The 69,319-nt window shown below is 49.3% G+C and overlaps 4 protein-coding genes across 10 annotated transcripts; all 4 read right to left on the reverse strand.

Annotated features, from left to right (window-relative positions):
* Window positions 1-34,223: 34,223 nt before the first annotated feature.
* Window positions 34,224-44,685, reverse strand: EGLN2 (egl-9 family hypoxia inducible factor 2). 6 transcript variants are annotated; one of them, XM_045570845.1, is made up of 7 exons: window positions 44,561-44,628; window positions 44,044-44,108; window positions 42,392-43,482; window positions 35,938-36,057; window positions 35,390-35,526; window positions 35,138-35,205; window positions 34,668-34,864 (listed from the first exon to the last, which is right to left on the reverse strand). In XM_045570845.1, exons 3-7 carry the CDS (start codon window positions 43,232-43,234, stop codon window positions 34,809-34,811), a joined length of 1,224 nt encoding a protein of 407 aa, XP_045426801.1. In that variant the 5' UTR covers window positions 43,235-43,482; window positions 44,044-44,108; window positions 44,561-44,628; the 3' UTR covers window positions 34,668-34,808. The 6 variants fall into 6 exon arrangements, with proteins under 6 accessions (XP_045426802.1, XP_045426803.1, XP_045426801.1 ...); XM_036408027.2 differs by lacking the exon at window positions 44,044-44,108 and having other exon boundaries at window positions 44,561-44,685; XM_045570844.1 differs by lacking the exon at window positions 44,561-44,628 and having other exon boundaries at window positions 44,044-44,291.
* A 1,594-nt stretch (window positions 44,686-46,279) lies between these two features.
* Window positions 46,280-55,985, reverse strand: RAB4B (RAB4B, member RAS oncogene family). Of its 2 annotated transcripts, XM_036408038.2 has the most exons (8): window positions 55,768-55,985; window positions 54,524-54,604; window positions 54,134-54,248; window positions 52,783-52,845; window positions 52,548-52,702; window positions 51,102-51,197; window positions 50,876-51,006; window positions 46,280-46,641 (listed from the first exon to the last, which is right to left on the reverse strand). In XM_036408038.2, exons 1-7 carry the CDS (start codon window positions 55,781-55,783, stop codon window positions 50,891-50,893), a joined length of 642 nt encoding a protein of 213 aa, XP_036263931.1. In that variant the 5' UTR covers window positions 55,784-55,985; the 3' UTR covers window positions 46,280-46,641; window positions 50,876-50,890. The 2 variants fall into 2 exon arrangements, with proteins under 2 accessions (XP_036263931.1, XP_036263933.1); XM_036408040.2 differs by lacking the exons at window positions 54,134-54,248; window positions 55,768-55,985.
* Window positions 55,986-56,648: 663 nt separating this feature from the next.
* LOC118702281 (melanoma-derived growth regulatory protein) lies at window positions 56,649-59,071 on the reverse strand. The gene is made up of 4 exons (XM_036408043.2): window positions 58,766-59,071; window positions 58,549-58,682; window positions 57,063-57,173; window positions 56,649-56,734 (listed from the first exon to the last, which is right to left on the reverse strand). The coding sequence occupies exons 1-4, from the start codon at window positions 58,893-58,895 to the stop codon at window positions 56,711-56,713; spliced, it is 399 nt and encodes a 132-aa protein (XP_036263936.1). The 5' UTR covers window positions 58,896-59,071; the 3' UTR covers window positions 56,649-56,710.
* Window positions 59,072-63,144: 4,073 nt separating this feature from the next.
* On the reverse strand, window positions 63,145-67,685 carry LOC118702285 (U1 small nuclear ribonucleoprotein A). Its single transcript, XM_036408049.2, has 3 exons — window positions 67,479-67,685; window positions 67,004-67,092; window positions 63,145-63,511 (listed from the first exon to the last, which is right to left on the reverse strand). The coding sequence occupies exons 1-3, from the start codon at window positions 67,647-67,649 to the stop codon at window positions 63,352-63,354; spliced, it is 420 nt and encodes a 139-aa protein (XP_036263942.1). The 5' UTR covers window positions 67,650-67,685; the 3' UTR covers window positions 63,145-63,351.
* Between the last annotated feature and the right edge of the window lie 1,634 nt (window positions 67,686-69,319).

The raw sequence follows: 69,319 nt of genomic DNA on the forward strand, positions 1-69,319 counted from the left end.
GAGAGAGACATCGATCAGCTGCCTCTTGCATCCCACCCCCACTGGGGATGCGCCCACAATCAAGGTACATGCCCTTGACCGGAATCGAACCCAGGACCTTTCAGTCCGCAGGCTGATGCTCTACCACTGAGCCAAACCAGTTTCGGCTCACCTTTCTTTTTCTTTCTCACTTCTTCCCTCATTTTCCTTATATAGAATCTCAATTGGCCATCAAAGCTTACTGAAGGCACTGGAACACGTTCAATCCATTTTACAGATCAGGAAACGGCGGCAAATTCCAGTTGGCTACAGAACTTGACTCAGCGTACAGGGAGCCCTCATGCCATGCTCTCTGCCCTTCCTAAGGGGCAGCTGCCAGGCAAACAGAATAAACCTTCCCATCAGACTTCCAGGTTTCTGAGCCTCTTCATCACGGATTCTCCACATTCTTTCCTCTCCCCAGTCTCCTGCCCACATTCTTTACTGACCCCGCCTTCTCCGGAGCAGGTGGTAGGCTTTGCACTCACTGCAAAGGCAGGGTGGGCGCAGGCTTGCTTTTGGGCCAAGGTGGGATCAGGAGTCGCCTCCTCTGAAGTGTGAAGGATAGTGGGTTAGAGCCGGGAGCTTCTCTGAATCGATTCAGTCAGCCAGATATCCTGCAGTAAGGCACTCCTCCACTGAGGTGATGCCACCCCTCAACCCCCGCCTCAGGCCTGCGGGTCTTTGCCCCTTCGCCCGGGCATCCTTCCATGCCCCTTGATCCCCTGCTGGGCCCACCCGGTCTTGGGCCACTGCAGAACCTCTCCCTCTGCAGGCGAGGCAGATCCCTGCTCGCAGACCCCCTGGCCAGGCCCGAGCCCCCTCCAGTGCACCCTGCCTCACCAGGTTTTTGCCTTTGATCTGTGGCATTCGTGACAGCACACTCCTAGCAAGCGTGGTTCCCAGAAGGGCACAGGGTCAGTTCTTTGCCCAGAATGTTAGAGGTTGCAGTAGCATTTGCAGATGTCACCCAGAGCCTGCTGGTGAAGGCAGCGCCTGTGTGGGGTGTCCTCATAGAGGCACTGCTCTGCGCCCCTTGGAACACCCACCTCCTGGCGGGCCACTTGGCCAAAGCTGAGGCTCTCGCTCTGTAACTGTACCTCAGGCAGCCACGCAGTTGGGCCTTGTGCTTCTGCTAGGTCTCCACTCTCACCTGAGTCACCTCCTTTCTTCCACAGTCAGCCTTCATCCATCCCTCTCTCCTGCAGTGCTTGAGCTCCAGGCCCAAAAGAAAAGGACCAAGACCAAGAAGGACAAGGTCCAAAGGAAGTGAGTCTTGAACCCCCACATCCCATTCTCTGGATTTCCTCCTGCATCTCCTCTCTGTGTCATATCTTGAATGGGCACCTTTGCCCAGCCACATGGCCTCCAGGCAGCCTGGTAGAGTTGGTCTCCCCAAAGCTGTGGATCTGTGGCCAGAGGCCCAGCCTGGGTCTCAGCAACCGCATACCTGCAATGATCCCAGGCCACTTCCACCATTGCCTTCCTGAGCACTTGACACCTGTATATGCAAATTAATCCTACATATTTGTCTGGTTCATTTGCATACTCAATCCTGATTGGCTGGTGTCTGTGGCTTGTGGGCATCGTGGAGGGACAGTCATTTGCATCTTTCTCTTTTATTAGTATAGATAAGACTACTCTCCCCATTCCAGAGAGTTCATAAATTTTGCCCCAGAGTTGTCAGTGCTGGCATTAGGCCAGGCCATGAAATATGGTCTCATGACCTGTTCCAGCACACAGGATTTTTTCTCAGAAGGTCTGGAAATCTCATTCCAAATTTGGAAAATAAAGAGCTGAAAAACATATAAATAAGGAAGACTTCCACCATATTGGTCCCAAGAATTTGAGAAGCAAGATTTTCCTCTGGGCCTACTAGCACCAACGAACAGGACTCCAGATAAATTTGGCTTATTGATTAAGGCATCTTCTGATTTACAATATAACACTATACACATTATGTAAGTTAGTCCTCATGGAGTGAGGTATTATCATCATGCCCACTTTACAAATGGGGCTCAGGGAGGGGAAGTGACCTGCTCGAGGTGCACAGCTATCAAGTGGCAGAGGAAGGATTTGAATGTGAGTCTGCTTGACTCCAATACCCCAAATGGTCTCTGGTTCCCTCCTCTCTCCCTTTTCCTTGTGACTGATACCAAGGAATGACTGATATAATCTCCTACACACAAGATAAGCCTCAGACTTCCAACAACTCTCCTACCCCCACATGAATAAAACCTGTTAGACAGTAACATCAAGGAGAGACAAGAGCAAAGAGATTAAGAAAAACAAAATCCTAAAGATATTATTTAAAGCCTGAATCCAACATAGCTGCCTCTTGACCTGCCCCAAAGCTCCTAAAAATATATTCTCATTCTCACATAAACTAGTTTAAGTTAGATTTCCACCACTTGCAACAAGTCTTTTTTTTTAATATGTTTTTATTGATTTTTAGAAATAAAGAGATAGAAACATCGATGAAAGATAAACATGGATTGGCTGCCTCCTGCATACCCCGTCCTGGGAATTGAGCCTGCAACCTGGGCCTATACCCTGACTGAGAATCATACTGCAATCTCTTGGTTCCTGGATCAACTGAGCCACACCAGCTGACTGCAACAAAAGTCTTAATCCCCAATCTTTGTCGGGAAAGCCTTTGTCAAGCTCTGTTACACTCTCTCTCAGTCTTGAGTGCTAACTCTACCAACATTTGAAAATCTCAAATGATGAACTCTCCCAAATGAGGCAATTGTCTCCACTAAGAGACAGAAGCCAATAACTTCATGTTTTCTTAACATTTTAGTATGAGAGTTTGGAAATACATAGAATAGTTTAAAGAGTTGTACAATAAGATACCACATAGATTCTACAATTAGTGTTACTCTACTTGCTTTATTGCAAATCTATGCCTCCATCCATCAACTCATCTGTTTTTGTTTGTTTGTTTGTTTGTTTGGGATGGAGTTTTTTTTAATCCTTACCTGAGGATATTTTTCCGTTAATTTTTAAGGAGAGTGGAAGAGAGAGAAAAAGACAGAGAGAAATATGAATGTGAGAGAAACACATCCATTGGTTGCCTCCTGCACAAGCCCTGATCAGGCCCTAGGCTGTGGATAAGCCTAGAACCAGGTATGCGCCCTTGACTGGAATCAAACCTGGGACCTTTCTATCTGCAGGTCAACGCTCTATCCACTGAGCCAAACCAGCTAGGGCATCTGTTTTTTTTTTATGTACTTCAAAAAAAGTGGCAGACATCAGGTGCACTTCAACCCTTAACAATACACAGCATCATTTTATAAGTCTTCATAAAGAGAAATCCATGAAACTCAGAAACAAATTTTATTACTAGAATAATAATCCGAGAATCTCATACTCCCGAAATCTTAGAATCAGGGACACCCCAAAATTTATAATTCAAGATTCTTCTGCATTTATCTTTACAGGTGACATCACAGCTTCTCTGTGGCTACAACGCTATTGTACGAAACTGATGTTTCTTTTCACCAGTCATCACAAATCATTCTTACTCGCAGCTTGTGAGGAAGAGGCTAGCTGGGACCTGCTTGGCTCCTCCAGGTTTGAGGTTGGTTCACTGCCACACACACAAACAAATGACAGAGAAGAGGGGATGAAATTAATCCCCATAATCCCAAAGCTAACAGAGAACATGGGTGTGACTGCAAATAGGGCCAGAGTCCATGGAAGGAATCACCTTTCATCCATCAAGACTAAGACTATTCCCAGATCTTACTTGTTCAAACCTGTGCTTTCACCTGACTCCAGACTTTGGAAGGGCCACTCCCCAACTAACAACTAAGGGCAGCTCAGCTCTCAGCTGAGATCGGGCATTTCTGGGGTTTAGGAGAGGCAGGGGTGAGGGAAGGCAAGGGCGCAGGGTTCTTCCCCATGCTTTGTCACCAGTCCCTTGTAATCTTGGGGATGTTGATGGCCACGGCTCCCTCCTTTGCAAGTCTGCCATAAAAACTAGTGTGACCAGATGCCTCAAAGCTTGAAACTGCCAATGGCTACAAGTTTTGTTTAAGCACCTTTAATTTTTCAATTGACTAAATCCTTACAATAACCCTAAGAGTTAGATGCTGCCATTATTCTCAATGTACAGATGAGTAAACTGAGAGAAACTAAGTAACTCTCCCAGTTACTTAATTGATTAATGCTTGAAGTCAGGATATAGGCTTCCTGCCTGGCCAGTGTTGCTCAATGGTTGAGCACCAACCTGTGTACTAGAAGGTCGAGGTTCAATTCCCAATCAGGACACACACCCAGGTTGCCCATAGGGACGTGCAGGAGGCAACCCATAAATGATTCTCATCATCAATGCTTATATCACTTTCTCTCTTCATTCCTCTCTGAGATAAAAAATAATATTTCTTTTAAAAGACACGGGCTTGCCGAGACCGGTTTGGCTTAATGGATAGAGCGTCGACTTGGGGACTGAAGGGTCCCGGGTTCAATTCCGGTCAAGGGCATGTACCTTGGTTGCGGGCACATCCCCAGTAAGGGGTGTGCAAGAGGCGGCTGATCGATGACTCTCTCTCATCGATGTTTCTAACTCTCTATTTCTCTCCCTTCCTCTCTGTACAAAATCAGTAAAATATATTTTTTTTAAAATAATAATAAAATAAATAAATAAATAAAAATAAAAGACACAGGCTTGAGAAACCAAGATGGCAGCATAGGTAAACACCTAAACTTGCTGCCTCACACAACCACTTCAAAACTACAACTAAAAGATAAAACTAGTATCATCCAGAACCATGGGAAGGCTGACTGAGTGGAAATTCTACAACTAGGAGGAAAAAGGAAAGCACATTGAGACTCAGAGGAGAAACGGAGGTGCAGAAGTGAAGTGCAGAGGTACGAAGGCAAGTGTACGGAAAGGGCTGGTAACTTAGCATGCTGTTGTCTTTTTCAACTGGGAGAAAGTCACAAGCTCCTGACTGCTCTGAACTCCAGTTCCAGATGTGACTCTGAGGAACTAGACTCATACAGGGAGAAACTGGACTGTCTGGCATTGGGCAGAACTCAAAGGCAGCTTTCTCTCAGAGGTGCTTGTAGCAATAATTGTTCCTGCATGGTGCTGTGGGACACAGAGACAGAGGACCCCTGCCAGGCAGAGCTGTCAGTCAGCCATTGCTGTTTTCTCCACCCTGATGATTCCCTGAGACTCACCCCACCCAATTTTTGTGCAGAGGCTTTTGCATATGAATGGCCTGGCCCTTTGCAATCTGAAATGTAACTTACTGCAGCTAAGTCAAAGATCCCCAGATTCCAAAAGAAGGCCCAAGGCTCAACAGAAGCTTGCATTGCTTCATAGCTGGGCCTCATATGAGCACTTCCAAACCCCAAACAAAGAGAAGGAATCTGAGGATCTCTCTGTAGCTCCTGCTGGATGGTTTCTCTTCTTAGAGATCCAAGAGCCAATATACCCAGTGGTCAGAGAGAGACCATCCAGACTAAAACTCTTCAGATCCACAAGAGACAAACTCAGGGGGAAGAATGAGCACAAAAGCCCCAGTGAAACAAGCCTTGTCCCATAAGGATGTCTCCAGCATAGAAGTTCTTCCATCATAGACACAACTGATCCTCACAGCCAGTTGACCTGAAGGTCAATTCCTCCCAGTGATACCAAAAACAATCAAGGCTTAACTACAACAAGACTGTGCACACAGCCCACAAAGGGGTGCACCAAGAGTGTCCACCTCAAGTAATTAGGGATACTGAGCCACTGAGTCCTATAGAACATCTAGCACACAAAACCAGGCTATCAACACATGGAAGCAACCAAAATGCAAAGACAAAGAAACAACTCACAAATGAAAGAAATGGGAAAAAAGCAAACTACTGGATATAGAATTCAAAACCACAGTTATAAGGTTACTCAAGAATCTTCTAGAACCCACCAATAAATTTAGTGAGACCCTCAAGAATATAAAAAAGGACCAACTAGAAATTAAGCATACACTGACTAAAATAAAGAATAATATACAGAGATCCAACAGAAGACTAGATTATCCCAAGAATCAAGTCAAGATTTGAAATATGAAGCCAAAAACACCCAACCAGAAAAGCAAAAAGAATCCAAAAATATGAAGATAGTATAAGGAGCCCCTGGGACAACTTCAAGTGTACCAACATCCAAATTATGGGGGTCCCAGAAGAAGAGAGAGAGCAAGATACTGAAAACCTATTTGAATAAATAATGACAGAAAACTCCCCCCCACCCCATCCCTGATGAAAGAAATAGACTTACAAGTCCAGGAAGCACAGAGAACCCCAAACAAGAGAATCCAAAGAGGAAAACACCAAGACACATCATAATTAAAATGCCAAGAGCAAAAGACAAAAAGAGAATCTTGAAAGCAGCAAGAGAAAAACAGTTACCTAAAAGGGAGTACCCATACAACTGTCAGCTGATTTCTCAACAGAAACTATGCAGGCCAGAAGGGAGTGAATAGCAAGAACCTACAACCAATATTATTCTACCCAGTAAAGCTCTCATTTAGAATTGTAGGTCAGATAAAGAGCTTCATAGATAAGAAAAAGCTAAAGGAACTCATCACTGCCAAACCAGTATTATATGAAATGCTGAAGGGTATTCTTTAAGAAGAGGAAGAAGAAAACTGTAAAGATAAAAACTAAGAACAAAAAAGTGACAACAAATACATATCTATCAACAAGTGGATCTAAAAATCAAATGAATAAAAAATCTGATGAACAGAATAAACTGGTGAATGTAATAGAATCAGGAGCATAGAAAGGGAGTGGACTGACAATTCTTAGGGGAAAAGGGTGTAGGGGATGTGGGAAGAGACTGGACAAAAATCATATACCTATGGATGAGGACAGTGGGGGGGAGTAAGGGCAGCGGGTGAGGTGGGAACCAATAGGGAAAAAAGAGGAACAATTGTAATAATCTGAACAATAAAGATTTTTTTTTTAAAGAAAATTAGCCGAAACCGGTTTGGCTCAGTGGATAGAGCGTTAGCCTGTGGACTGAAAGGTCCCGGGTTCGATTCCGGCCAGGGGCATGTACCTGGGTTGCAGGCACATTCCCAGTAGGGGGTGTACAAGAGGCAGCTGATCAATGATTCTCTCTCATCGATGTTTCTGACTCTCTATCCCTCTCTTTTCCTCTCTGTAAAAAATCAATTTTATATATATATATATATATATATATATATATATATATATATATATATATATATAAAATAACAAAACAGAGTGAGCCCTTTCCGCCGGACAGTTGCAGCCATCATGGACACGAATCCTGTGCAGCCTATCAAGCTATCCAGGGTCACCCAGCTGCTGAGCAGGACCGGTTGTTCCATCATCCGAAACTCGAAATGCACCGTGTGTGAGGGCAACGTGTTCACTCTATTGGAGTCAGAGCAAGGTGCTCAGAGGTGGCACTGATGTGTGTCTGGGTCCTGGCTGTCTGGGTGGACCACACGGCCCATGGGGAAGATGTTCCACAGTTAATAAAGTGTTTATGTAAAAAAAAAAAAAAAAAAAAAAACCACAAAGTTAGTCCTTAAAAGATAAAAGTAGCCCTGACTAGTGGTTCAGTGCTTAAAGCACCAGTCCATGGACCTAAAGGTCTTAGGTTCAATTCCCAGCCAAGAGCACGTATCTAGGTTGCAGGCTTAGTTCTGACCCCAGTACAAGTTCCAGAGACAACCAATTCTTGTGTCTCTCTCAGTTTTGAAAGGTTAACATGGGGAGTGTGCGGGCAGGCTAAATAGCCATCTTGGACAGTGGATTATTATAACAAAAATTAAATTCATTTAAGGGGAAAAAAAATTATTTAAGGGGGTGGAGGATGGGATATCCAAAGGGAAGGGCTGCACAGCACTGGGCCAATTGGGTCAATAATGGCAGCACCCAGGAGCTGGTGTTTCATCCTTATATGCAGTCCCAGGTGGGAAGCTCTTGTTCTCAGTGGGTCTGGGGAATGAGTTGGTGAGCTTGGAAGGTAGATGGAATGTGAATGTGCAATCAGGTGTTGTTAGGACAGTTTTAATTCCTTGTATGGTCTCATTCCTGGCGTCCAGCAAGTTTTCCTGGTCTTTGTCCTCCTGTGGCGGGAAGCTTACAAATGTTGTAAGGATTGTATTGCCGTATAGTCCTAACAGGTGTTTTTCTCACTCTCTCCTCCTTCTCCCTTCCATTCTTTAAATCAATGAAAAACAATATCCATATGAGGATTATCCAAAAAATGTAAAGTTAAATAAATAATAAACATAATAGTATAAATGAATGAAACACAAAACATAGTAGGTAAATTATGAAAACAAAGACTTCTTCTTTGAGAAGGAAAAATAACTTTAAGTTCCTGTAATATTTGTGATAAGCAGAATTTTAAAGATGACCCATGCCCTTGTATAATCCCCTTCTCCTGAGTGGGGTGGGACATGTGCATGTAGTAAGATATATTCCCATGACTGTGTAACATGACAAAAGGGATTTTACAGATGTAATTAGAGAGCCAAATCAATTAATTTTGAGTTAATCCCAAGTGAAGTCACGCTAGCAAGGACTGACCAATCAAGTAAGCCCTTAAAAGGGACTGAGCCCTTCCAACAAAGGATTAGACTTAATAAAAAACCAATAGAAAAAAGAGGCAGTTCACAGAGGAGGAGATTAAATGGCTGCTATACACAAGAAATGTTCAACTCACTAGCCATTTGGAAAAAAGTAAATAAAAATAAGATATAATTTCACAGTCATCAGATTAGCAAATTTTTATAATTGATAGGATCAAGTATTGGAGGACAACAGAGAAATCTTTGTGCATTGTTGGAGGGAACATAAATTAGTTCAACTACTTTGCTGAGCAGTTTGACAATACCTATCGAGTTGAAGCTGCACATACCTGTGACCCAGCAATTCCACTTCTAGCATCGCCCCCAGAAAATTTTCACAGCCAGAAAGTCAGCTCCATGAGAGCAGGAAATATTTTTCTGCTTCATTCTTTGCTGCATTCCCAGTGCCCATAGTTAGTTGGCCCTGGATTGACATTCCTTGACTTCATTAACGAATGCATTAAAAGCATGGTCATATTAAGAAAGCTTCATCTGGCTCCGTGGAGGAGGTGTGCAATGATGCAGTGACTCAGGTGGAGAGTAGAAGCATCTTGATCACAGAGCCCAGTTCAGACAGAGTGGCTGTCCCTCCCCTATTGCACCTCTCATTTATTTCCCGTAAACTCGTCTCCTCTGTCCACAGACAACCTGAAGGCATCTGCCTCAGCTCTCGGCCACAAGCTTCTTCAGCTCGCCTTTACTCACCAACAGAGAGTTAACCACTGTGTGCAATGAGGCCCATTGCTCAACAACCTTGTTCAGGTACTAAGGAAACAAAATCTGTGCTCCTCAAACTGGCAGTCCCACCTTCCCCCAGTCCCACCTCCCCCCATATCTAAATGCCCCTGGGGGCCTGACAGATCACTAGCAAGTGATTTTGGCTGGGAAGGGGACTGGGACTGAGAGCCAATGCACGGTCTATGATGGGCATCCATGCCCTAACCGGTTTGGCTCAATGGATAGACCTGGCCCACAGACTGAAGGGTTCCAGGGTTCGATTCTGGTCAAGGACATGTACCTTGGTTGTGGGCACATCCCCAGCAGGGGTTGTACAACAGGCAACTGATCGATGTTTATCTCACAGATGTTTCTTTTTTTAAAAAAAATAAATCTTTATTGTTCAGATTATTATAGGTATTTCTCTTTTCCCCCCCCCCCCATAGCTCCCCTCCACCTGATTCCCCACCCCATGCCCTTACCCCCCACCACTGTCTTCATCCATAGGTGTAAGATTTTTGTCCAGTCTCTTCCCGAACTTCTCACACCCCCTTCCCCCTGAGAATTGTCAGTCCACTCCCTTTATATGTCCCTAATTCTATTATATTCATCAGTTCATTCTGTTCATCAGATTTTTTATTCACTTGATTTTTAGATTCACTTGTTGGTAGGTATGTATTTGTTGTCATTTTTTTTATATAGTTTTTATCTTTACCTTTTTCTTCTTCTTCCTCTTCTTAAAGAATACCCTTCAGCATTTCATATAATCTTGGTTTGGTGGTGATGAACTCTTTTAGCTTTTTCTTGTCAGAGAAGCTCTTTATCTGACCTTCAATTCTGAATGTTAGCTTTGCTGTAATCTTGGTTGTAGGTTCTTGCAATTCATCACTTTAAATATTTCTTGACACTCCCTTCTGGCCTGCATAGTTTCTGTTGAGAAATCAGCTGACAGTTGTATGGGCACTCCCTTGTAGGTAACTGTTTTTCTCTTGCTGCTTTCAAGATTCTCTCTTTGTCTTTTGCCTTTGGCATTTTAATTATGATATGTCTTGGTGTTGTCCTCTTTGGATTCCTCTTGTTTGGGGTTCTATACACTTCCTGGACTTGTAAGTCTATTTCTTTCACCAGGTAAGGAAAGTTTTCTGTCACTATTTCTTCTAATAGGTTTTCAATATTTTGCTCTCTCTCTTCTTCTGGCACCCCCATAATTTGCATGTTGGTACGCTTGAAGTTGTCCCAGAGGCTCCTTACACTATCTTCAACTTTTTGCATTTTTTTTTCTTTCTTTTTTTTCTTGTTGTTTCTTCATATTTCAGCTCTTTGGTTTGATTTTTGGGATTCTTTTATCTACCGTTGAATTTCTGTATACTCTTTATTTCAGACAGTGTATGCTTAATTTCTGACTGGTCCTTTTCCATTTTCTTGGCTTTCTCATTAGGTCCTTGAAGGTCTCACTAAGCTCCTCGGAGGTCTCATCAAGTTTCTCAGCAATTTTTAGAAGATTCTTGAGTAACCTTGTAAATGTGGTTTTGAACTCTATATCTAGTAGTTTTCTTTCCTCCATTTCTTTCATTCATGACATGTTTCTTTGTCTCCACATTTTGCTGCTTCTCTGTGTTGATGGAGTGGTTTTCTATGGTAGGTGACCAGTGGTTCAGCATATCACCTGAGGTGGACACTCTTGGTGCACCCCTTTATGGGCTGAGTGCAAAGTCTTGGTGTAGTGAAGCCTTGATTGCTGTTGGTACACTGGGAGAAATTGACCTCCAGGCCAATTGCCTGTGAGGACCCACTGTGTCTATAATGGAAGAACTGCTATGTTGGAAACATGCTTATGGGGCAGCACTTGCTTCAGTGGGGCTTTGGTGCTCACTGAATCTGCCTCTTGAATGTGTCACTTATGGATGTGAGGAGTTGAAATCTTGTTTAGTCTCACACTGACCACTAGATATGCTAGCTTCTGGATCTCCAATAGGGTGCAGGTCATCTACTGTCTGAGGCCACCCCACAGGAGCTACAGCAAGAACTACAGTTTTGCCAAAAACCGGTTTGGCTCAGTTGATAGATCATCAGCCTGTGGACTGAAGGGTCCCAGGTTCGATTCCAGTCAAGGGCATGTACCTTGGTTGCGGGCATATCCCCAGTGGGGGTGTGTAGGAGGCAGCTGATCTATGATTCCCTTTCATCAATGTTTCCAACTCTCTATCCCTCTCTCTTTCCTCTCTGTAAAAAATCAATAATTTTTTTTTTAAAGAACTACAGTTTTCTCCTCTTTGCTTGGGATTTGGAGGTTTTGATCTGTCTGACCAGAGCTGCAGTTTGTTAGGTTATATGCAAAAGCCACTGCGTGGAGCTTGGGTGGGGCAGGGTTTCAGGAAATCATGTTCAGGTATAGGAGCATCACAGAACTGCCTGGGAGGATCTCAGGGAGTCACTAGGCCAAGGTGTGGCAAACAGCAATGGCTGCCAGTCAGCTGTCTCTGCATCTCCATATTTCCAAGTCCCTGTGTCCCGTGCCCCAGTGCAGTAAACAATGATTGCTATGTGCACCTCTGCAAGGAAGCCACCCTCACTTTCCAACCCGATGGCAGACAGTCCAGCTTCTCCCTGTAGGAGTTTGGGTTCTCAGCGTCTCCACAGAAACTGGACTTCAGAATGATCAAGAGCTTGTTCCTTTCGGGTTGAAAAATACAGAGCACTCAGCCTGATTCTCGAGCCTCCGTACCTCAGCTTTTTAGCACTTGTGCACATCTCAATGCTCTTTTCTCTTTCCTTCTAGTTGTAGAACTTCCACTCAACTAGCTTTCCCATGGATCTGGGTGATAGAAGTTTTGTCTTTTAGTTGTAGTTTTGAAATTGTTGTGCAAGGCAGCAGTTTAGGTGTTTACCTGTGCCACCATCTTGGTTTCTCCCCTAATCAATGTTTCTAACTCTCTATCCCTCTCCCTTCCTCTCTATAAAATCAATAAAATATATTTTTTAATAAAATAAATGGATTGCCACTATCAAGACCAGCAGACACTAACCACGGATTTGGACAGTTCTCCTGACCCTGGTTGTTGTCTCTTTTGTGATTCACCAGGCCCCCTTCTCTGTCTTTCACTCCCACCTCTGGAATCTTCCACCTCCAGGAGCTTGCATGTTTGACTGTTTCACTCGTGTAATAGCTCCCTTCCTGATGTTTTCCAGCTGTGCTCATTGCTGCCCCTCCCTCCAAGGCAGTTCTGTGATGCTCCTATACCTGAACCCGGGCCCCCGATACTTTCTCCTATACAAGTTGCCTTTCCTCTAGTCGCTAAGTAATACCTCCTGACTGTCACTGTGCCACTGAGGTGGAATTATCTGGAACTGTTTGATTCCCCTGCGACTTTCTTCCAAGTGTACCCCCCTCCCAATTTCTCCTTCACTTATTCTTCTCCAATGTAGCCACTATGCTGAATGTAGGGGAACTACTTACTGGTGTTTTCACCCACACTGACAGGCCTGGATGAGGAGGTTCCTCTCCGCCTGCTCCACTCAAATCCCCAGTTCCTTATGTCTCACTGTCTTCACTTCATCAGCTCCTTGTCTCCCCTTCCAGCCTCAGGTCAGCTCTCCAGGCCTGTGACTGAGTAAGAAAGCCACATCCCCAATGCCCAAAACCCTTTGCATGTAGAGCAAACACTCTGAGTCCCCAGGAGAAGGGAGAAGAGAACGGAAGGTGAGTGTCCTTTGCTGCAAGGAGCTCCTTATGTCCAGAAACGGAGGAGGAGGAGAAGCACTATGGATCCCAGCATGCAGACAGATAAAAAGTAGACTCAGGAAAGGATTTGGTGGATGAGCGGGGGGCGGGTAATTTCTTCTCTCTCAGTTCTGCAGAAATCCAGGCAATAGTCTTAATGGGGTGGGTTTGGGATTCTCGGATTCTAGAATGCAATGATTCTAAACCTTTCATGCCCAACTGGTGTGGCTGGTGGTTGAGTGTTGACCTATGAACCAGGAGGTCACAGTCGATTCCCAGTCAGGGCACATGCCTGGGGCGAAATCCCCATTGGGAAGTGTGCAGGAGATAGCTGATCAGTGATTCTCTCTCAGCATTGTTGTTTCTATCTCTCTCTCTCCCACTCTCTTCCTCTTTGAAATCAATAAAAAATATTTTTTAAATATACCTTCTGTGGGATAGAAATCAAACAGTTCCAGTTCTTAGTGGCACAGATGTCCTAGATTCAATGTGCAAGCCACTCTCAGAGCCAGACTGGCCCTTGGTTGGACTGGAGTTCATTTCACTCCACGCGTGCCCCTCTCCACCAGTGCCCCTCTCCCTCATCTGCCACTGGCTTAGAAGAGCCAGGCCTCCTTGGAGAGTGCTTGATTCCAAAGCAGGGAAAGCATAAGAAAAGGAAAAATAACTTTAACTTCCTGTAGCATTTGTGTTAAACAGAATCCCAAAAATGACCCTACATGGCCATGCCCTGATATAATTCCCCTTGTATAATCACCCCACCCATGGTGCCAGAAAGTAAGGATGTGGTCAAAGAAGATGGGGCAAGTCGACAAAAAACAGAAGCCAACCTGAAGGAGCACCCAGCGATCAAAGCTGAGACAACTTGAAAAATAAAGTGTTGGATTATAACTGTGGAGTAAAATGAATACCCATTAGGCCATAGTGATGTAAATAAATGGACAGGGGAAAGAGGCAATTCCAAAATGTGCAAGAATTGCAGTTAATCAATGTGGGAGGAATGAGGGAAATGGGAAGTCACTATGAGGACAGCACAGTAACACTGTGGGCAAGGTCCGCTGGTGGCTGCTATCATTGGTGGGCAAAAATGTGAGGAAAAACAGAATTTTGTAATCTCGAATGTATTCCTCCAGAAACCTTAAGCAAGTAATCAAAGTTGACACTGTCAATAATATTAATAAGATGTAACATCATGTGCCCTTGACAGGAAGCACTGGAAAGGACACAGCATTCCTGTGCAATTCTTGCCAAAACTACATGATCTCAATATAGTCATGAGAAAGCATCATAGTCTACTAATTAGCTGACCATACTTTTTAAACGTGTCAAAGTCAGAAAATTCATTAGTCAAATATCAACAGTCCAAGGATTGAAATCTTTTTTGAAAGCCACTTCTTCAAAATAGACTCTTCCAGGCCAAAAATCGACTTCTGCGCATGGGCCAGGAAGTTTCAGTCACACTATATGTGCACACCCACACGTGATATTTTGTGGAAGAGCCCCACTCAAGGGGTCAAAAAGCTGCATGTGGCTTGTAAGCCGAGGTTTGCCAACCACTGCCCTAGTTGATTTGGCTTGGTGGATAGAGCATTGGCCTGCGGATTGAAGGGTCCCAGGTTTGATTCAGGTTGAGGGCACATGCCTGGATTGTGTGCTCACTCCCCAGTAGGGAGTATATAGGAAGCAGCTGATCAATGATTCTCTCTAATCATTGATGTTTCTCTCTCTCTCCCTCTCCCTTTCTTTCTGAAATTAATAAAAATATATATTTTTTTAAAGTGTCAAGGTCACTAGTCAATAATATCATAACAACTATGTAGGTGTCAGGTGGGTACTAGACTTATGAATGTCTAATCACTATGTTATACACCTGAAACTAATATAATATTGTGTGTCAATTGTAACTGAAAAATAATTAATTTTTTGTGTGTCAAATTTATGAAAAGTTGTTGCATTGTCCCAAATTGGAGGAGTTTTAGAAAGAACAAAAACTAAATACAATATGGGAGATGACTAGCATTCTAGAATAGAAAGGGACATTCGAGAAGAACTGGTGAAGTCTGGATGAAGTTTTCAGTTTGTTAATAATGTTGTGCCAATGTCAAGTTCTTGGTTTTGATCATTGTACCATGGTTATGCCAGTTGTTATCATCAAGGGAAGCTGAGCAAAGAGTAACAAATTCTCTCTGTACTATCTGCAACGCGAGTCAAGGCTCCAAATGTGTAATTTTAAAAAAGACTTTTCAACTATCTTCCATGTCTCATCCTCCTCTGTATCTTTCCATTGCATAAAAGCTTTCAGTCAGACAACAAAAAAGTCTTCCAAAACCCTTTACCATCCTCCCTCATTAATTACCCCAAACCACAACTCTTCTGTGAGGTGTATATGGACCATCCTTCACTACACTCCTCATTCATAACTTTTCCCTGAAACCCCTTCATGGAGCGATGGCCTATAGACAGGATGCAAGAGGGACTTCTGTAACTTCTTAGAACCCCAGCTTGTACTAGGTCCACCCCTAATCTCGTTTTCAGCCTTAGGGAGCGATCTCACAGAGACAGGTGGGCAAGGCAAAGACACCCCGTGCCAAGTCTTCATCTTGCAACATGTGAATATGTGTGTGAAATTTTCCAGAATCTCCACTTTTACTATAATCTTCCCCTGGGCTCCCACAGCAAAAGAAACTGTAATGGGCAATAAAAAGGATTTCTAAAATCCTCTAAAATCTGCCATAAACACCAAGCCTTCAGTTGTATGTTGTAAATTTTTCCAATGTTCCCTTTTCAATTGCTTTTCCTTGGGTCTCACTGCAGCAAACCAGTCTCCTCCAGTCAGACAAAAGCTGAACTTTACACTCTTTAAAGTACAACACACATGAAATAAAATATTCTTTAACGTGTAAAGCTTGAGGAATTTTTACATCTCTATGCACCCCTATAACAATTACCCAGATTAAGATATAAAACATTTTCAACCCCCAGAAGTTTCCTATGCCTCTTCCCAGTCAACCCCCACAAAGTAACTACTATTTGACCTTTAATCACCTTAGATTCACTTTTTTTTGAACCTCATGTAAATGGAATTAAACTGTGTTTTCTTTTTAATCTGGTCAAGGACATTTGAAAGTCTTTAAAATCCCAGTCCCCGTAAGACTCCAAACTTCTTTATGTTTATTTTTAAATATATTTCTTTTCAAATTACAATTGACATACAATATTATATTAGTTTCAGGTGTACAATATAATGATTAAACGTTTATATAACTTCTAAGGTAATCACCTCAGTAAGTCTAGTACCCACCTGGCACTATACATTGTTGTTATAATATTATTGAGTATAATTCCCTGCTCTGTACTTTACGTCCCTGTGACTATTTTCATACCTGCCAATTTGTACTTCTTAATCGCTTACCCTTTGTCATCATCCCCCCAAATCCCCTCCCAGCTGACAACCCTCAGAACATTCTCTGAATCTAAGAGTTTGTTTCTGTTTTCTTTATTTGTTTTATTTTTTGATTCCATATGCATGGTATTTATCTGTCTCTGACTCTTTTCATTTAGCATAATGCCCTCTAGGTTTATCCATCTTGTCGTAAGTGGCAAATTTTCATTCCTTTTTAATGGCTGAGTAATATTCCATTGTATACAGGTATATGAAGCACATCTTTAGTTAGTCATCTATTGATGGACACGTAGGTTGCTTCCAGATCTTGGTATTGTAAGCAGTGCTGCAATGAACATGGAGGTATACCATATATGAGACTCCAGACATATAAGCAGACCAGCCTCTGACCATATTCAATTCACTCATCCAGCCAGTTATTCAGTGAGAATTTATTGATTCTCTACATTGTGTCAGGCACTGTTCTAGGCACTGGAGATAACGGTTATGAAAAAAACTTCCACACTTACCAAACAGACTGTAAAAACATAAAATATAAGAATTTCAGCAGGGACTGGTTTGGCTCAGTGGATAGAGCGTCGGCCTGCAGACTGAAAGGTCCCGGGTTCGATTCCGGTCAAGGGCATGTACCTTGGTTGTGAGCACATCCCCAGTAGGGGGTGTGCAAGAGGCAGCTGATCGATGATTCTCTCTCATCGATGTTTCTAACTCTCTATCCCTCTCTCTTCCACTCTGTGAAAAATCAATAAAATATATTTTTTTTTAAAAAAAAGAAAAAAAGAATTTCAGCCCTAACCAGTTTGGCTCAGCAGACAGAGCGTCGGCCTGCGGACTGAAAGGTTCCGGGTTCGATTCTGGTCAAGGGCATGTACCTTAGTTGCGGGCACATTCCCACTAGGAGGTGTGCGGGAGGCAGCTGATTGATGTTTCTAACTCTCTATCCCTCTCTGTAAATATCAATAAAATATATTTTTAAATTAAAAAATAATTTCATGTATTAATAATTACTATGAAGGAAAAATTAGGTTGGGTAAGAGTGGAAGAGGGGGCTGGTAGTTTAATAAAATTGTCTGGGGAGGTATTATTGAACTGAAGCATAATTGATGTGAGGGGTGCTATGGTCTGAATGTGTTCCCCAAAATTCATATGAATTCTAGCCCCCAAAGGTTAGTAGGTGGGGCCTCTGGGTTATTAGATCATGAAGGTGGGGTCCTCATGAATGGGATAATGCTCCAATAAAAGAGACTCCACAAAGATCCCTAGCCCCTCCACCTTTTGAAGATACAGAAGTCTTTGACCTAGAAGAGAGATCTCACCCAACCATGCTCTGACTTCCAACCTAAAGAACTGTTTCAGATAAAGTGTGACAAAATATTAATAATTTGTGAATCAGAGGAAAGTATACCTAAAAGTTTCTTGTCTTATTCTTGCAACTTTTCATTGAGTTTGAAATTATACCAAAATCAAAAGTTCACAAAAAATGTCTTAACTGCATCATATAATAAAATTCAAAAATATCTGTCATCCAACATTGTAAAATAATGCCTGGCATGCAATCAAAAATCACCAAGCGTGCCGGGACCGGTTTGGCTCAATGGATAGAGCGTCGGCTTGGGGACTGAAGGGACCCGGGTTCGATTCCGGTCAAGGGCATGTGCCTTGGTTGCGGGCATATCCCCAGTAGGGGGTGTGCAAAAGGCAACTGATTGATGACTCTCTCTCATCGATGTTTCTAACTCTCTATCTCTCTCCCTTCCTCTCTGTACAAAATCAATAAAATATATTTTTTTAAAAAAAAAATAAATAAATAAATAAATAAAAATCACCAAGCGTGTGTGTGTGTGTGTGTGTGTGTGTGTGTGTGTGTGTGTGAAGATCTGTTCTTAAATGTCAGTCATGTGCCAGGAGCATTTCTGACATGATTCATTTGCTTTCATAACTAATTTTGAGTTCTGACACTGGGCTAGGCGCTGAATTTTAGGCTGGTGTGTAAAATATTATGTCCATTTTACCTATGAAGAAACTGAGATACAAAGCTATTCAGTAACTCACTCAATGTTACACAGCTTTTAAGTTATAGAATCAGAATTTTACCCCAAAACTACTAAGCACAAAGCCCATACTCTTTCTATATGTCACACTAAAGGGAAAAGCTAAAGAATATAATTGGGCCTTCTCAGGACAGCTCAGTTACCAATACACCAAGGTTGTGGGTTCAAACCCCGGTCAGAGCACATACAAGAATCAGCCAATAGCGCTGGCCAGTGTGGCTCAATTGGTTGGAGTGTTGTCTTATAAAATAAGACTCTTAATTAAATAATAAATCAGTTCCTCTCTCTCTCTTTCTCTCTCATCAATTTTTAAAAAAGAATATAATCTGGAGACATGTATAAAATAATGTAGCCCCATAAGACTCTAATTTTTACCAAACAGAAGCTTTCAGAATTGTATTGTACTGACTGCCATTTTTTAATGTTTTGTTTTTAATAACTTGACTTTTTATCAATGGCCTGGGTTTAATTCACATTAACAATTGGTTTTTGACACAAATTTTTAATTTTATAAGCTGGATATTCTCAATACTGGTGATTTGGTGTTAAGAAAGACTGCACAACTGAAACTGGTTTGGCTCAGTGGATAGAGTGTTGGTTTGCAGACTGAAAGGTCCCAGATCAATTCTGGTCAAAGGCATGTACATTGGTTGCAGGCACATCCCCGGTGGGGTGTGTACAAGAGGCAGCTGATCAATGATTCTCTCTCATCGATGTTTCTAACTCTCTATCCCTCTCTCTTCCTCTCTGTAAAAAAAATCAATAAAATATATATTTTTTAAAAAAAAGAAAAGAAAAGAAAGGCTGCACATGTTCTCTATCTTCAGAAGGATTTTGATTACCCAAGAGGATGTATTCAAAACTCAACAAATGTTCAGGCAAGATTTGTATGTTTCATTATATGTAAATTTTACCTCAAAATATTGTAAACTAGGAAGAATTCATCTACACATCCACACAAAACATAGCCCAGGAGAGAGAAAGTCATCAGTCACAGGGGAATGGGATTGCCCTGTCACCAGGGAGGAGCAGGCGGACTGGAGCTCAGCCTGCACAACAGGGAGAAGTCTGCATATGCATCCCGGATGCTGGCAGGCAGGCAAGCATGGCTGGCAGTGGGAGAATGAGCTAGCTCTCTTCTGATGGCTGCTGTTTTCTCCATGACTAAGAAATGGGGTCATCAACAGATTGAGGTGGGAAGAAAGGGTCTTGAAAGTTGGAGGGGGCAGGAAGTGTACGAGTTGTGGATCAAGGAGAGGCCCATTAGAGATGAGGAAGTTCAGCTGCCCTTGGTGTATTTCCATTTTTTCCATCACACCAGCGCTTCCCAACCCGATTGACTTTGCCCCCAAGGGGGCACTGAAGAGTGCCTGGGAGGATAGCTGCCACTGGCAGCCAGTGGGGAGAGACCAGAGAGGCCGCTAAACATCCTACCACACACAGGACAGCCCCCACACCAAGAATGACCCAGCCCCAACATCAGTGGTGGCCAGGGAAAGAGGCTCTACCCCAAGTTCCCGCTGTAGCAGGAGAGAAGTCAGACCTCAAGAACTCAAGCCCCTTAAAGCTTCCCTTCCGTGAACCTCAGGTCGCCTCCTAAGGCAGGCCCTGACCAGCCTCTCTCAACCCCGTGCCAGGCTCAGAGGAAAGGGATTTATGGGTTGAAATGGACCCAGAAGTAAGGGTAGATGCTAAGGGAAACCAGAGCCACCTAATCTCTTAATTAGACCTTCACACCTCTGCCAGGACCTGCCCTTAGCTGGCATTCCTGGGACTTCAACAACAAGGGGCCTCACCTCTCTCTCACCACCGGCCTGGGACCCAGGGTGTCAGATTCCTCAAGATCTACCAGCACTTCCTCCCCACCCCATGGGAACAGTAAACCCACCTGGAAGGAGGCGTGGCTCCAGGTACTTTCACCACAAGCGTCTTTGCCACAGTCTTTTTGCTGCAAATGTTTTACCACATAATTGGCTGTAAGGCAATGTTGCCATAAATTCACAGCTAATAACGAAGGGACATTAATAATGATATAAAGAAACATGAAAAGTAAACAACAAAATGCATGAGGCTTTATTGAGAAATGCAAAATATGTTATTACATTTAAAATGCATGTGTGCAGCACCTGCTAGGGCGGTTCCGTGGCTGGAGTTGTCCCATGCACCAAAAGGTTGCCAGTTGATTCCTGGTCGGGGCACATGCTGGGTTGCAGGCTCAGTGCAAGAAGCAGCCTGTCCACGTCTCTCTCTCTCCCTCTCCTTTCCTCTCTCTCTAAAATCAATCCTTCCCACTGCAGTCTCACTGATGGAGGAGAGAAGAGAGAGAGAGAGAGAGAGAGAGAGAGAGAGAGAGAGAGAGAGAGAGAGAGAGAGAGGGACTTTCAGGGAGAGAGAAGCACAGAAAAAGAGAAAGGGTGCATAGAGAACTAGAGACAAAATAGAGAGTGAAAAACCAAGAGGGAGAGACAAAGAGGCATAAAGAGAGCCAGAGATTGGCTGAAACCAGTTTGGCTCAGTGGTAGAGCGTCGGTCTGCGGACTGAAAGGTCCCAGGTTCAATTCCGGTCAAGGGCATGTACATTGGTTGTGGGCACATCTCTGGTAGGGGGTGTGTAAGAGGCAGCTGGTCGATGTTTCTCTCTCATCCACGTTTCTAGCTCTCTATCTCTCTCCATTCCTCTCAGTTAAAAAAAATATATTTAAAAAAAAAAAAAGAGAGAGAGAGAGAGAGGGGCAGAGATTGGATAGCTTCTGGAGACATATACAATTTCAGAGACAAGCTGGGAGAACAGGGTAGTGAGAAGAGCTGTGGAAATAGGCCCCAAATGAGAAACTCCTGCTCAAGACAGAACGGGGCTTGCCAGGGTCATACAGACAGTCAGGAAAACGGAACCAAAGGGCTCCAAACAGGCCCATATCCCTGGCCTATCAGCTTGCCGCAGCTTGCCACAGCCACACACACCCACCTTCCAAACCCAGACTCAGGGTAGAGGGGTCGCGGACAGTGCGGTGTGGCCAGGCCAGACTCAGGGCCTGGAATAGCAAACGTGTAAAAGCCTTTACCCTGCACCAGAGCCAATGACACCACTGACCACAGTGAGAAGAGCTGAGGTCAGCCTGCTGGCCAGACAGGTCCAGGAGGGCAAACGTGGCTCCCAAGGGCAGCATTCCAGCTAAAGCGGGAAGATGGGAGGGGGCTAAACATCACTGGGAGAACAAAGGAGGAGGGGTAAAGGGGGTGGACGGAGATGAGTTAAAAGCTGCCCCTAAAATGAAAAACAAAAACCACATGATTATAGCAATACTCAGCAGGGGGCGTGCAAGAGGCAGCCCATCCACGTGAACAAAGCCTGGGACAAAATCCAGCAACTGGCCCCGCCTGGCCCCGCCCTTCTCGTCTGGCCCCGCCCCGCGTTCCACGGCCCCGCCTGGCCCCGCCCACTCCTGGGTGGGGTCTCCGCTCACACAAGCCCTCGCCCCGCCTCGGCCTCTCCAGAAACTATATAATTGCCCCTCGAGACCCCGCCCCTGCCCACCGGCCTCCCGGACCCCCGCTCGCACACACCCTGCTACTCCTCCAAACCCCTCCATCTGCCCCATCGCCCACGGTGCACCTTTCCGGGCCTCCCGCACGGGGTGCCGGCCCGCACACCCGCCTTTTCCAGAACTTGGGGCGCACGAAGGACTTCATCGCCCGCAGCGTCCGCGACCACCAGGCCTCCCTCGGCCCCAGCTCTCCCCGAGACTTCGTTATTGCTTCCTCACCCAGACAGCACAAGGAAGCCCTGCCTGGAGGTCCCACCTCCGGTCTGACCTGCTGCCTCTGTCCCAAACCAGCAGGGAGCTCGGGGAGCGGTTCGGTACGATCTCCCCACAAGGGGAAGCCGAGCTGGAGCCCGGGGCCATTCGGTGCCACAGCTAATGAACAGCTAAGTCCTTAAGGATCTGCTGGCTGTGGGCCCTGCGGCTTAGATCTTCCTTGCCCCGACCTCTCGCGCCCCTCCACCCTCCCCCCCCCCCCCAACTCCCCGGGCAAAGGAAGTTAAACAGGAGTGACTGAGCTAGCGCCCCGTAGCAGTTAAATAGATCTGGGGGCAATGGGGCGCCCGCAGTCCTGGTCGTATCCCCACCCTTTGGCCCAGCAGGAGAAGCAGCGCCGCGGAGCCTTTTGCACACGGACACCCAGCTGATGGCCACCCATGGCTTCTTTTTAGCGACACCGAGGCCGTGGGCGCCACCCTGTGGACGCCCTCCTGGCGCTCCTGACGCCCCCAACGTGCACGGTGCGGGCACCGCCCTCTCCTGGAGACCCCGCCCCATAAGCCCCAGCCCCGCCCCAACCCTCCCGCAACTAAACCCGCAAACCCACCCGGAGGCCGATCCCACCCCCGGGGCTCCCGCAGCCCACAGCCTGGCCCCCCCGCCCCGCCCCCGCCCGCAGGGCCGTGCTCTGGGCCGCCTCTGACCCAGCGCCCGGTCCCCGCAACCACGGAGCCGCCCAGATCCGGCCCCGGAGCCTCAGCCCAAGGGCCTCCCGGCACCTAGGGCCTCCCACACTGCCTGGCCTGGCCACGCCACACAGCACCGTCCGCGACCCTCTCCCCAAACACAGTCTCCGTCTCTCCGGGGGCCCTGGTCTCAGGACAGAAGCCGCCCAGGTTCTGGCCGCCTGACCCGCCCCAGGCTCTCAGCGCCCGCCCCGTCCACCCACTGATCCACTCCAGCGGGCCTGGGCCTGGGAGCCCCGCCATGAGTTCATCAGGTCCGGGCCCAGCAGCCGAAGCCCCAACCGCACCACCACACACACACACACACACACACACACACACACACTCCTCTTGCCAACCCAGGAGAGCCTGCTGATACCCTCCACTAGCCCCTCCCTCCCTCTCCAGCCGCCTTCCAGAGACCTACAGAGTGGTCCGACGCGATTGGCTGCGGGCTCTGGGGGACCGAATGGGCACGCCTTGTACGGATGCGATAATCCGCGAGGTGCAGCATTTCTCAGGGTCATCCTATGACCTTGCCACACGCAGCATTCAGGACACGACCTTTCCCGGCTTCCTGTTACCCAAAGCGCTCTGGGCACCTGACAGATGACACTTGAAAGCCTAAAAAGAGGCATCCCATGTTCTTGCAACCGGCATCTGAGATTCCAGCAAGGATCCCAGGCCCTAGCAATCTTAAGTGAGCCCTAGCAACGGATTCTGAGGGCCTTAAGTCCATAACCTCAGCCCCTGACCAGGACCCCATCCCTCACCATAGTGGACTGGCCATGGTCCAAAATCCCATAACAGGGTCCAAGACTTCATCCTGGGGATTCTCTGTGCCTAAAAACTGTTCTCAGACTCTCACTTCCTCCCCAGAAACCCCAAATCTGTACCCACAAGGAGGGGTATCCCATATCCCTGCTTCAGACCCTAACAACACAGTTTCCAGCATCCATCACCCCAGACATCAAACTCATTTCCTGGAACCCTGATGGAGTCCTATGCTGCACACACCTCCTCTCCCAGTTCCCGGACCCCAGCCCTGCAGAGTGGAAATCCCAGTTGGGTAACCCACCAGCCCTTCTGCACCACTGATTCTGCCTCCCACACATCACGCCCCTCCTTAACACAGTCCTCAATGGCCTCAGCCAGTTCCTGACCCCCAGGAATTCAACTCTGTTTTTTGTGTGTGTGTTTTTTGTGTGTGTGGTTTATTTTTTTTTTGTTTTGTTTTTCATGCCAATCAGTCCTTCAAGAAAAGCCCTGCCTTCATGGCCTCAGCCAGTGAGAGCACTGGGGACAAGAGTCAGTCTTTCAGGCCCCTCATTCCCACCTACATCGATTGCCCAGCCCTCCAAACTCTCTCACTTTATCCCACCCGTCCTCAGTTTGGGATGTGCAGAGACAGCCATTCTCCCTCCTAACTCTTCTCCTACAGGCAGTTAATGACTGAAATCCTTGTGGAGGGAGTTTGAGAGGCTCCAGAATAATTTAACTTGGAATTGGTCGCTGTCATTATTTCCACTAGGTGGCGCTGGTGAAGTGGCTCAAGTTTTTCTTGGCTTCCATCTTTACCTTATTGGGAAAATATTTCCTGTGCAACTCGGTATTAGAAAGGAAAACGAGTGGGGGAGCTAATAACAGGTAGTACATTGTGTACTGTGTGCCAGGCGCTACCTCTGAGAAGGACGTAAGAGGTGGCTGAGAGCGGGGCTTTGCAGCCAGACCCCAGCTCTGTCATCTCCAAAGTGTATGGTCACTTCACATCTGTGCCTCAACTTCCACATTTATAAAGTGGAGATAATAGCCAGAACCGGTTTGGCTCAGTGGATAGAGCGTCGGTCTGCAGACTGAAGGGTCCCAGGTTCGATTCCAGTCAAGGGCATGTACCTTGGTTGCGGGCACATCCTGGGTAGGGTGTGTGCAGGAGGCAGCTGGTGGATGTTTCTCTCTCATCCATGTTTCTAGCTGTCTATCCCTCTCCCTTCCTCCTCTTCCTTCCTCTCTGTAAAAATATCAATAAAATATATTTAAAATAAATAAATAAAATGAAGATAATAATAAGGCCCACCTCTTGGGAGTTGTTATGAGGATTAAATTAATTAATGGCTGTATAGTGCATGGCACATAGTAAGACCTACATAAGCATTATATTCTCGCCGTTTTAATCTGCATTTACCATTCACATTGAGGCACTATTATCATCTCTTTTTTAAAAATATATTTTATTGATTTTTTTTTTACAGAGAGGAAGAGAGAGGGATAGAGAGTTAAGAAACATCAATGAGAGAGAAACATCAGCTGCCTCCTGCACACCCCGGGACCTTTCAGTCTGCAGCCCGACGCTCTATCCACTGAGCCAAACTGGTTTCGGCAATATCACCCTATTTTTAATGCCCAGAAACTGTGGTGTGCCCAAGATCACAGAACTAGTTCCGGCAAAGCCAGGATGCGAACCCATAAAGGTGCATTTGTATCAGACATTCTGGTCCAGGATTTACTTAAAGCATTTTTTCCAGAAAATTAGATGGGTGTTCTGTGACGTCCCCGACCGTTACCCACATGCTTTCCTCTGGGAATTTGGAGCTGGAGCACCTCACCCCATCTTACGTCGTCGCTCCCGACCCCCACCCCGCAGGACATCCTCTGTGCCTGGGCCAGTCCTTGGTCCAGAGCTTCTCGCGGCAGCCGCTGGGGGCGCCAGAGGGCCTCCACCCGACCCCTCTCAGCTGGCTCTCCTCTAGCCCGGCCCTTCCAGCTGTGCCCACGGGCCCTTCCAGATTCGCCTGTGCCCCCATACCGTCACACTCGCTTCCCCTCACACTGTACCTGCCACATTCCCACCCCTCAGGGAGGTGCATGCCTTGTTTTACCCACAGAACTCCTCTATTACTCACCCTTTTGGGGGGCGTTTGTATCATGTCTTAGTAAATTATAATGCATTCAAACCTGCCACGGCTGAGCTAAAGGGAGAAAGATGTCAGAAGGGAGGCCTGGCTTGCAGAGAGAGAAGACACCTAACTGTGACGAGTTCTACCCTCACCCTTGAGGTGGCTAGAAACTGGGAGAAATTGTTACCTGGAGATAGACTGGAATACAGAGGGCCTGAAGACAAGAGAGGCGGAGAAAAAGACAGCGCCCAGAGGTCTGCAAGAGATACAGGAAGCTGTACAAAGCTGGAAGTGTAAGCAGAGAGAGCGTGAGATGGGGAGACATAAACAGACACAGACTGCGAATAACAATTACTAGCACATTGTGCTTCCTATTCCCACACAGTTCTAAATTCCCCCATTTAATTCTCCCCATGAGGCAAAACAGTATTATACATTTTTACAGATGAGCGAACTGAGATTCAGAGAGGAAGTGGCTCACCCAAGATAACAGCCAGAAACGGCAGAGCTGGGCTGGGAACACAGACCTCCTGGCTTCAACGCTGCTCCTCTCAATCTCACAAGACAGACACCCAGGGAAGCACAGATGTGCAGCCTGGGAAGCGATGAGACAAAGAAGATAGAAGACAGAGACAAGAAAACACCCAAATGACCAGAACACACAGAGAGGAAGGGCAATGAATGAGGAAGTGAGGCACCAGAAGACTGAAGCTGTTCTCCTTGGACTAGTCCTTTGTCTGATAAGTCCTCCCTTTGGGGTTGGGATAGCAGTCTGGGGCCTGGGGCCTCCCTGGCTTCCTGCTGACAGCAGCTTTTATCAATGGGCTTCACTGAGCCAGAGTCAGGCAGAGAGGGGCTGGCCCCCAGCCATGGGCGGTGGTGGCCTGAGAGGCCCTACCCTGATGGGGTCTCCCCAAGGCCATCCAGAAGCTGGGACTTCTCTGCTGAGGTGAGGCATACAGGCAGTCCCCACAGAGGCATCCTCTCCCTAACCCCCGTGCTGTTCTGACCACAGGCCAACCACAGAGTCTGCCCGCGGCCCAGCCATGGATGCAGAGGTGCAAGGAAAGAGGGAGGGACTCGGAGCTCCTGAGAAAGATGGAGAGATGGTGAAGAGATACAGAGAGAGAGAAGAGAAAGGGATAGTGAAAACCAAAGACTGGAGCAAGACAGAAACAGAGACAGAGAAGAGAAGCACTGAGAGAAAGGGAGAGACAGAGATGCCCAGAGAGAAATAATAAGGCAAGGAGATTATAAAGAAATTAAGAAGGAACAGAGATGAAGAGAAATAGAGACCTGAGAGAAAAAGAAAAAGAGGTACTGAGAGGCAGAAGCCTCAAGAGATGAGACATAGAGGCCTGGCCAGTGTTGCTCAGTGGTTAACTGCTGACCTATGAACCAGGTCATCGTTTGATTCCTGGTCAGTGCACATGTCCAATATTGCAGGCTCAATACCCAGGATGGAGCATGCAGGAGGCAGCCGATCGAAGATTCTCATCACTGACATTTCTCTCTCTCTCTCTCTCTCTCTCTCTCTCTCTCTCTCTCTCTCTCTCTCTCTCTCTCCCTCTCCCTCTCCTCTGAAATCAATAAAAATATATATTTTTTAAAAAAGATGAGACACAGAGACAGGCAGGAAGAGAGACAGCATCAAGGATTCAGCAAATGACAGAGGCTGAGGAGAGAAATAGAGTCTGAGTTAGAGACAGAGGCAGACATTGGAATGATGAAAATCATGAATTCACTCAACAGTCACTGAGCGCCCAGTGTGTGCTGAGCACTATTTAGGTGCAGGAAACACAGAGTGAACAAAGCAAAGGCCTGCTCTTGAAGACACCCTGGTAGAAAGGATTCATTAGAGAGCCTGACGGAGTGGAGTCAAGGGAGGGCATGCTTGCTGCACCCACTGCATGTGGAGTCAGCGCCCTACCCCACAACCCCTCCTAGTCACTAGGCTCCTAGACAGAGAAAGGTTGGCAGGTAGAAAGATCCACAACAGAGAGAGAGGCAGAGGCAGAGGCAGAGGCAGAGAGAGACAGAGGCAGAGGCAGAGGCAGAGGCAGAGGCAGAGGCAGAGGCAGAGGCAGGGGCAGGGGCAGGGGCAGGGAAGCACAGACTGGAAGATTACGATAAAGACAAACAAGGAAAGATATAGAGGGAGGGGGAAAAACATATTGAAGAGAGAGCAAGAGATAGAAAATAAACATGAACAGAGACAGACACTGAGAGGAAAACAGAGAGAAGGGAGAGAGAGAGAGAGAGAGAGAGAGAGAGAGAGAGAGAGAGAGAGAGAGAGAGAGAGAGAGAGAGAATATGAAGAAGGCATTGAGAGATGAAAGAAGTATCAAAAAAGATAGAGACACCGAGAGGCACTTGCAGAGACAAGCCCAGTCCTAGACCCTGCACAGCCCCACACCCTTCCCTCAGGTCTGGGCCCTGTGCCAGGCACCTGGTGGAAGGCTGGATCTGGTAAAGCAGGGGCAGGCAGGTGGGTGGGCTGCATTCCTGAATAATCCGTTCCAAGTACTGACTCAGACACATCCCTCCCTACCACTGGCCCATCCAGGCCCAGGTCTGCCCCCTCTGGCCCACACCCAGAGTCCGTGGGGATGATGGGTAAATTTGTCCACCATCATGACCTGGCCTTAGGGTGGAGGTGCCCACTGAGAGGCTGGGAGACTGGCGGCCAGGGAGTGCAGCAGCATGGGCATAGGACATTAGGGAGCACCTGCGAGCCAGAGCATGGGGGATGGAGATGCAGGAGTTCAGGGCAGGGCATAACTATGGGCATATGAGGGCCAAATTGTGGGAAGGCACTTGGGAGCCATAAACACGGGCACAGAAGTGTCAGGCTGATGGGCACTAAGAATGCAGTGAGCACCTGGGAGACAGGTACAGCATACAGGGCTCCGAGTGCAATGGGCATGGGAGTGACAAGGGCTCAGGGGTGAGTCCTCAGGAGTCAGTCACAGGCCACAGGAGTGCCAAGCTAATGGACACATCACCTGGGGTAGGGTTTTTAAAAATATATTTTTTTATTTATTTCAGAGTGGAAGAGAGAAACAATGATGAGAATAAATTATTGATTAGCTGCCTTCCGAATACCCCCTACTGGGGACCAAGCACACAACCGGGGCACGTGCCCTTGACCAGAATCAAACCCGGGACGCCTGAGTCCACAGGCCAACGCTCTATCCTCTGAGCCAAACCGGTTAGGGCTCACCTGGGGTTGTTTTATGAGTGTGTTTAGAAGACAGGAGTCATGCACCACTTAACTACCGAGTACGCTCTGGGAAATGTGACATCGTGATTTTGTTGATGTGGGAACATCACAGAGTGCACTTACACAGAACTAGAGGGAACAGTACTAACACACGGAGGCTGCATGGCATGGCCTATTGCCCCGAGGCTGCCAGCCTATACCGCATGCTGTTGTCCAAAAACAACAGGAGATCAAGTCAAGCACCGAAAACAGGCACCAAGATGTATGAGGCTGCTGCAGGTATAACACAGCATACTGTTTTACAACAAACTTTTAAAATACATTTTTATTTATTTCAGAGAAAAAGGGAGAGGGAAAGAGGGAGAGAGAAACATCAATGAAGAGAGAGAATCACTGATCACCTGCCTCCTACACACTTCTTACTGGGGGGTTGAGCCCGGAACCCGGCAAGCGCCCTTGACCGGAATTTAACCTGGGACCCTTCAGTCCGCAGTCCCATGCTCTATCCACAGAGCAAAACCAGCTAAGGGTACAGCAAACTTTTTAAAGTTGAAAGTGTACACTCTAAATTAATGATTTTTAGAAGTGCAGTGCAGTAAATACATAAATCAGCAACTTGGTCATTTATAAGCATCATTAAGTATTAAGTTCTGAACATAATTATATGTGCTATACTTTTATACAGTGTTTGTTTACACCAACATCCTCACAAACATGTGAGCAATGACCTTACCACAGCTATGGCATCACTAGGCAATAGGAATTTTCCAGCTCCGTTATAATCTCGTGGGACCACCGTTACACGTTGTCTATTGACCTAGACATCGTTAATCGGTGCATGTCTGTACAGGGTACAGTTTTCAGGGGTCATGGGCCCAGGAAAATTCAAGAATGCACTCCTACAGGCCAAATTAAGGTGGACCCGAAGGTGCTAAGGGCTCAGAAAGTGCACCTGTTGGCCAAGTGTAATGTGAGGACACAGAAATGCTGCCAAATAGGGCAGACTGAGGCTGGAACAGAAAGACCAGGCAGCCTGGCTGCTGTGGCTCCGTTGGTTGGTCTGGCACAGCTGAAGGTCTCGGGTTCCGTTCCTGATCAGGCATATGCGGTTCTGTCCCTGGTCAGTGCTCACGTGGGAGGCAACTTATCAATGTTTTTCTCTCACATTCATGCCTCTCTCTCCCTCTCTCTCTCTCTCTCTCTCTCTCTCTCTCTCTCTCTCTCTCTCTCTCTCTCTCTCAAATCAATAAAAACATATCCTCGGGTCATGATTTAAAAAAACCAAAAAACTAAGGCCCAGCAGTGTGGCTCAATGGTTGAGCATTAACCCAGAGGACCGTAGTTGAATTCCGGTCAGGGCACAGGCCCAGGTTGAGGTGGTCCCCAGTAGGGAACATGCAGGAGGCAGCCCATGGGTGTTATCTTTCATAGATCTCTCTCTCTCTCTCTCTCTCTCTCTCTCTCTCTCTAATCAATTACAAATAATAATAAAAAATAAAGGCCAAGTACAAGATACAGCAGTGCTAGAGCTGAGAGGTGAGATGACCTTGGATCCGGAATCTGGGGAAGGAGCAGAGTCCCCGCCCCGCTCTCCTGTCTCTCCCCCCTGCCCCCAAGGAAATCAAACAGAGGCAGGCATTGAAGATCAAGGGCACGGTGACCACAAGAAGAATGCAGCGCTGCTGTTGCAACTCCTGCTGCTGGCACTAGGCAGGCGAGGCTGAAGTGCGAGCGCTGACAGAGCGCCCCCCCCCCGCCCCGCCCCCGCCTCTTCCCCTGCTGCTGGGGAACTGGCAGACGCTGGAGGCCGGCAGACCTTGCCCTCACGCAGGCACAGTGGGTGCTGGTGCAGAGTTCTGGATTGGCGGAGGTGGGGCTGGGAGCTGGAACTCCAAGTTCTCCGAATGAAGAGAGCTGAGGGATGAGTCCTGGGAAGGTTGCGGCCTTGGAATCCGGCGTCCAGAGAAAGGACTCTGGGCGGGGCGGGAAGCTGGGGCCTGGACTTCTGGTTGTCTGGGAAGAGGAGTGGGGTGGGTGGGGGGAGTCAGCCTGAGCTCCAGGTTACAGGCGGAGTTGCACTACCCTAACCCCAACTCCATTCCTGGGCCCGGAGGGAGGAGCCTGAACAGGGGCGTGGCGGGAGCAGAGGTTCTCCTGGTTCCAGGCCGGAGGGGGGGGGGGGGGGGGGGCGGGTGGGTACTGAGGGCCCAGATGCCTAGTTGTGTGGGTGCAGGGGCCTGGGGACCGGGACCTGTAGATCCTGAGAGGAAAAGAAAGAGGGAGCCTGGACTCCTGGGTCTGCGGGAAGAAGCTGGCGATGTGAACTCCCGCGCCCGGAATGAGAGGCTGAGACGGGAACTCCGGGGTCTGAAGGGGGAAGGAGCCCTGGGCGGGCTCTGGGGTCTGGGGTGGCGGGGGGAGGAGCACCCCAGGCCCCGCTGAGCGCCGCTCCTCGTGGCTCCGGCTCACAGTGCACTGGGCCCGCCCGCAGCGGTGCTGTGCGGCCACGCGGCGCTGGGGGGCGCAGGAGTGCTGCCCGCGGGAACCTTCTGTGGCCGCAGGGCCACTGCAGTCTTTATTTTTTTTGTTAATCCTCAACCGAGGCTATATTTCCAAGATCTTTACAGTGGAAGGGAGGAGACAGAGAGAAACAGACACATCTGTCGGTTGCTTCCCACAGGAGCCCCCACCAGGGCCAGGATGGAGCGTGCAACTGAGGGCTGGGCCCTTGCTTCGGGACCGTTCATCCGCAGGCCAATGCTCTATCCACTGGGCAAACTGGCTATGGCCATAGCGATCATTAAACGATTCACAGAAGCGTGAGGTTCAGGAGGCGGAAGAGCAGGCCCGGGCATCCGGTCAGGGTGATAAAGGAGAGGGGGGGGGGGGGGGGGCGGAGCCTAATAGAGAATCCATGTTCAGGAGCCCAAATGGCGGGAAGGTGGGGCGAAGCTAAGTGTAGGGTCCAGTCCTGGGGCTGGTTCCTCCAGCAGCAATACAGGGGCGATGAGTAGAAAGAGCAGGGAAGGCAGGGATGGCAGCCAAGAGGTCTGGAAGGCAGCTGAGCCAAGGGGTACCAGGGAGTCTGCCTGGCTGCTGGAAGGCCAGGGTCAGCTCCCATCCCGCCCCCTTCTGCCCCACCCCCAGACATCAGGTTTCCTTTCTTTTTAAATATATTTTCATTGATATCAGAGAGGAAGATAGAAACATCAATTGCCTACCTCCTGCATGCCCCATATGGGATACAGCTGGCATCCCAGACACATGTCCCAACTGGGAATAGAACCAGTGACCTTTTGGTTCATGCTCAACCACTGAGCCACACCTGCCAGGCTAGGCATCATGTTTTCTATGGAGCTGCCCTGGAGGACACAATGAGGAGTGTGTCTGGAGGTGGCTTGTTTGCTTCTCAAATTTGAGCCACCGTTGCTGCATCCTGTCGGAGAGGAGAGGGGCCTGGTGTAAGTGTAGCAATGGTCGGAAGGCAGCTTTATAATCTGGTTGTGTTCTCACTACCAGGAGCCCTGGTAGAACTTGGTGACTACTAGATAATGCCTGGGTATCTAACGTTGTTTCCTGGTTTGGGGGAACCGCTATGGTTACAAAGACCCAGAGTTTCTGAGGGTCCAGACTTCAGTGACAACTTCCACATCGAGTTCCAGATGGGTGAGAGGGCCAGCCCAGCAATCCTTGGGAGCCCAACCTATGCCAAATCCTGAGCACATAGACCTACCTAGAGTGGATCACTAGAAAAGGACTGAGAATCTTGGAACTGGAGTTATAGAATGTATGACATCAGGCCCAATCTCCCCAGAGGGAAATTAGTTGTCTTGCTCATCCAATTGAGATCCTGTCTCCGAGGTGTGCCCTTCCTCCTGGACTGGCTCCCTGGACTTATACCACCAGAACCTCAAGGAGCTTCAGGTCTTCATCAGGGGACACAGTAGCCTGGGGAGTCCCATGAGTTCATGGATTGCTTCCTAGACCAAACGGGTAAGGTGCAGGCTCCTGCTGTCCTAAACTCCATCCATGCCACCCACAAGGAAGCACCTAGCACTCAGCAGCACCCCTCTCCTCTGTTCGCAGGAACAGAGTTACTTCCAGGAGGAAACTTTGGTGATGACCACATCTTTTCTTTGGCAGCACAGAGACCGCAAGCACCATCCTGACCTACCAGCTTCTCCCCTTCTCTAGTTCCCAGAGGTGGCATGTGCCAGCAGGAAAGCCCAAGTTGAGAGGGTTAGGGTTTAGGAATGGCTACGGGTGGGGGGGTGGGAGGCTGTGGCTCACACTTCATTGGACTCCGCCCACGTGCATGTGAAGCTGGACACGTGGTCGGTCTGGCACACTTCCCAAGCCTGCCCTACACCAGCACATTGCTGCAGAAGAGCCAGGACCACCCTTGGGACTGTCATGTGCCTTACACGCCACGCCCATCTGCACGGCCACTTTCTGCCCAAGGTGTTCACCGAGCATGGGGCTTGTGCACAGGGCTGGGAAGCTCGGTAACTGCGATTAGCAGACATGAGCATACGTGCAGCCCTGCGAGTAAGAAATAAAGCTTCCCTTCCCAGTGGCTTCTACATGAAAGGCAGTCTTGTCAAGTTCATGGGCACATTCCACTTAGGGAACCTTCATGATTTCTCTGCTTGTGTCTGCACAGGGGACCCTATCCAATTCAGGAATCCATATTGTTTCAAGTCCACCAAGTTCCTGGATAAGGGCCAGTTTGTTCATGTCCTTTGCCCCCCGTTATGGGCCACACAGAAAGGGGGCCTGCTTGGGCAGAGCCTAGATACATGGGGTGTTTATATGAGTCTGTGTCCCCAGGAAGGTGGATGTACTTGGGTGCAGGCCTGACCTGATCAGATCCTCCTCCTCTTCACCGCCATTGTGCAGTGGTTCTGTCTGCTCCTGTGGAGCCCCACCAACAAAGACCTCACCCTGCAGTGCACCAGGCCTGGGTAATGTCCTCCCTCCCTCCCCCAATGTCCGACTCAGCCACTCTCTGCTGGCACGCAGACCTTCTTACCCCTTTGTTTAACCAAGGCCCTGGATTGCAGATGGAGGCATGTCATTGCCAAGAGGAAGAGGGGAGTCAGATCCGTGCAGCTCTGAGGTAAACTTTTATTTCTTGGCTGACAGGACTTTCACACCCACACTCCTCCCAGCACCTTTTATCTGCCCAAGCAGCGGCAGCCTAGTCCAAGGGTGCCATGGCCAAGAGGGTTGGGAGTCATTTCACATTCTAAGCTGGAGGAGTGAGGGGGCTTGCAGATACTCCCCCCACAAACCTTTGCCAGCAAGAGGCCATGACTCACCTCAATCCCAAATCTTGCATCCTGGTGGGAGGTGACAATGTTCCCTTCCAGCTCTCCCCACCTGAGGGGCATGACTAGGCAGGGCAAGACACAGGCCCCAGCTCCAGTAACGGTAGCTCCCCGGCACTGCCCCTGCCCAGGTCACAGCCCCAGCTCCCATCACAGGGCAGCACAGGTCTCTCCCCTGCTTGGTCCTCAGCAACTAAGGGAACTCTCCACACCGAGCAGGACATAGGCAAAGTCGGAAGCAGCAGCGGTGGCGGGGTAGGAGCAGGCACCAAGACTGGTAGGCTGCTGGCCAGGCAGCACCAGCCCAAGGCTCTCCTGAAATCAAGGCAAGTCCTCTGTCCATGCAGCTCTGGGGCTGACCACTAGGTGGGCGTAGTCGGCTGAGATACAGGTACTTGAACACCTTTCTGTCCCGATGCTGGTGGGAGGGAGGGAGACAGGAGATCATGAGGCAACAGGAATAAGACTAAGAGGCTGTGAAAAAGCTGGGAAGGGGAGGAGGACCAGAAGAGATGGGGTTCATGCAGGAGAGTGGCTGACTTGGAAAGGTGGGCAGAGGTAAGGGAAAGGGTAGCCTTACTAAGGGAAAGAGCTTAGTAAGAACCGGAAGTGGATGAGATAGCTAGAGCCCTGGTGAAGTTGTGGAACAGGAAGGACTTGAGGGAGGGGACACCATTTGGGAAGCAGGTACCTAGCTGATACTTGTCTTTGGCGGCAGCTCGCTCCTTGGCATCAAAATACCAGACAGTGATGGCGTACCTGAGGACCAGAGCAGTGCCAGAGGCAGTTAGAGATGACTTTTCTTCAGTTCCAGCCACCACATCAGTGACACTAGAGCCTACCCTGAGCCTGGTTCTGTTCCCACCTAGGTCCCCGCTGAGTACTTCACCTGTCCTGTCATTCGGGGGAATTCCTGAGCATATCCCAGAAGCATGGGTCATACCTGGTGGCATAGGCTGGTTTCACCTCATGGGGGTTCCGCCGGTCAGACCAGAAAATGAGCAGCCGGTCAAAGAGTGGCTCAATGTTGGCTACCACAGGCCGGCCCTCAGGGAAGATCTGCAGCAGGCCGCCGTGCACCTGAGGGCAGACCAGAGGTTGAGGCAGGAGGCTGGCACTTACTGTCCCAGGAGCCCACCAGGGCATAGCAGCTGCACACAGCACTCCCTCCCACCATTCAGCCTCCTAAACATGAATGCCAACCTAGAGTCTGCATCACCAAGGAGATGGGCAGGAAGCTACTAAAGACAGGAAATAGAGGGGAGGATTCATTATGCCATGGCCTGGGCCGACTGCACTATTCCTCGAAGGAGGGGCCTTTGCTACCACACTGCTAGAAAGGAGGTGCCATTCTCCAGGAGGAGCCAGGGGCCAGACTGCCCCACCCCCATGTGGGTAGAGAAGAGGAACCAGAGGTTAGAAGCTGAGCTGGAAGTGGAAACCCACGTGGATGCACACCATACCACCCCCATCCCCACCCCCACACCCTACCTTGATGTCCCAGTTCTGATTCAGGTAATAGATACATGTGATGCAGCGCCCATCACCGTGGGGATTGTCAACGTGCCTCACGTACCCCAGCCCATTGCCTGGGTAACACGCCACCATGGCCTAGCAGAGACAGATGGAAGTACTTTACTGGGGCTAAGCAGACATAGTTGAGGAAGCAGCCATTACCTCCTCTTTTCAATTCTCCCTGCTCCTCATCTTTGATTCAGGTGTCCAAACTTTCACCTTTTTTAACCAAGCCCCCATCCACCAGAAACCACAGCTCCAGGGCCTCAACAGCCCATCACATACACACCACCACACCACAACACACCACACCACACCCCACCACACCCCACACCCCACCCCACACACACATCACATCACACACACCACACACCACACCACACCACCACCACCCCTAGAGCTGGAATCCAGAAGAAACTTAATGAGGAACTGAGGGTTTCGTTTTTAAAGATAACCAGACCCACCTCAGACATTTCAGCAGAATAAAACCAGTGTCTGTTTTCTGGAGTCAGCAATGTGGCCTCATAGCCCACACCAGGGGTTCTCGCCCTTGGATGCAGTGGAACCACCTGTGACAGATGCCAGGCCCACCTTAAAAGTTCACATGTATGGCCCTAACCGGTTTGGCTCAGTGGATAGAGCGTCGGCCTGCGGACTGAAGGGTCCTGGGTTCGATTCTGGTCGAGGCATGTACCTTGGTTGTGGGCACATCCCCAGTAAAAGGTGTGCAGAAGTCAGCTGATAGATGTTTCTCTCTCATTGATGTTTCTAACGCTCTATCCCTCTCTCTCCCTCTCTGTAAAAAGTTAATAAAATATATTTTAAAAAATAAAAAGTTCTCACGTATGCGGAACCTGGAATTTTTAAAGGTCCCCCAGGTAATTCTAATGCACAGCAATGGTGAGAACCACTGTGCCTGACCACAAAGATGCCAGCTAAGTAAATTATGTCTCCTACATATTTAAACAGGTGTCAAAGCCTAGAGTGTGACTAGAACCTGAGATCTAATCCCAACTCCAAGGATAACTTGCTGGGTAACCCTAGATAATCCTATCACCTTAGCAGGCCTCAACTGCCTCATCTATATAATGGGGCTAATAACACCTGCTGTTTACAGCAATGGCATTAACCCCTCTGAGAATCTAACTCTGGAGGTTCCTGACCACAAAGATCTAAAAGGACCAATTCAAGGTCTTGTACAGGTTTTTGTGTGTACAGGTCTAGCCATAAGGTTCTCACCTCCTCTCCCTGACGGCTGCCCCTGCCCTGGCCAGCCCTGACCATGCTGAGGCCTGAGCCTAGCCACATAGGGCTTGTTTTTCTCATCAAGGAGCTGAGGAAAAGGTGGATGTGGTGTGAGTAAACAGCCAAGGTGTCCCTACAGACCTAACACACAGGTTCATTTAGAGCTGCCACACGAGCTGGGATGTGAGGGGCAGGGGTAAGAAAGAGGAGTCTCAGCCGAGACCGGTTTGGCTCAGTGGATAGAGCGTCGGCCTGCGGACTCAAGGATCCCAGGTTCGATTCCGGTCAAGGGCATGTACCCCGTGGGGGGGCGTGCAGGAGGCAGCTGATCGATGATTCTCTCTCATCGATGTTTCTGGCTCTCTATGCCTCTCTCTTCCTCTCTGTAAAAAATCAATAAAATATAAAATAAAAAAAAAGAATAAAAAAAAAATCAAAGAGGAGTCTCAGGCTCCTCATCCATGACATGGAACTGACAGCTACTTCACAGGTTGTTGTGGAAACTGAACAAGATATAAAGAGAAGGCATCCAGCATGGTGCCTGCCACATGATAGAAAGCCAAAGCACAGACTGAAATCACATTTTTTTAAAAATCCCAGCCCTACCCTCTGCCCAAAGCCTGGATGAGGCAAATAAGGAAGCACTGACTCGAAGCCCCTCCAACTCCTCTCCAGCTCGGGACCATCTGTCTTGACATCTCGACTCAGAGGCCAGGTCAGACTGCTGGCTGCTACTCCCATGAACACTCAGCTGAACCTATAGGCCACATGGGGGAAGACAGCCCTGAGATAAACATTCCTGATCAAAAGGATCAATGGTGCCCTGGCCAGTTTGGCTCAGTGGATAGAGCGTCTGCCTGTGGACTGAAGGGTCCCAGGTTCGATTCCAGTCAAGGGCACATGCACAGGTTGCAAGCTCAATCCCCAGTGGGGGGCATGCAGGAGGCAGCTGATTAATGATTCTCATCATTGATGTTTCTGTCTCTCCCTTCCTCTCTGAAATCAGTAAAAAAAAATAAAAAAATAAAAAAATAATTACATATATATATATATATTAGAGGTCCGGTGTACAAAATTTGTGCATGGGGCCAGGGAGGGGGTGTGTGAGTCCCTCAGCCCAGCCTGCACCCTCTCCAATCTGGGACCCCTTGAGGGATGTCTGACTGCCCGTTTAGGCCCAGATGGGATTGGGCCTAAATGGGCAGTCAGACATTCCTCTCACAATCCAGGACTGCTGGCTCCCAACTGCTCACCTCCCAAAAACTCCTGATTGCCCCTAAACACTACCATGCCAGCCTGATTGATGTCTAACTGCTCCCCTGCCAGCCTGTTTGTCCCCAACTTCCCTCCTCTGCCAGCCTGGTCACCCCTAACTGCTCTCTCCTGCAGGGCTGATCACCTCTCAACTGCCTTCCCTTGCAAGCCTGGTGCCTCCCAAATGCCTTCCCCTGCTGGCCATCTTGTGTCCACATGGGGGCAGCTTCTGATGGTCAATCTGCTATTACTCTTTTATTAGATAGGATAGAGGCCTGGTGCACACAGGTGGGGGCCAGCTGGTTTGCCCTGAAGGGTGTCCCGGATGAAGGTGGGGGTTCCCTTGGGGCGTGGGGCGGCCTGAGCAAGGGGCCTGTGGTGGTTTGCAGGCTGGCCTCGCCCCCCAGCAACTCAAGCAGACGCTCTGGTATCCGGAATTTATTTACCTTCTACAATTGAAACTTTGTAGCCTTGAGTGGAGGCTTAGGCCAGCTTGGCTTCTGCTGAGCCTCCCTCCTGCCTTCTGTGGCCGCAGCCATCTTGGTTGGGGTTAATTTGCATGTTACTTTTTTATTAGGTAGTATTTTTAAAAGGATCCGTGGTTAGAGCATCGGCCTGTGGACTGATAGGTCCAGGTTGGATTCTAGTCGGGGCATGTACTTTGGTTGCAGACTCAATACCTGGCTAAGGTGTGTGCAGGAGAGACAACCAATCGATGCATGTTTCTCTCTTTGTGTCTCTCCCCATCACTTCCACTCTCTCTAAATTTCAGGTGAGGATTAACAACAACAACAACAAAGGATCAGTGTCTGATGCTAAAACAGCTTGCCCAGGCCTCCTCCCAACACATCATTAGCCAGGCTCACCCAGCATGACTGTAAACCACTCTGCATTGAACTTGTGTGAACTCGTGCACTTGATCCATCACAGCACCTGCCCTAGAAAAGAGGCCGGAAGAGCTGCCGCCAGGTAGGCCATCCAGCAGTGGAGAGCACTCTTCTTTCGGGCGGCACAGGGCACAGCAGAGAGCAGGCCCCAGGGTCAGGAGTACCTTCTCTGCACGGTTCACTCCACACACAATGGTCAATGCTCTGAGCAAGCACCTCACCAGGAGGAAAGAACTAGCTGTGGCCCCGGAGGCCGGGAATCAGTGAGTCAGTTTCTATTTCTCTCTCCCTCTCCCTTCTTCTCTGAAATAGATATATTTTTTAAAAAATACAAATTCCTGACCACAGCCTCCAAGGACACCAACCTCTCCAGCCTCCTGCCTATTCTCTGACCAGGCCAACCTCTTCCCAAGGCCTCTGGGCCGGCCTGGAGTACTCTAGCTAAAGGCACCTGGCTGATTTCCCACTCCATCCCTCAGAGATGAACACACAGGTGCTTGTTTACCTAGTACTGGCCCAGCAGGCAGCCCCGTAGAAGCCCCAGGGCCCAGGAGGACGCTGCTGCCCGAGAGCACTCCTCTGGGCCTCAGAGCCTTCATGGCTCCTCCCTGTGCACCTCCACAGGACTCCCACCTGGAGCCTAGCACGGAATAGGACTTGCACACAAGGCTAGGCACAGAAACAGGCCCTTTAAGGCCACCCTTCTCCCCACATACACACACCACAGGGAGTGGAGGATGGAAGCCTACTCTGGCCCCAGAGAAGCACCTACTTCCTCCCCCACAAGGGAAAGAGACAAGCAAAGGGACATGGGAATGTGGAAATCTGTTCCTCACCCTTCCACCAGGGAAGGGACAGCTGGGATCAGAGCCAGGACACTGAGGAGTTAAAGACTCTTGGTAACACACACACACACACACACACACACTCAAATCAGAAGCTGGAGACTGAGTCAACGACAGCAGGCCCCACCCCCGAGCTCCTCTTAAAGGGGCAAGTCAAAGCAACCAGGTAGTCCCGGATGCCAGTGGGAGTCAACTCTCTCCCACCTACGGGCCAACTGAGCAGAGGGACCAGAGAGGAAGAGGAGGGAAGACAGGAGAACACAGGCGCTCCACTTAGAATGATCCAGAGCAATCAGTGCCCCCATCACCACTGTGGCCACCCAGACCAGCACCCTACACCGTCTTACTGCAGAGCCTGGGGAGGGAGCCCAGGTGCTGCCCTTTGAAAGCTGGAAGCCTGGAGTGGTTGTCTCTTGGGGCAGGGGAGGGTCTGAGAGGAACTCTCCTCCCCTCCCTTCTCAGTCCAGCCTGGCTTACCTCCCAGGATACTTCCCTGGTTTACCTCCTGGGAGTCACCCCCCCCCCCCCCCAATTCTAGCCAGGGCCCTGTCTACAACCATATCCAAGGCACCAAAAGGGAAGAGACCTGTCCTTCCTACGCCCCCACCCCCCAAAAAAGAAAAAAAAGAAGAAAAAAACACATCACAGACTTGCTGGAGGCTTGACCTGGTTTTCCTATCCTGTGGATGAGCAAAGGCTCCGAGCAGTGTTCTGCCCTGGGCCATCAGCCCTTGTGATCTAACCCCCAACCTGCAAGAAAGGGAAACGAGAAGTGAGGCTGCTGAGCACCCTGTGGACAGGGAAACTCCGCTAATCTCTCCTGAGAGCCCAGGGAGGGGCCGCCTCAGGCTCTCCAGCTATCAAGTAACAGGAGGGAGAGGGAAGTAGGACAAGTTCCAGCTGGGGTGGAGAGGATACTGGCCTTGGCCCCAGGGGAGCCCTGGTTCCGGAGCAGCTCCAGCCTGAGAGGGAAGCTGCACAGAGGCAGAGTGGGAGATGGGATCTAAGAGAGGAGGGAGGGGACATCAGGATCACAGCCTCAAGCCCAAAGGGCAGAACACAGCCAGCCTGTGCCATCAGCCAGCATCACTGATATGGTGCAGTGGGCACTCCCCACAGAGCCTTTTCCAAACGACACCAAGCCTTGGGCTCCAGGCCAGGGCCCTCACACCTTCCACGAAGAGAACTACCGTGTCAGCAGGCCTGAAAGGCCCTATGGACCACTGTCCAGTGCAGAGCTCCTGGCCCAGATTCCAGAATGGGCAGCTGGAGGCCCAGGAGGCCCTAACAACTGCCCATGAACTCCAACCGAATCAGCACTGTTCTTAAGAAAACAATGTATAATAAAATGGCAGATTCTCAGGAAGGCTCAGGGCCCTAAAAAGTTAGTGACTGCTACTCTAAAGAAAAGGGGACCAAGGAGAGACACAAAGACAGGTAGTCAAGGAACAGGTCAGAGCCAGACAGGGATACAGTGATGGGCAGATAGGAAGGAGAACAGGGACTAGGATGGAGTTAAATGGGAATGATGCGGCAGGACCTCCCCCCCAGCCAGCTCATCACTACCCAGTGCCAGCTCCAGAAAGCTGTCCTTGATGAGATCCCACACAGAGCACAGTGCAGTCCAGCACCAGGAGCAGCAGGCAGCACCTCCTCCCTCAGCCTGGCACTGACCTCGCTACCTACTGCCATCCGCCACCCTCCAACCCCTGGTTCTCCTGGCTGGGAGACCGAGTGGACGGCCAGAGACAGATGGGGACAGAATGGATTAGACGGAAGAGCCGGCAGATAGTGATAGATGAAAGGGATGCAGACAGGGACAGGTGTGGACAGACAGACGAAGTCAGGAACACCTTTATGGACTGTTCTATGGGGCCATAGACAGACATCAGGAGCCTATGAACCCCACCATGACTCATGCACGTGTGGGACTATGAATGTTAGCTCCCTCAGGTTCTTCAAGAGAAGCCCTGGTAAGAGCAAAAAGCACTGCAAAACCCTGGTTTATAGGTGCACATGCTGTGGCCACAGGAAGAAAGCACACAGACTCTAGAGTCCCCATAGGGAGCCAAAGCCCAAAAGAATTCTAACACCCCCTCCGCTGAAGCTGCCTAAGCCCTTCTGTGACCCCAGAAGTGTCTCCAAACCCCCTGGTGCTCAGAGGACGAGGCATCCAATGAGTGTGCCGGGCAGCCTTACCTTGGTGCGCCCATTGATGACGTAGTTGCCCAGCCGCCCCGTGCAGTGCCGGATCACAGTGTCCACACGGGCCATGAGGGCCCCAATGCTGCGGCAGCCGGGCTCGTGGCCTTCCACCCAGGCGATCTGGTCCCCACGGATGCTGCGTGGCGGGATGGCCCGCTGGCTCACGAGCTGCCCGTCACGCAGGCGCCCGCCCCGCTTCAGGGCCTCTACCTCGGCCAGCACTCGGCCACCCAGTGCCGCCCCCAGGAAGCTGTCCTTGACACAGATGCCATAGTACCGCATGCAGGGCACGATATAGTCCAGGGCCAAGCGCTCAGGTGCAGCAGGAAGCTCCTCTGCCCTCAAGCGGGCACTGGCCTCACCACGGCCATGGCTATTGCCATTGCTGCAGCCCAGGCCACCCTCCCCCTCCGCCTCCTGGTTCTCCTGCCTGGCCCAGGGCCGCTTGCTGGGTGCGGGGGCATCTCCACCATCCTCTGCCCATTTCCGCTTGGGGGCCTCCGGCCGGGCGCCCTGAGCTGCCAGCCGCTGGCAGCCCTTGGTGACCAGTGCCGCGGCACCCTCACTCTGCAGCGGCTGCAGCTCACCACCACCCTGCCCACCAAAGCCCTCCAGCAGGGGGCTGGCTGAGGTGGAAGTGGCTGTGGCTCTGGGGATCCCACTCCCTGCTGAGGCCTCAGGAGATGCCCCTGGACGGTGGTAGGAGGGTAGCAGGGGACATGGCAGGTAGCTCTCCACCCCCATCCTGGACCGGCCAGGCTCCAAAGGCTCTGACACAGAACCCGGCAACGGAGGGAGAGCCTGACTCAGGGCCTGGGGCTGGCACGGGCTGTCCATGGCAGCAGCGTCTTCATCCCCCTGGCATGGAGGGCACGGCCTGGGCCCATGATGCCACCCTCCTCCGCTGCCTCCTCCTCCTCCACTTGATGCAGCTGGGGGCCGGGGCGGCAGGGCGGGCCGGGCCTGGCGTGGGGCAGGGTGAGGCAGGGCAGGTGGCAGCGGCTCTTCTTGTGCCCTGGGGGTGCTTGCTGGTCCCCAGGTCCTCTGCTGTCCCTAGGGTCTTGGGAAGGGACCTGCCAGGGTTACTGGAGAAAGAGAAAAATAAAAAGAGAGAGAGATGTTTGAGGAGCTAGAAGCAGCGGATGGGGAAAGGGTGAAGGATGGAGGAACAGTAAAAAGGCAGAGAAACTTGACTGTTGAGACCAAAAAAACTGAGCCCACTAGGGGGAGAAGACCCTGGGAATTTGGGGGTTTGGGAGGCGGAGGTCACTGACAGACAAGAGTCAGTGAGGACAGGTGGAGGAGTAAAGCTGGGTGGATGACCCAAGACAGGACTGCGGTGGGGCGAGGGGAGAGAACCTCAGCCTAAGACAGACAAACAGAAAAGAGGGAGAGGCCTGAATAGAAAAGGACCGGGGAGAGTGGGGAGCAGAGACCTAGAGGGGTGATCTGCCGGGGAGCTCCAGAGAGACACAGGGAATGTGGGGGTCCACAGAGAGAGGAAACTGGGGAGTCCAGAGAAAGGAAAAAAACCCCCAAAAAACAGAAGGGGTGGGGGGAGGGGGAGGACAGAGAAAAACCGGGGAAAAGCTGGGAGGGCGGGCCTGAGAGAACCGGACAGACCGGGGTAGAGGGGTCGACCTTACCCCAACGAGAGGAAGCCTGTTGGGGGCTGAAACACATCCAGACGGAAGGGAGTTCCTGAGACAGACTGACGGACGGAAGGGAATCAATCGCAGGAGTCGGGCTCCCAGCGACAGAGAAGGGAGGATAAGCGTTCGCGCACTCGGGCCCGAACTAGGGGGAAACGAGCGCCCCCTACCAACCAGCTCCGGTCGGTGCGAGCGCGGAGGCCGGGTCAGGGCGCAGCTGGCAACGGAGGCAGGGGTGCGGGCTGCTCGGACCCCTGCCCACCCCCTCCGCCAGGCTCGCGCTCCTGCTGCCACCTCAGCCTCCGCCGCGGCGGGCGCCCAACGTGCCTGCCGCGCGCTCCCTCCCCCACGCCCTACCCCCACTCCGCCCTCCGCAGGGTCGCCCGGCTCCGCCACCGCGGGCCGCAGCGCGCCCCCCGCCCCGCCCCGCCCCGCCCCACCCGGCCCGCGCCGGCGCCCCGACTCCAGCGCCCTCCGCGCCCGCTCCCTGCCCCCCGCGAGCTCCCCTCACCGAGCTTTTTCCTGCGACCCCGGCGCCGCCGTTTGTTCCAGCCGCCCTGCGCCGCTCCGCTCGCCATACCCCGCCCCCACCGCCCCCACCGCCCCCACCGCCTCCGACGCCCCGCCCCCGCCTCCCGGGGTGGGGACGTGACCGCACCCGGGCCGAGGACGCGGTGCGCAGGCGCGGGCCGCGCGGGGCGGGGCCTGGGCGTTCAGAACAGCCACTCCGAAGGGAGGGGGGCCCACCCACACGAGGCTCATTTGAATTCTACGCCCCGCCCCTTTAGCGCGAGAGGAGACACGAGATTAGAAAGGGCTGAACCGGCGAAGTTTCGGCAAACATTATGCAAATGACACTGGAGGGGTATGCAAATAAGCCTATTTACATGAACAAGTCCCTCTTCTCAGAGCCGAGGACGCTGCGGAACGAGTGGCGGGGTCGGTATGTGCCGCGCAAATCTTCGATGTCATTTACAGCTCCACCTTCTCACAGCTCAAGAACAGGGATCAGACGTTGAGTAATGTCGGCGTAGGTAGTTGGGAAATATATGTAAATTAACACACCAGCAATAATTTATGTAAGGCCTTTATATAACGGAGGAAAACAGTGCGTGCGGAATGTCCTTGGAGCTCGGAATAGAATGGATGTGCAGACATGTCGCGACCCACTCCGCCCTGTCCCCTCACAAGAGTCAGAATAAAGTAACCTAGGAAAGCCATGCAGAGAAGATACTTGCATGACAGCCTCGCCTTTTAAGAACATTTTAGGCAACTGAGCCTGGGAGGATTGTGTTAGGTCTGTCACACACCCAGAAGGGAGGTCTATTTAAATGCCCACCCGCTCTTCCTCCCCTCGGTGGAACAGAGACGCAGGCCTTCCCTGCGGGTTAAAGCAGACTTGAGGGTAGTTAAGCAGTTGGGGTTGTACAGAGCATGTGTCCTAGATTCACCTGAACACAAGGTAACATACTGGACTGGATTCAGTATGCACGTGAGTCCAGGTTGCACAAAGTCCCACATACATACAGAAAGGGTTCATGGTGTATCAAAGGAGTCAAATTCACATCAAAACACGCAAACACTGCCATGGCTCAGTGGTTGAGCATTGACCTATGAACCAGGAAGCCACCATTCAATTCCTGTTCAGGGCACATATCCTGGTTGTGGGCTCCATCCCCAGTGAGGGGCGTGGAGAATCATCAATAATTCTCTCATCATTGATGTCTCTCTCCCTTCCTCTCTGAAATCAATTAAAAAATATTTACACACACAAAGACCTGAAGAGGCACACATGCAAGTCAGACACTGCCCAGGCTTTCAGGCACAGGCATGTATAGGTATCACCCACAGGCCTAAATTCTTTTTCCTTTTATTCAATGTCCCAAACAACCTCATGAATACAATCACTGAGGACACAGAATTATCACAAATAACAGTGTCACACACACAAGCAGCACATATTCCGACAGATACCACCAGTAATGGCACAAACACAGGGACATAAGTATTATATATGTAGGCCTCCAGTGCACACTGTCATAAAATGTGCAGTGACAGACTCCCTCTAGAACAGGCACCTACCTGAGTCATGGAGTCATGGTGTATCCCCACACCATGTCTGACCCAGAAACATGACCCCGAGCACCATGATACTCATTCTTCCATCAGATATCTCTTCTGCCTCCCCTCCCTCCCTGCCATCCCAAAATGATGGAGGCCAAGACACAAGTATAAACAATGCTTTATGGGAGTGGAGAAGTAAGCCTTCAGGTAATAAATAACTCGTACTCGCAATGGCAGGGCCGGGGAGCTGGGGCCAAAAGGCCCTGGTCACAGGCTTTGGGAACTCTTTGAGAATGGTCAGGAGTTCGATGGGGGTAAGGGGTAGCCAAGACGGAGGAAGCAGCAGCAGGTATGGATTCCCCCTTCCCCCATGGCTCAGTCTTGCCCCTCTGCCAGGCCCAACCAGGCCAGGGAAGGGGAGCACGTATCAGGGCAGCTTCTCTGGGGCCAGGTGAGGGACTTGGCCTCCCGGGGCCTAGGTCTGGACCCCATTCAGAAGGACAGGGCTGGTCCTGGAGAACAGGTGAGCTGAAAGAAAAGTGTAAGGTGAACTGGAAGGATCCTGGCTCTAGCTGTGTGTGTCTCATTTCTGGGTATCTTTCTGCCCTCCTAACAGTGTCTGTCTCTCCATTCCTCTCTCTCTCCGAGAGTTTCAACATTATCTGACTTTCTATATCTCATCTGCATGTAATTTGTGGGATTCTCTATGAGGATTTCTCCTTGCTTCCTCAGAGAGCTCTCCCCTGGACTCTATAAAAAGGTAGTTCAGTGTCTGAATTTCATGTCCCCACCTTTGTATCTCTATGTAACTCCTTCACTCCTGGATCACCCAGACTCCAGGTCTTATTCCAGGGCTTTCTAAACTGAGGAGACACATCCAGCCAGTGGTTCTTGCTCTGTTACAGATATCAATGTCTGGGAGCTTCCAGGAATCCTAAAGTCACTTCAGAATCAATCTTTGGGGTAAGGCCCAGGCATCAGTAGCTTTTAAAGATCTCCAGGTGATTAATCCAATGTTGGATTAATGGGATGGTTTGGTGGGCCTTGACCAATCTTTGATTGAAAAAGAATAAAAGAGTCCTAGGACCCAGCCGGTGTGGTCCAATGGGTTGACCATCAACCCATAAACCAAGAGGTCTCCATTTCGGTTTCTGGTTTCAGGCTCAATCCCCAATAGGGGGAGGTGCAGGAGGCAGCCTATCCATGTGTTTCTCTCATTGATGTTTCTATTTCTCTATCCCTCTCCCTTTCTCTAAAATCAATAAAAACATTTTTAAAAGAATAAAATGGAATACACAGAAAATATCAGAGTGCATCATATGTAATAACTAGAGGCCTGGGTGTACTGGTGGGGTCCCTCAGTCTGGCCTGCAGGGATCGAGCCAAAACTGGCTCTCCAACATGCCCTGAGGGGTCCCGGATTGTGAGAGGGTGCAGGCCAGGCCAGGGGACCCACCAGGCACAATCAGGCTGGGGAGGGACGGCGGCAAGGCTCCAGGGCGTGTCCAGCCCATCTCGCCTAGTCCAGATCTGCTGGACCCAGCCCCCTGGTAGTTAGTGCATGTCATAGCAACTGGTTGAACGGTCAGACACTTAGCATATTAGACTTTCACTATATAGGATTGGTCCATGGAGATACAAAGCAGATGAGTGGGTGCTAGAGGCTGGAGAGAATGAGGAGTGACTGCTTAATGGGTAAAGAGTTTCCTTTGAAGGTAATGAAATGTTTTGGAATGAGACAGGGGCGGTGGTTGCACAATCTTGTGGTTGCACAATCTTGTGCAAGTACTGAATTACACATTTGAGATGGCTAGATTTATCTTATATGAATGAATATCACCTCAATTATTTAAATTTAAAAAAAAAAAGAATATTGGTGCTAAGAAAACATGTTTCAGTTTTATATGTGTGTAACTGTATTAAATCAACATGTATTTCCTCTAGCAGATTGCAGTCAACAAAGTGAAAAAGCATCATCTTGCCCTAACTGGTTTGGCTCAGTGGATAGAGCGTTGGCCTGCAGACTGAAAGGTCCCAGGTTCGATTCCGGTCAAGAGCATGTATCTTGGTTGCGGGCACATCCCCCGTAGGAGGTGTGCAGGAGGCATCTGTTCGGTGTTTCTCTCTCATCGATGTTTCTAATTCTCTATCCTTCTCCCTTCCTCTCTGTAAAAAATATATATATATATATTTTTAAAAAGCAAAGAAAAAGAAAAAGCATCATCTTACTATATTTGATTCCTTGAGAGCAAACCTTGAAACAGACCCTGGGCTAAGCCCTGGGGGAGAGGGATGGTGAAGAGTATACACATTCATTTCTGCATAGCCAGAGTCTTTAAAGGGATAAAAGGAAGAAAAAGAATAAACAGCCTTGTTTCTGAGTCTTTACTAAGTGCAGGTCCCTGTTCTAAACACTTTACATGAATTAGCTATCTTCTCAACATCCACATGAGGCAGATACTGCTACTGAGGAAATGAGGGCACAAGGTTAAATCAGAGTCACCTGGCTGTGAAGTGAAAGTCAGAGTTTACATGCAGGCAGCCTGGCTCTGGAGTCTGTGATCTGTCACCTCCCTTCCTTCTCAGATGGAGAAGACAAATGCTGTACAAATAATAAGTTGAGACCACCAGCTAGAGGGAGTGACCCTGCCTGGGATAAAGGTTCCTGCAGGATGAGTCATTCAGCAGAGACCAGATGAGGAATAGGAGTTGGTGTAAGAAAGGAGGCAGGAGGACAGGCACGCCCAACCGAGGCACAGCAGATGGAAAGGCCTGGATGGAAAAAAGAACTTACCCAGGACTCCTCTCTCAAATCCCATATACATCCATCAGGAAATAGCGTTGGTTCTGCCTTCAAAGCATATCCAGTATAACCCCTTTTCCCCACAGCCACTCTGGAACTGCCGATGGCTGGGAGGGGAAGTGGGCATGAGGCGCAGAGGGGAGCACTGGGAAGACAGTCACACCCTAGAGAAGTCAGGATGGGACAAACCCTGCAGGATCTTGCCAGCCTGTCAAGTCGTTTCAAACAAACAAGGCTTCCTAAAGGAGAGGGAGGAAGCAAGTATGGAAAGGAGGAAAGGAATAGTGCTCCTGGCAGAAGAAGCAAAATGAGCAAGACCTAAAACATACAAAAGCTTTAGTGTGGCTACAGTGGCCTGAGAGGTGGAAAGAGATGCAGAGTCAAACAGCAGGCTGAGGAGCTTCAGCTGTGTCCCATGGACCCTGGGGGCCATGAATGGTTTTAAGCAAGAGGGACAGGATAGGATGTGCTACATCAAGAGGGCACAAGACTGGAGACAGAAACCAGGGAGGATACAGAACCTATACACACCTCAACACCCCCTCTGCCCCCTCTCCCCAGGTGACGGTATTGTCCACCATCACCTCTCATCTTTACTTTGCAGCAGCCTGCTCACTGGTCTTCAGGCCATGCCCTCCACACAGTCCCCCACTGTGTGCAGTAAGAGGGACCCTATGAACACCCAAATGAGTTCCCATCTCTCCTCTGCTCAGAGCCCTCCTCTGGCTCCCACCCCATCCAGCCTATAAGCCAGAGTCCTCCCTGTGGCTCACAAGGCCCTAAATGATCTGCTTCCCTCCACTTCTGACCTCTTCTCCTGCTGTACCACCCCCTCAACACACACACACACACACACACACACACACACACTCTCTCTCTCTCTCTCTCTCTATTCCAGCCACATGAGCTTCTGTGGTGTTCTTCACTCATGCCAGGCATAGCACTACCACAGGGCCTTTGCACTAGCTGTTTTCTGCCTAGAACACTCTTTCCTCAGATCCCCATATAACTCTCTCCCTTACCTTCTTTGAGTCACCTTCTCACCCTGGCCGGTTTGCCTAGTAGTTAGAACATCAGCCCGAAGACCAAAAGGTCTCGGGTTTGATTCCCAGTCAAGGGCACATTATCTGGGTTTCAAGTTCACTCCTCAGCCAGGTTGGGGCGAGTGAGGGAAACAACCAATCAGTATCTCTCTCTCTCTCTCTCTCTCACATCAAGGTTTCTCTCTCTCTTTCCATCCCTCCCACCCTCCCCTCCACTCTCTTTAGAAAAATCAATGGAAAAAATATCCTTGGTTGAGGATTAAAAAAAAAAAAGTCACCTTCTCAGTAGGGCCTTGCCTTATCTTTCTGTTCAAAATTCCATTCCTCCACTCCCACCCCTCCTTGCCCTGCATAGCTCTTATCTCCCTAATGACTATATGCTTTACTTATGTATCTTGTTCATTGTCTGTCTCCTCCGTGAAGGCAGCGATTTTTAAAAACACATTTTTATTGCTTTCAGAGAGGAAGGGAGAAGAAATAGAAACTTCAATGATGAAAGAATGAGAGAGAATCATTGATCGGCTGCCTCCTGCACACCCCACACTGGAGATCTAGCCCACGACCCCGGCAGGTGCCCTGACCAGGAATCGAACCATGACCTCCTGGTTCATAGGTCAATGCTCAACCACTGAGCCATGCTGGCTGAAGGCAGGGATTTTGTGCTTCATGAGTGGCTTAAACAGGGCCTGGCACATAGTAGATGCTCAATGAGTATTTGATGAACTATGAATGGGAGGGTCAGAGATCCAGACCAAACGTCCCATGGGCAGGAAGATGGTCCCTTTAACTCAAGTGTTTTTGCATTTTTCTTTCACCGTTTCTCTTGTCACCTTTCCTTTTCTGTGTGTCTGTCTCCGTCCATACTCCCCCTTGCCAAGAGACCACCCCTGCAGTGCCCGAGTCCCCAGAATCCCACCTGGCTCCGTAGGTCTCAGCAGCCACAGGGCTGAGGGGCCACGGCCTGGGCACTCCGAGGCTGCCGCAGCTGGCGAAGGGAAGCATCACCGTACTGAATGCCTGAGCCCATCCTCTCCGGGTCGAGCTCACCTGGAGCGAGGGGAGAGGTCAGGATGGGCCGGATCCTTGGAAACCTCTGGCGCCTACCTTCCACTCCCACCCCCACTCCGGTCAGTCGGCCTCACCCGAGTCGATCTTGTTCAGGATGGTGCGGGCACACTTCAGGAAAGCCTCCTCCACGTTCTCCCCTGTGAGAGCACTGGTTTCCAGGAACATTAGTTCTGAGGGCAGACGCTCAGGTCAGGACCCGTCAATCCCCATCCTCCACTCCAGCCCTGACCTGCCGCCTCTCATTGTTCCTCAAACATGCCACCTTAGCCCTCACTCCTGGCCTTTGTACATACACACCATTCCCCTGCCATGAGTGTACTTCTCCTCAGGTACTCACCTAGCTCTTCCTTCAGAGCTCAGATCACACATCTCCTACCCCAGAAAGTCCTCACTGACCTCCCAGGATGGGTCAGGTGCCTCCTCAGACTCCCATGGGCCCGTGTCTCCCCCAGCCCGGTCCTGACCCCTCTGGGTTATCACTGTCTGAAAATGCACCTGCCTGCCCACCTACCCCACCCTGAACTGTGAGCTAGGCCCATGGCTGTCTCCATCACCATGTCCTTAGCACCATCTAGCAAGGCCCAGGTCCCCTATAGTTCACCCATCAGTCATATGACAAGGCCTCAAAGTAAATTAAGAGCCAGGATTGAAACTCCCATCTTTCTGATGGCAAAACTTCCTCTAACCCTGGAGATTACAAACTGGAAGAACATGAACAGTCCCTAAGCCAGCAGATATTTGGCCAACACAATATTTTCAAATGGGTTTGTACTTGCATACCTTTAAAAAAAAAAATATATATATATATATATATATATATATATATATATATATATATATATATTTTTTTTTTTTTATAGCAAGGAAGGGATAGGGGTAGAGAGCTAGAAACATTGATGAGAGAGAAACATCGATTAGCCGCATCCTGCACACTCCCCACTGGGGATGTGCCTGCAACCAAGGTACATGCCCTTGACCGGAAACGAACCTGGGACCCTTCAGTCGGCAGGCCGACATTCTATCCACTGAGCCAAACCGGTTAGGGCTTGCATATCTTTTAACAGGCTGTCAGTTAAAATCCACTGATGCTAGTGCCTGCTAACGTGGGTCAATCCTGACCTATCTCCTTTAATCACAAAACACGCCTGTCCCCGAGGGCCATTGGAGTTTGCAGTATCTAGCTTACACCAATACCCTGTGCCCTCGTCATGGTGGTGGAAACCTTCTTAGCAGTCGGCATTATCAAGTACCCACTCCATTAGGTGCTGCTAAAGGCTTTCCATGAACCATGTCCCTTAACCAGCATGCCGGATGTGAGGCAGAAACATTGTGAGCCCCACTTTCTAGACAAGCAAACCGAGGACCAGAGCAGTCACATGATACACAAGTGGCAACACTCAGATTTGAACTCAGACCTCTCTAAACCTCCACATTCTCCTGCTGGACACGGCCAGAGAGAGCCAGAAGGTCCACGGGCCCAGGGGACTGTCCCCGCCTGTTGCTCACCCTATGGCTCTCACCGTTCTCCTGGGCAAAGCGGGAGGCCTCCAGGAAAGTGACCTCCCGCTCCAGGTCCAGGTCCTTCTTGTTGCCACAGAGGATGACCACGATGTTGGGGCTAGCCAGGGTGCGGGCGTCTGTCAGCCAAGCAGCCAGCGAGTTATAAGTCTCGCGGCTGTGGAGAAGAAGAAAAAAGGAAGGTAGGTGCAGGAGAGGGGCCACCCAGATCCTACCCCATCCAGGTCACACGCCTACCTGGTGATGTCGTACACCAGCAGGGCTCCAGCCGCCCCTCGGTAGTAACTCCGTGTCACAGACCTGGGGGGCGAGGGGTTCCCAGTCACCTTACAGGTTGGGGTCTGCCCCAAGACTGCCCCCCTCTGTATAGAGACTGGTGGTTTGGAGGCCCCCTTCACTGCTGGCCCTTCCCCCAAAACCTGGCACGATCTGGTCTCACTACAATGCCTCTCTGTCTCACAGTCACTATTTCCCTCAACCTCTGCATCACTTAGCTCTTTGTCTGCCTCTGAGTCTTTCTCTGTCTTTAACTCTCATGTGTCCCAGTATTTCTGTATTCCTTCATTGGTCTGTCTTTCTGTCTCTGTTGTGTGTGTGTGTGTTAAATCTCTATTCTGTCTCTGTCTCACTCATGCTCACCATTCATTCATTCATTCAAGATTTTCTGTCATGTCCCTTTTGCCTAGTCTTGGCCAAATGCTATGCAACTACTTCTGCTGTGTCTGGGGGAGGCCCCCTTCCCAGTGTGGCCAACTGTTTGCATCTCCCTGTGCCACCAGTCTGGGTCCCCCGAAACTCATGCAAACATCCTGCAGCATTTACTGAGCGCTTACTGCAAACCCAGTGTGTGTCAGACACCTGTTTCCTTCGCCCCCGTCTCTGGCCCGGCGTCTGTGCGGCTCACACAGTGAACTAACACATGACTATTAACCTAGCAGCCCTGCTTCATGGGCTGCATTCCCTTGTTTCTCTTCTGTCTCTTCCTCTGACTCAGGGTTTCTATATGTCTATCACCTTTCTCCACACACTTCCTGAAGACACACTGTGCACTGAGCTCTAGTCATTACTCTCTCTGCCCCAATGCAGAGATTTCTCCATCTCTCTGCTATCCCTATCCCCCTTTGCATCTTTGTTCTGTCTCATTTTTCTTTCTCTTCTTCTCAGTCTCTGTCTCTCTCTCCTTCTCTATTTAACTCTTTCAAGTGTCCTTTTCTCTTTCTGTTTTAGTCACTCTCTTTCCATCTCTACCCTCTGGTGCCCACCCAGGTATCTTTCTCTTCAAACTTGGTCTCTCCCTGGCTCTCTCATCCTTTATTATGCTTCTTTCTCAGTCTCTTTTTCTCCCCGTCTCTGTCATCCTCTCTCCAGACTCCTCTCTTTGGCTCTATATACTTGCTACTCAATCTCTGCCTCTCTCCCTCTGCCTGGCCTGCCCTCTCAGTAGCCCCTTGCTCCTATCTTTGTTGTATCTCCAAGTGTCTCTGAACACCTCTCTCTCCCATTTCCTCTCCTCTCTCCTCCCCCATCCCCACCCCCACCCCCACCCCCACCCCCACTCTCTCTCTCCCTGGGAGCCCAGCCCACTTACCGAAACCGCTCCTGGCCAGCTGTGTCCCAAATCTGCAGTTTCACAGTCTTCCCACCCACGTTAACTACCCGGGATCCGAATTCCACTCCGATCGTGTGGTTGGAGTCCTGTTTGACTGGGAGTAGTGGGAGGGCAAAAAGAGGCAGTGTAGGAGCTCAGAAGATTCCCTGTCCTCCAAGGCCCCCTCAACCCATTCTCATTTCTAGGAAGACTGAGGCTCAAGGAGAAACTAGCAAAGAGCATACACCATAGCAATGGCCAGGCAGCCAGCCAGCTCTGGAGTTGTATCTATGGGCAGTTCTGCCCCTGCCCATCCAACCATTGCCCACTTATTCACACCATGCCCATACCAGTCATCCAGTGCTCCCGGGACCACTCCCAGACACTCACATTTATTCTCAATGAACTGATGAAGAAGACATGATTTGCCAGTTCCTGCACTGCCAATCACCAGGAATTTGAAGAGGAAGTCTGAGCAGATGGAGCCAAAATCAGGAAAATCCAGACAAAGAGAAACATTCAGGAGAAAATATGGAAACCAAGAGGCCAATACAGTTATAGGGAGAGAAACAAACACAAGCAGAGTAGTGGGTAACAAAAACAGAAAATTCTTATATAATGTTTACCATGTACCAGACACTGTTCTGAAGTTCTTTGCCCACCTCAACAAATCACTTAATCCTTGGGAAAATTCTACGAGGGAGTTGTACTAATAATTATCCCATTTTCCAGATGAGAAACTGAGGCCAGAAAGGCTAACTTGCCCAAGGCCCCCAGCTAGGCAAAGCTGGTAACAAACCCAGGCCAGCTGGCTCCAGAGTCCAGAGCTATTATTGTACATTGCTGAGGCCTCTCTTATCGAGGACTACAATCTTACCCTTGTCCCTCAGGACTTCACCTCCTATCACTCTGACTCATTAATTCCACTCTAGCCTCTGGCTTTCAGTCTGCTCCTGAAGATGACAAGCTGCTTCCCTCCCGCCTCAGGGTCTCTGTACTTGTTGCCTATGCTTTTCTCTGTTTGTTAAATGAATGCTGCTCCCCTCTGACTCCTCAACCAGTGATCTTTCTACTGCACCCTGTCCTCCCACCTATCCATCCATCCTGATTTTCTAATTCTAAGTCCCTCCTTCCTTTCCCTCTACGCTAGGCCCTGCCCCTATTCTCAAGCTTGAAGCCCACCCCTTGCCACTAGTCCCACCCCGTAATTCAAAGACAACTCATCCCCAACCCCATTCCAGACCTTTCAAGCCAGAGCAGTCACAGGGTCCAGAGCATCCCTTCAGGAAACCCTTAGCCCATCAAACTCGATCCCTGCTATTCAGCCCTGCCCAACCACGCAAGCTCCACCCCGACATTTTAAGGCCCACCCACGCCCTCAATGCCCACCCTGATCCATTAGGATGGGCCTCCCTCAAGCCCGCCCCAAACTATTAAACACACCACCAGACCCGCAGGCCCCGCCCAAATCGATTAGGCTCAGCCTCAGACCCACTAAACCCCTCCCAGCACCACTAGGCCCTGCCCAGACCAGACCAGACCCCGCCCCCTGCCTAAAGCCCCGCCCCATCCCCGCAGGCCGCATCCTTCCAGGGCCCGGACACCCGACCGCAGCTTACGCCCCGAATCCTCACCGTAGGTCTCGGCCATGACTCGGTCGTGGCCGCTTAGGGCCGCAATATGGCGCCGCGACCGCGCCTGCTCCAGCCGCTCCACTCGGGCTGCAGCCCCGGCTTCTTCCTACTTCGGGAGCCCGGCGCCGCCACTTCCGCCTCCACCCGCCTCCGGCGCGACCCCTAGGGCCTCAGGATACCCGGCCACACTTCCCAAGGACAGGGATTGGCGGAACCGGCCGTCAGGGGGCGGGACATTAAGGCACGGATTGACGGTGTGAGTGGACGAGCCGAAAGAGGAGGGGCCAAGACAAGCGATTGGCGGAGCAAGTGGGAAGGGGCGGTGCAGATGCTTAGCCGAGCGAAGAAACGGATTTGGTCAGGAGTTGGGGGGCCAAGTCGAGTCTCCACATTGGGTAGACTCCGACTTGGGGGCGGGGATATGGGTGCAAAGAAGGGGGTAAGGACCGGATTGATTAAAGAGCCAAGCAAGTACGATTTCTGACCTCAGAGCCGGGAAGGACGAATATTGGGGGAGATACGCGCAGGTTAACCACCTCCCTCCTCCCTTTGCAGATAATCTTCCAAGACCTCTGCTCTGCGACTGTCTTCAAGATCCAACTGGCTCATTCCCAATACTTTCACATCATTCCATTTATTGGTTTAGAAGACACTACAGTTTCCTATTGGGCGTTCAGATTGTGTGCGACATCGAAGTTTAGAAGCCCACCTCGGATACCCAGCTTAAAGCAAAATGCTGTCTCAGTGAAATTCTACCTAGCAACCATTGACGTTACCGCAGTCAGTGGGTGGTGGTTGGCCAGACTGAGGAACCTGGGGACCCATTTCCTTTATACCAGTAGATCCCCACCACAAAGACCACAGAGACTGGCAGTTTGTACTTGGCTGATGTATTTGCATAAAGCTGGGAGAAATAAACAGCAGGGGCAGCGGTAGGCTGAGCTCATTGGCAGTAGAAATCCCATTTCTGGAAAAAAGAAAGGGAAAACAGTGGGGACAAAACCAGTGATCATACCACAAGGATCTAGGGGGTTTTAGCAAAGGCTGTAGCCTTAGGGGCCAAGTTTGGCCACACAACTGCAATGCAAAATAGCTCAGAGACCTGTAATCTTGCACATCTCAACTGCAACAGGACTTAGAAATCATGGCCCATTTTACAGATGAGAAAATTGAGGAAGAAAACTTGTCTCAATATACACAGCTAGGCTTCCAGGCAGCCAAAGGTAGGCTTTCTGCCCATTATCAAAACCCAAGGATCCTCCCTCCAGATCCCTGCCAGCCCCCAACACACTCACATCTGTCTTCACATTGATTTTGCCAGGCTTCAGGGTCTGATCCTCCCGTACAATGCTACTGGGGAAAAAGCCCAGGCGAGCAGCCAGGTCTCCATAATAATCTCCCTGAACCTGGGGAAAAGGGGTTTAAAAGCCTGGGTCTGAGAAAATGGCAAGCTCACAACTGCTAAAGATCTTTGTACTAGCTCTTCAGGGATCTCCACGTGGTTGGCTCCTTCCTTGTCAACCAGAACTCAGCTTAAAGTCACCTGTTCTGAAGGCTCCCTGACCACCTGATGTAGTCACCCATTCACTCATACATTTTCAAAGCACATTTGCTAATATCTTTGATGATTTGTCTTCTGCCATTAGAATAAAAGGGATTATTTGAAATTGGCCAGTAAGCTCAGTTGTTAGAGTGCCTTGTGCCTGGGAGAATGGGATTCAATTCCTGGCCAAGGACATGTACCTGGGTTACAGGTCTGATCCCCAGCTCTGGTCAGGGAGCTTGTGGAAGTCACCTAATGTTTGTCATTCACATCGATGTTTCTCCCTCCTTCCCACCTCCTTTATACTCCCTCTAAAAAATCAATAGAAAAAATATGCTCACTCCTTGGATGAGTATTATTTGCTACTAGGGCCCAGTGCAAATTTGTACACTGTGGGGGGAGGGGGTCCTCTCAGCCCAGGCTGCACCCTCTTGCAGTCCTGGATCCCCCTTGCAGTCTGGGATCCTTAGTGCAGCCACAGAAGCTGGATCCTCTCCTGCCACTGCGCTTGCCAGCAGTGAGCCCAGCTTCTGACTGAGTGGTGCGCCCGCTGTGGAAGGGCACTGACCACAAGGGGGCAGCTCCTGCATTGAGTGCCTGACCCCAAGTGGTCAGTGCACATCATAGCAATTGGCCATTCTTGGTCATTCTTCCAGAATGGTCGCTTAGGTTTTTCTTATATAGACTAGAGGCCCGGTGCACAAAATTCATGCACTTGGGGTGGGGTGGGGAGTCCCTCAGCCTGGCCTGTGCCCACTTCCAGTCCAGGAGCCTTCGGGGGATGCCCAGCGAGCGGGCCTAAGCCATCAGTAGGATATCCTTAGCGCTGTCATGAAGGCAGGAGAGCCCGCCCCCTGCCATCACCACTGTGCTTGCCAGCTCAGTGCTTCTGGATGAGCAGCCTCCCCCTGTGGGACCACACTGACCACCAGGGGGCAGCTTCTGCATTGAGCATCTGCCCCCTAGTGGTCAGTGTGCATCATAGTGACCAGTCGTTCTGCTATTCAATCAATTTGCATATTAACCTTTTATACATGGAATTATATCTTCAATGCCTAGAACAGAACTTGGCACCATAGGAGGTGCCCTATAATTATTGTTAAACAAAGTAAAAGTAGATCACAATAGTACCCATAAACTCTATTTCAGTTCACCTCTCAAATTTTTCCTTTAGTGGAAAATTAGGATGCACTCCCACACAAGCCCCATATCCCTTCTTCTCTTCTCCCAAGACTCACACTGCCTCCCCAGAAGAGCCGACCACGGCCCTTCAGCTTAGAGAAGACATATACAACTTGGCCCCTGTGTATGGTCAGGAAACGGCAGTCAGGGGCTACGTAGTCCTGAAGAGCCACAGCCATGGAGATGGGGTCTGGGGAAAGAATATAAGGGAATGATAACAACTTCCATTCAGGCTGGCAATCCAAGCCCCCCAACCCCAACCCCAACTCTTACGGCTGCATTCCTCATCGGCACACAGCTTCCAGTCAGCCAGCTTGGGCATGGGGCGGCCCCCAACAGTAGGTCCTGAGAAGGCAGACAGCAAGAAGATGACACCGAGGAACATCCTAAGCCAAGTCATCATGGACTATGAGCCGGAGATTGACTAAGCAGGGAATGGGGTCTTCAATATCCTCCTGCCTTCCCTCTTTACAGCAGTACAAGGAATCCTGTGTTCTCAGTCTTATCCCTGCCCTAAACCAGTCCCAAATTTCGCCCACACCACCTAGGGGCTGCAACCCAGCCAGAACCATTTCAAGGACAGGGTGAGGGCTTCCCACCCAAGGAAATGCCTAGAGCTCCAAAGCTGCCAGGCCACTCTAAGTGATAGCTACCCCCTCAGCATTCAGAGGCCCAGACAGGCAAGCTGAGATATTCAATTCCATCTTCTCCAGTTGGCTTGGGTACCTAGCTTGGAATTTCCTGTGCTGAGGGACAGAACAGGCAGCCCTTTGACTGCCAGGAATAGCGCCAGCTCTCAAGTACTGAGTGAATATTGTATGTTGGACCTTTGGCTAGATATACGCTGCCGTGGCCATTATTTATCCTCACCAGTCACTTCCTGACTATCTGGGCTAAGCTATATTCTCCTTTTGGATTCTCATTTATACAATAGATAATAAAAGCTAATTCTTTATAATGCAGTCACCATTTAATTATTGTATTATTCCATGTATGACTCCCCTTCCCCCTTTTCCAACCCCAAATTAAGAAATCACTTATTTCCTTTTTTAAAAATATATTTTCATTGATTTCAGAGAGGAAGGGAGAATGAGAGATAGAAACATCAATGATGAGAGAGAATCATGGATCGGCTGCCTCCTGTACACCCCCTACTACCTCCCACTGGAGGACCAAGCCCACAACCCAGGAATGTGCTCCTGGCCGGAATCAAACCCGGGACCCTTCAGTCCACAGGCTGATGCTCCATCCAGAGCCAAATCAGCCAGAGCAAATCAGTATTTTCAACATTTTGCTGATTTTCCTCGTAAGGACCTTTTTGGCATCTTAAGGAGTTGTAATTCCTGTTTTCTCCACTGATTGATCACTCAGTGGGAGAAAGTCAAATTCTCTCTGCAGCTCTATTTCCATGCTCTTTTGCATAGCTAATTACATTGTTTGAATTTTTGCTGAGTAAGACAATTGCTTAACGGTATTTATCTTTTATTTTTTTACATCTTTATAGGCTCAGTATGCTCCAGTCCCTGCTGCATCTGTGCACTTTTCACCTCCAATTATGGCATCAGCTAACATCAGTAACTGATTGGAGGAAGCCTGTTTGATAAGGTATGGGCAGCTATGCATCCACATGGCTCTCTCCTGGACTGACTTCTGTATATAAAATGATCCTTGATTTTCAGTCTAATGATTTTAGAAAAAAATAGCATCTTATACAAAGAAAAATATGGTATGTACTTTTATTGACTCCAATGAATACCCCATTTCGTGTGGAAATAGAAGTGTATAGACTTAAAGTTATCCACAAGGTTAGAGCCAAGAAGTGCAGTGGCTAGATTTGGCTCCAGGCCCATACTAAGTTTGGAGTTCAGTTGGTCAGTATTAGAATAAAATGGAGAATTTATTTATTTATTTATTTATTAATATATATTTTATTGATTTTGTACAGAGAGAAAGGGAGAGAGATAGAGAGTTAGAAACATCGATGAGACAGAGTCATCGATCAGCTGCCTCTTGCACAACCCCCACTGGAGATATGCCCGCAACCAAGGTACATGCCCTTGACCGGAATCGAACCCAGGACCCTTCAGTGCCCAAGCCGACGCTCTATCCATTGAGCCAAACCGGTTTCGGCAGAAAATGGAGAATTTAAATTCAAGGCTCACTTCTACATTGTGCTGCAAATCAGACAGCCATGTGGTGAGATCATTCTCCTGGGCATCCATCTCTTTCCCCAGGCATTCTCACCTTTGGAACAGCAAGTCCAAATTTTCTCAGGGGGGAAGAGGATAAACAAAGTCTTGAGTGGAAAATTCATCGGGGCGTGTAAAACATACCCAACACTCAGCAACAAATATGAGAACATTCAACAGCTCCACTTAAATGTCAGCTCCTCCAAGGGGCCTTCCTGAATCACCCAATCACTACAAGACGTTTTGCTGGTACACAATGCCTAAAATTAGCTTATCTATTTTATTCACCACTGTATATCCTATACCAAGATCAGTATTTAGCACAGAAAAAGTACTCAGCAAGTATCTGCTGAATTTATTGAGTGCCTGGCAGTGGAGAGTGACAGTACAAACAATACCCCAGTATTAACATGGGTTTCTCTTCGCACAAGAAAATAACTAGGTGAAGGGATAGCTAGGAATGTCTGCGTGTCCCCCATGCAGACAGCAGAGACTGGGATCTGCTGATCACAGAACCAGTGTGTTGGGCAAGATGTTTCCACAAAGCCCTAGCTGATTTGGCTTAGTGGATAGAGCATCAGCCTGCAGACTGAAGGGTCCCAAGTTTGATTCCAGTTAGGGGCAGCTGATTGATGTTTCTCTCTCATCGATGTGTCTAACTATCCTTTTCCCTTCCTCTGTAAAATCTCAGTAAAAATATATATATTTTAAAATACATTTTATTGATTTTTTACAGAGAGAAAGGGAGAAATAGAGCTAGAAACGTCGATGAGAGAGAAACATCGACAAGCTGCCTCTTGCACACCCCCTACCGGGGATGTGCCCGCAACCAATGTACGTACATGCCTTGACCGGAATCGAGCCCGGGACCTTTCAGTCCCCATACCGACGCTCTACCACTGAGCCAAACCGGTTTCAGCAGTAAAATATATATTTTTTAAATGTTTCCACTTGCGCCGAAACCGGTTTGGCTCAGCAGTAGAGTGTCGGTCTGTGGACTGAAAGGTCCCGGGTTCGATTCCGGTCAAGGGCATGTACCTTGGTTGCGGGCACATCCCCGGTAGGGGGTGTGCAAGAGGCAGCTGGTCGATGTTTCTCTCTCATCGACATTTCTAGCTCTCTCTCTCCCTTTCTCTAAGAAAATCAATTAAAAATATTTTAAAAATACATAAATTTTAAAAATAAAAAATGTTTCCACTTGCCATTTGCAAACACTGTCTTGTAGTAAAGGGGAACATCTCTTTCTCCTTCCAATCTTTCAGATCTTACAGGAGTCTTCAAACTATGGCCCAGTCTGATCCGGCCCGCCAGGTTTTTTGGGCAGTGAGGGCAGCCGAGGTGTTACAGTAGGAATTAGTAGTTCATATAGTCCGGCCCTCCAGCTCTCTGAGGGACCGTGATCTGGCCCCCACTTTAAAAAGTTTGAGGACGCCTGTACTGGGAGAAAGCCTGCATTTGGTGTTACAGGTCTCATCACTTTACTGATGTTCCTCTTTAACGATAAGACCAGAGGAGAGACAGGTGTGGGCTAGCCTTGGCAGGAAAAATATTCAGAGAATATAAGCCTATGTCCTATTGCACTTGTTTTTGTGGTTCATTTTGTGTTTGTCAAATAATCTTATTTTCCCATCTATATGGTATGAGAAAGGGTCTGAAGCAATATATTTTTTTGAGTCAATATAAAATTCTCCAGATTAGATGTGTAAGAGACCATTAAGGAAGACCCTCTATTCCATCTTCCTTTATCCATAGCTTCAGCTGCAAACATGACTTTTTTTGCCAGAGACTACATTTCCCAGATTCCCCTGCCACTAGAGCACTGAAGAGAAATTTGAATCTTCTGGCTGGCAGCAGCAACGGAGTCAGCTGAGTTTGTGCCAACATCTGGTCGGTAGCTTCCCATGTGTGATCAAGTCCGCCTGGGCCTCCTGTTGGTGTAGCAGTGGCATCTTCCTGAATTCTATCAGGGGTTACAAACTTGAACTCAAGTGTCTAAAACCCAGACTGCCATTCCTACTATCCTTCCAAATGATTTCATGAGCATCTAAATAATTCCCTTCTTTGTTCCTAAAGTACCCAGGGTGGGACTGTTGCTGTAACAGGAGGCACTCTGTGAAGATTAGAAACAGGCAAAGAAAAACGTCTTCCTTTACGCTCTATCATGTTAGGAAATTAATGGTCTACAAAGTGAATGGTGTGCCATTAAAGGTGGCATCCTGGTGCAGTATAGAACCTGTCCAACTGTACATGGTAGCTTGGGTTTCAATTTCCTGCACTCAATGCTGATTGAGACAAAATAGAAATCTGCCAAGGCAGTAAAGGTGACTTCATCTCAGACAATATTATTACATACTCCACTTTCCTGAGGTTGCAGATGAGGTCTAAAAATTCAGGCTACTCTGATATACAGAAAAGGGAACCATAGAGGACAAGAAAACAAAAACAACAAATTGTTGTAGAAAATCAAACATAAAAAACAGTTTAATTCCAGCCTAACAGCGCCAGGTGCAATGTCTGGGGACAGACTCTGGGTACAATGCTGTGTGACCACTCACTCACACACGTGGCTCCAAGAAGGCCCCCTACGGGGACTTACCTTCAGGGGGCCGAGCCAAGGGGAAGAGGGAAGGCCCCCAAACAGGAGGTGGGGGCAAGCATGGGGGAAAGGTGCTACTTCTTGGCAAAGGAGATCTTCATGGCGTTGTTCTGGGTGATCTTAAAGCCCTGGAGGGCATCTCGAGCCGCCCCTGCCTGAACCTCATTGTCAAACTCCACAAAGGCGATGTCGTGCCGCCCTGGGACCAGCCGGACTTCCTTGAAGCCAGGGAACCTGAGAGAAGGGAACAGATCTCAGGGATACAGAATCAGCAGTTCCTCCTAACATTTGGCATTTGGTGGGCAGAGACCAGAATGTTGCTAAGCATCCTACTATAAAGAGAATGGCCATAATAACAAAGAATTACCCATTCCTAAATGTATATAGTGCTAAGTTGAAAACCCCTAATATAAATAAGTGCACACATTGTGAACATTATCATTTAATGAGAAATTTTAACACGAACTCCTACACAACCATAGTCTAGATTAGGGGTGTCGAACTCAATCAGAGAAGGGGCCAAAATCTAAAATCCAGCCTAAATCGCGGGCCGAATGGTTTACTGAACAGTCATAAACTGTCATTGTGATGGAAACGCAGCGGAGTGCAGTGATGACAGCGCGGTGCGGGCCACATTGCAAGGCCTGGCGGGACGGATTTGGCCCGCGGGCCTTGTGTTTGACACATGTGGTCTAGATCAAGCCACCAAACTCAGGCCGCCCCATTACTTCTTCCTCTCATAACCAATCTTTCCTCGCTCCAGAAATAACCACTCCCCTGACCTTTAGGATTTGCTGTTTCTTTCATTTCCCTCTTCTCATTCCCTACTTCCTTCCCCATGAGGCAACCATCCTCATGTTGACTGGGTATCCTTTTACTCATCAGTATTCTTACATGTTTTGTTCTGTGGACATGGTTAACATGTGATAATTGCTTGTTTTATCCAGTTTCTCAAAATTTCCTCTCAGCACTATTTTAAAGAACCATGCTGGGGGCACTCTGTTCCTTCTAATGCTGCAGACACCATGGTGAGCTAATTGACTTCTTTTGCATGGGCTAATTCCCTACCATGACTACTGTGAGGAATGTCCCACCTATACTCCCTGGAGCTCATGTTAAGAATTTCTTGTTCTGCCGAAACCAGTTTGGCTCAGTGGATAGAGCTTCAGCCTGTGGACTGAAAGGTCCCAGATTCGATTCTAGTCAAGGGTATGTGCCTTGGTTGTAGGCACATCCCCAGTAGAGGGGTGTGCAGGAGGCAGCTGGTCAATGTTTCTCTCTCATCGATGTTTCTAGCTCTCTATCCCTCTCCCTTCCTCTCTGTGGAAAATCAGTAAAATATATTTTTTAAAAAAAAGAATTTCTTGTCCTAGCTGGTTCGGCTCAATGGATAAGAGCGTTGGGCTGAGGACTGAAGGGTCCCAGGTTTGATTCCAGTCAAGGGCACATACCTGTGTTGTGGGCTCGATCCCCAGTAGGGGGTGTGCAGGAGGCAGCCAATCAATGATTCTCGCCCATCATTGATGTTTCTCTCTCCCTTTCTCTCTGAAATCAGTAAAATAAACATACACACACACACACACACACACACACACACACACACACACTAGAGGCCTGGTGCACGAAATTGGTGCACAGGGGTGTGTCCCTCAGCCCAGCCTGCACCCTCTCCAATCTGCCCGACTGCCTATTTAAGCCTTATCCTACTGTTCTTTCACAATCCAGGACTGCTGGCTCCCAACTGCTCGCCTGCCTGCCTTCTTTCCTGATTGCCCCTAACCACTCCCCTGCCAGCCTGACTGATGCCTTACTGCCCTCTCCTGCAGGTCTGGTCCCCCACCGCCAACTGTACTTCCCTGCAGGTCTAGTTGCCCCCAACTTTCCTTCTCTGCCAGCCTAGTCACCCCTAACTGCCCTCTATTACAGGCTTGATTGCCCCCAACTGCCCTCCCCTGCTGGCCATCTTGTGTCCCATTGAGGCAGCAATCTTTGACCACATTGGGACAGCCGTTTTGTGTGTTGGTCAATATGCATATTACTCTTTATTAGATAGGATAAAAGCCTGGTGCATGGGTGGGGACCAGCTGGTTTGCCCTGAAGGGTGTTCCGGATTAGGGTGGGGTTTACCTTGGGGCATGGGGCAGCCTGGGTGAGGGGCCTGTGATGGTTTGCAGGCCAGTAACACCACTCCTAACCAGCCCCTTCCCCACGACCCAAGCAGAGGCCCTGGGATCTGGGATTTATTTATCTTCTATAATTGAAACTTTGTAGCCTTAAGCGGAGGCCAAGGCAGGCCAGGACAGGCGGAAAGCTTGGCAAATTTCCTCTATGGCCGTGGAAACCTAAGCCTCCTGCTCTTTCTGTGGCCTTAGCCATCTTGGTTGGGTTAATCTGCATACTCACTCCAGATTGGCTGATAGGCATGGCTTGTGGGTGTTGCTGAAGTAGTCAATTTGCATATCACTTTTATTAGATAGGATATGTGTGTATAAATAAATAAAACAAGAATAATTTTCTGGGGGATCTGGCTGGTGTTGCTAAATGGCTGGACCATCAGCTCACTAACTAAAGGATTTTGGATACACATCCCAGTCAAGGGCAAGTACCTACATCTGGGCGTATGGGGAAGTCAACTAATCAATGTGTCTCTCACATCAATGTTTCTCTCTCTCCCCCATCCTCCTCAAAAATCTCTCTCTTAAAAAAAAAAAAAAATCAATGTAAAAATTATTCTTAGGTAAGGATTTAAAAATGTTTCTTTAGAGCCTTTCTGGCAGTGACAACCTCCCCATAACATGCCTTTCATTAAAGACCTTCTTCATCCCTCTCCAGAAGAGAAGAGGAAACACAAGAAGTGCCTGGTGTAGAGCCCAGTTCTTATTTCATGGGTGTGAAATGCCCAGATGCTGTAAAATCACCAGTCTTTAGCCAGTGTGTATGCTGGCTGTTCCACCGTGCTGTCAACATATAGGAGGAAAAGCAAGGCCGACAGAGGAGGCTCCTCCAAAACAGAGCATCACTAAAGCACCTAAAATCATCCTTGGCCAGGGTGGTTCAATCGGTTAGGCATCTTCCCGTACACTGAAAGGTTGCTGGTTCAATTCCAGGTCAGGGCACACACCCAGGTTTCAAGCTGGATCCCCATTGGGGGTTGTGCAGAAGGCAGCTGATTGTTATTCCTCTCTCACATCGATGTTTCTCTCTCAAATTCAATTTTAAAAAAATTTTTAATAGAAATAAATAAAAGCATCTAAATCAAGATGAGTGGCTTAACACCCCAATAAACACATTTTGGATGAAGACACAGTTCTTAACTTCACTGCTTAAGCAGCAAACGGTTACCCTGCACAATGATCGCAGAGTCTACATGCCAACAGCAGGGCATGAGGTTCAAACCTCCCCACCTCCCAGGCTTGCTGGAATACTGATTTTTGCAAGTCTGGCCAGTGTTCAATGAGGTCTTTTTAACATGTAGCTTGAATTCTACAGATAGAAAGCTGAGGCCCAGAGTCTCTCCACCCCCATGAAGGTGGAGGACAGCACACATACACTGTGGCCACTGCTGACCCTAAGCCTTATCTTCACCACACAATAGGGGCTGTAGGCTCTGTCCCACCTGCCAAGCCCAAGCAGACACAGGACTCCGCTAGCAGAATTCTGAGGCCTATCCCCATGGTGCCACTTTCTGGCCATCACCCCCTAGCCCCAACCACAGGCCCCACTTACTGATTGAAAAGCATGGACAGCATGAGCTCATTGGTCTCCTCTGGCAGGTTGGTGAGGAACAAGATGTGATTTGGTGGGTTTTCTGAAAGCTACAGGAAGAGACAGGAGCCCGTGAGTATAATGGGGGCGGGTGGGTTTGCTGACTTCTGTTCTCCACCCCACCCTGCTTGAATCCTTTCTCCACTTTGCACCCTCTGGACCGTGAGCCACATGGAAGCACTGCTATATCCAGAGCAGGTGCTTGTCGTAAGATCCCTGAGGATGAATCCAGGTGCTGGCTATGCTTCAGCCTCACCGGACCTTCCAAAGCTCCTCCAACAAATATGCCAATCCCATGCTGCTCCAGGGCCTCGTACTCATCCTCCAACAGCACCTCCTCAGGGAGGCTTACCCAGACACCCACACTAAAACAGCGCCCCTTTGGTTCCCATGTTCTAACTATTTATTCGAGACCCCAGGAGGACTAGACACTTACAGGCTGAGCAGGTGGCATCTGCCCTGGCATAAGCTGCTGTGGGGGCATGGCCCCCGGTGGTATCTGGCCAGGTGCGAGGCCTGGAGGTGGGATCATGCCAGGGGGCGGCATGTAGGGAGGCTGGCCTGGCATGTGGTGCATGATGCGGGGCGCCTGAGTCATCGGCGGCATGCCCTGTGGAGAGGAGGAGCTGGAGTGAGCGGGTGGGTGACGGGGAGGAAACTTGCTTTCAGTGTCATTAGAAATTGCAGTGGAGAAAAGGCTGTTGGAGGAAATCCAGGTGTAAGACACAGGGAGAAAAGCTCAGACTTAGGAAGAGGTAACAAAGGCAAAGGACACCAAGAGAAACAAATGGAGCAAAACAGACCCAGTGTCAATGGGAATGTCAAATAAGAAAGTTAAAAGAAATTTTTAATATAAAAAAAATTAATCAGTGCAACCTAACTTTATCTATAGATATATGCATGGGGGGAAAAAGAAACAGGAAAAATTCAAAGTATTAACAATAGTTAACTAAAAGAAGAGGGAATGAGAATGCTATACTTTCACATAATAAGGAAAAACCAAAGAAATAGATCCAGGGTCCTACAGAGAAAAAAAAACAATGGAAGGCAGGGATGGTCAAGGCAGGTACAGAAATAAGTGAGGAGGGTGGCAGCAAGGGGAAGAAAGCAGACAGCAGCATGACACAACACATGCACTGAAGGGACAGGGCTGTGGGGGCGGGAATCACACCTTGACAGTGAAAGATGGACACAGAAGAAGGGACAGGTAAGAGTGGGGAAGGTGGACAATAATCAAACACCATTCCTGATTCCATCAGTGCACACAGGACAAATACATGAATTGGTGACAAATGCATCAGTGAGCCACCAGGAAAGCTCACGTAGAGACTTGAAGACCTACAGTGGATGCAATTCATCATCTTTTCTTTCATACTATGTGCTTCTGTATCCTGTTTAGAAAACAGGATGCTTCTACTTTTCATGCCTCACCAAGGTCATGAAGGCATTTTCCTGTTTTCTTCCAAAACTTTTGTTTTAGCTGTCACATTAGGGTGTGTGATTAGTCTCAATTTAACATATCTAGTAGAGGTAGAGTAATTTTTTCCCTTACAGATATCCAATAAGTCCAGCATCTTTTACTAAGAAAAAAAAATCCCTTTCCCACTGGATTGCAGCATTAGCTTCAGGCTGAGTAACCCACATGTGTGGATCTGGATCTGCACTTACTCTGCCCCATCGGGTCTTTCAATACCACACCACCTTGACCACTGCAGCAGGCTCCCCCAGGCTTCTCCTCGCCTATCTTTTTTTTTTTTTTTTTTTTTAATATATTTTATTAATTTTTTACAGAGAGGAAGAGAGAAGGATAGAGAGTAAGAAAACATCGATGAGAAAGAAACATTGATCAGCTGCCTCCTGCACACCCCCTGCTGGGGATGTGCCCACAACCAAGGTACATGCCCTTGACTGGAATCAAACTTGGGACCTTTCAGTCCCCAGGCCGACACTCTATCCACTGAGCCAAACCGGTTTCGGCTCTCCTTGCCTATCTTTCTTTGCCTTCCCACAGACCTTCAGAATCAGGCTGTCAGTGTCCCCAAAAAATTCCTATTGGGGTTTTGATTGGAATTGCTGACTTTTAGATCAATCTGGGAAGAAGTGACATCTTAACATCAGGGAGATTCCCTAGCCATCTGCTGAGACCATCTCCAATTTCTCTCAGCAGTGTTCTGTAGTGTAGTGTGTGTGTGTGTGTGTGTGTGTGTATAAGGGGAGGGTTGTACACCTTTTGTTGGATTGACTCTTCAGAGCTATTTCTGTTGAAGTCTACATGTG

The sequence above is a fragment of the Pipistrellus kuhlii genome, unplaced genomic scaffold (genome assembly GCF_014108245.1).
Source record: "Pipistrellus kuhlii isolate mPipKuh1 unplaced genomic scaffold, mPipKuh1.p scaffold_m20_p_38, whole genome shotgun sequence".
NCBI lineage: Eukaryota > Metazoa > Chordata > Mammalia > Chiroptera > Vespertilionidae > Pipistrellus > Pipistrellus kuhlii.

What these genes read in the sequence shown, in the direction of transcription:
- LOC118702285 (XM_036408049.2), bottom strand. Translation starts at nt 67,649, where the DNA reads ATGCCGCCGATGACTCAGGCGCCCCGCATCATGCACCACATGCCAGGC. An exon ending in AGATGCCACCTGCTCAGCCT is followed by an intron (nt 67,093 to 67,478) that starts GTAAGTGTCTAG and finishes CTCTTCCTGTAG; the next exon opens with CTTTCAGAAAACCCACCAAA. An exon ending in CTGTCCATGCTTTTCAATCA is followed by an intron (nt 63,512 to 67,003) that starts GTAAGTGGGGCC and finishes CCCTTCTCTCAG; the next exon opens with GTTCCCTGGCTTCAAGGAAG.
- LOC118702281 (XM_036408043.2), bottom strand. Translation starts at nt 58,895, where the DNA reads ATGATGACTTGGCTTAGGATGTTCCTCGGTGTCATCTTCTTGCTGTCT. An exon ending in TGCCGATGAGGAATGCAGCC is followed by an intron (nt 58,683 to 58,765) that starts GTAAGAGTTGGG and finishes TTCTTTCCCCAG; the next exon opens with ACCCCATCTCCATGGCTGTG. An exon ending in GGCTCTTCTGGGGAGGCAGT is followed by an intron (nt 57,174 to 58,548) that starts GTGAGTCTTGGG and finishes CCTTTTCCCCAG; the next exon opens with GTTCAGGGAGATTATTATGG.
- RAB4B (XM_036408038.2), bottom strand. An exon ending in CTGGTGTACGACATCACCAG is followed by an intron (nt 52,703 to 52,782) that starts GTAGGCGTGTGA and finishes TCTTCTCCACAG; the next exon opens with CCGCGAGACTTATAACTCGC. An exon ending in CCGCTTTGCCCAGGAGAACG is followed by an intron (nt 51,198 to 52,547) that starts GTGAGAGCCATA and finishes GTCTGCCCTCAG; the next exon opens with AACTAATGTTCCTGGAAACC.
- EGLN2 (XM_036408027.2), bottom strand. Translation starts at nt 43,234, where the DNA reads ATGGACAGCCCGTGCCAGCCCCAGGCCCTGAGTCAGGCTCTCCCTCCG. An exon ending in ATCAGAACTGGGACATCAAG is followed by an intron (nt 35,527 to 35,937) that starts GTAGGGTGTGGG and finishes GTCTGCCCTCAG; the next exon opens with GTGCACGGCGGCCTGCTGCA. An exon ending in AAACCAGCCTATGCCACCAG is followed by an intron (nt 35,206 to 35,389) that starts GTATGACCCATG and finishes TCTGGTCCTCAG; the next exon opens with GTACGCCATCACTGTCTGGT.